The sequence below is a fragment of the Arachis ipaensis genome, chromosome B3, assembly GCF_059453495.1.
Source record: "Arachis ipaensis isolate K30076 ecotype BB chromosome B3, ASM5945349v1, whole genome shotgun sequence".
NCBI classification, from domain to species: domain Eukaryota; kingdom Viridiplantae; phylum Streptophyta; class Magnoliopsida; order Fabales; family Fabaceae; genus Arachis; species Arachis ipaensis.
The window spans coordinates 123,760,609-123,832,697 of record NC_142438.1 but is presented as its reverse complement, the minus strand read 5'-3'; the positions used below and the strand labels follow the sequence as shown (position 1 = coordinate 123,832,697).

The 72,089-nt window shown below is 35.0% G+C and overlaps 4 protein-coding genes and 1 pseudogene across 5 annotated transcripts; 4 read left to right on the top strand and 1 right to left on the bottom strand.

Moving 5' to 3' along the window:
* Window positions 1-14,418: 14,418 nt before the first annotated feature.
* On the top strand, window positions 14,419-16,731 carry LOC107630916 (uncharacterized; annotated as a pseudogene).
* A 1,760-nt stretch (window positions 16,732-18,491) lies between these two features.
* On the top strand, window positions 18,492-20,452 carry LOC107630917 (uric acid degradation bifunctional protein TTL-like). Its single transcript, XM_021119271.2, has 3 exons — window positions 18,492-18,695; window positions 18,836-18,937; window positions 20,363-20,452. Exons 1-3 carry the CDS (start codon window positions 18,492-18,494, stop codon window positions 20,450-20,452), a joined length of 396 nt encoding a protein of 131 aa, XP_020974930.1.
* A 32,225-nt stretch (window positions 20,453-52,677) lies between these two features.
* On the top strand, window positions 52,678-58,086 carry LOC107630914 (CBS domain-containing protein CBSCBSPB3-like). 2 transcript variants are annotated; one of them, XM_016334201.3, is made up of 14 exons: window positions 52,678-52,973; window positions 53,404-53,572; window positions 53,659-53,791; window positions 54,426-54,563; window positions 55,366-55,444; window positions 55,551-55,670; window positions 55,842-55,908; window positions 56,054-56,159; window positions 56,238-56,296; window positions 56,517-56,623; window positions 56,703-56,833; window positions 57,150-57,232; window positions 57,330-57,419; window positions 57,528-58,086. In XM_016334201.3, the coding sequence occupies exons 1-14, from the start codon at window positions 52,843-52,845 to the stop codon at window positions 57,726-57,728; spliced, it is 1,614 nt and encodes a 537-aa protein (XP_016189687.1). In that variant the 5' UTR covers window positions 52,678-52,842; the 3' UTR covers window positions 57,729-58,086. The 2 variants fall into 2 exon arrangements, with proteins under 2 accessions (XP_016189687.1, XP_016189686.1); XM_016334200.3 differs by having other exon boundaries at window positions 54,426-54,581.
* Window positions 58,087-59,208: 1,122 nt separating this feature from the next.
* LOC107630912 (uncharacterized) lies at window positions 59,209-64,487 on the bottom strand. Its single transcript, XM_016334198.3, has 10 exons — window positions 63,984-64,487; window positions 63,630-63,750; window positions 63,242-63,327; window positions 62,259-62,676; window positions 62,060-62,160; window positions 61,894-61,960; window positions 61,576-61,803; window positions 60,878-61,336; window positions 60,687-60,759; window positions 59,209-60,528 (listed from the first exon to the last, which is right to left on the bottom strand). The coding sequence occupies exons 1-10, from the start codon at window positions 64,358-64,360 to the stop codon at window positions 60,290-60,292; spliced, it is 2,169 nt and encodes a 722-aa protein (XP_016189684.1). The 5' UTR covers window positions 64,361-64,487; the 3' UTR covers window positions 59,209-60,289.
* On the top strand, window positions 59,254-60,138 carry LOC107630913 (uncharacterized protein At4g08330, chloroplastic). The gene is made up of 2 exons (XM_016334199.3): window positions 59,254-59,393; window positions 59,513-60,138. The coding sequence occupies exons 1-2, from the start codon at window positions 59,296-59,298 to the stop codon at window positions 59,901-59,903; spliced, it is 489 nt and encodes a 162-aa protein (XP_016189685.1). The 5' UTR covers window positions 59,254-59,295; the 3' UTR covers window positions 59,904-60,138.
* Window positions 64,488-72,089: the final 7,602 nt, after the last annotated feature.

Below are 72,089 nucleotides of genomic sequence, written 5' to 3'. Positions count from 1 at the left end.
ATGATGCAAAAAGCCTTTGGGCCGAGCTTTTTCCAAAAATCTTATAGGGTTATAACACCACAACACACTCTACTACTAAAGAAACCCCATTCCGCTTAGTCTACAAGTTTGAAGTAATGATTCCCTTGGAGATCTTTTAATCCTCACTAAGAACACAAGCAACCGATCATGATAAAGCTCAACGAACTGAACTTGATTTAATTGAAGAAGTCTGAGACATAGCCTTTGTCCACCACCGAGCAATGCAACAAAACATAGCTCGGAGGTACAATCAGAAGGTCCATCCTCGCTCATTTCAAGTTGGTGACTTAGTACTCAAAAAGACCGAGCAAGCCAGACGACCACCATTCCATGGAAAGCTCGTCGCCAAATGGAAGGGCTCACTCAGAATCCTTGAGGTCCTCGGAAAAGGAGCTTATAAGCTCGAATCCTTAGATGATACCATGTTACCTAACTCCTGGAATATTTCTTCTTTAAAGCAATATTATAGCTAAAAGACAGGGACATGCTTATACTATTTTTCCTACTCACAAGATTTTTTTCCAAAACTGGTTTTGCTTGGAGAGGTTTTAATGAGGCAAGCCTACCTGCACCTTTGTAAACAAAGTTCATATAATAAATCATTATGCCAATAAAAAGCCGATCTATATCTATTATCCACTTTTTTTTATCTATATCTACTTTTTCAATCTATATCAATCACGATCGAATCCACATCAATAATCATCCGATCTATATCAATCATCATCGGATCTATATCAACTATCTTCCAAACTATGATTATCAATAGTCAACAAATATCAAACAAACACCAACACTTATCCATTCGCGATAATTGTTCAAATCAAAGTCACATCGTTTTCACTTGCGCAATCAAACTAAATCATCAATCAAATCACCAAATAAAGGTGAACTAACAAGATACTCTCGCTCAAACAAATTCAATCCTATCAAACCCCTTTCAGTCATGGGGACAGATACATTAATGGCAATCTTTCATGGCCATTGCCTAATTCATTCAAACATTGATCTACTAAATCACCAAGTAGTTAGTCGTTATGCAAACAAGACCAGTCTCAACCTAATACAAATTTCAATAGCCAAAACAGATTGGCATCAAGGTTCATCAAACAACAACCATATCATCAGACAGTGATTAAATATTATCAAAATGAAGACAATTTAAAGGCTACCTATTATAAATTTCAATAAAAGCCAAGACAAATTGGCAACAGTCAAACATTTCAAGCTACCAAAATAAAAAGTTTCTTAAACAAACTACAAAAAATCAGTCTACTAGATTGTCATCCCCATCCTCGGCAACATCCTCATCATCCACCAAAAGTCCATCACGAACCACCTTGCTCGGATCCATTGCCAAGAAATCACCCTCAGGGGCTAATAACTTGGCTTGAGTCACAGCACGTTCAAATCCTTCGGCAAACACATCCAAAATCTCGGTCTCACGGCCACTCATCATGTTTTTTAGCTTCACAGTAACTTCAATAACTTAGTTATTCAAATTGGAAAGGTCATCTTTCTTTTTATTCAACAACTCTACATCTCTATCATGGCTACTCTTATCCAATTTCAACTCTTCATCCTTTTTAACCAATTTCCTTTTCTGATCCAAAATAACAATCTCTTTCAGGTCCAACTCCTCTCTTAGACCTACAGATTCATCATTTTTTTAACAACTTATTATGCCGAACCTCCTAACTTTGACCAATACTGGCCAGCCAAAGACCCAATACCTAAAACAAGCAACAATGTATATAAGACAAAATTGGCTTTTTCAAAGCATTCACAAATTAACTTTGGCTTAAATACCTGAAGATACTGATCAACAGTAACATCTCCGACCTCCTTAACCAGGGCTAGGTAGGAAGAAGACTGCAATACTTCATTCTCTATCACCATAAAAGAAAATTTCTTATCCCATACCGAGGAACCATCTCCTTCCTCGAGGAACCCATGAAGCTTCTCTTGCTTAGTCACAAATGCTGAAAGCTCCTCCAACGGAATTTCTTTATCCCTCTCAGTAACATCATCACCGAGATTAATCACATCCACCTTCCTTTTCTTAAAAACAAAATTTCTCTTCTTGGGAGTTGGTTGATTTACCTCCCCCTCTCCATCAACTTTTCCATGATTAGAAGATGAACCCTCTTTGGCAAATTTTTTTGTCTTCAGATGAGCTCTCAAGCTTACCGCTCATAACCCCGGATATTTCCCACATGCAAACCAAACAAACATTATCAATCACATAGCCACATTAACAATATATTAAACAAATAGCTCAACAAGATCTCACCAAGATATTTCACCACAAATGCTCTATCCTCTTCCCATGGAAGTAAATCAAATACCGATATTAAGTTCTCCTATCAACCACCTCAATCAGGTACGCTATTATACACTCATTAATCGGACTTATCTCCTCTGGACCTAAAATTTGTTGCAATTCAGAACATCAAAACAGAGAAAACTTCTCCCCTAAATGCTCATCCAAATAAAACGGAAAATCATCTTCCACACACACTTCACTTTCAAAAAGATTTCTTTGAAATCTTCAAACGATGATTTATACAGTTTAAAAATTGTAAAATCAGGCAAGCTATTTAAATTTACCTAGACACCTTTCCAAACCCCTTTCGGCTGGAACATCGAGAAAAGTAGCTCTAAAGAAGGTTTCATTTCCAGAAAATCCATCAATATTTCAAAACATCCCAGAAACTCCCAACCATTTGGGTGCAACTGAGATGAAGCACAATTCAACTGTTTCAAAACACTACACTCAAAATCTGTGAATGGAAACTTCACCTAAAACTCTTCCAAAACACAATTATGCATATAAAAATACTCAAAATGATTGTGTCTATGAAAGACATGCTCAACCCATGTGCATGGCAACAACTCTACTCGAAAACCAGGCTTCACTATTTTTGACTTATTTATTTCACACACACTGTTCTTATCAACAAAAAGAGACCCACGAACCTTCACATCGTCACTTAACCAATTATAAGACCCATCATCCTCAACTTTATGCAATTTTTTTTCCTTTTTCTCACCCATCATTTACCACAACCTAGAAAGGAAGAAAGCAAAGAGTCAAAATCAGAAACAGGCAAGAAAAAAACTAACCTCTTTTACTCATCTCTTACTTTTCTGAAATAAGTTTAAATGAAACTGAAGTTACTTTAATGAAACATTCGGGATTCCAAATAAGTTTATCAAAACATTTGATAAAATGTTTTAATTCCAACTCAATCTCAACTGTTATGTCTCTCAAAACCAACGGAAAATGAATGACCTTGGAAATTGAAACTCCATCCACTCTCAAATTTAATGACAAGACAAAATTTTTCCTTTTCTTTTTTCAAAGAGAATTACAACTATTGCATTTAATTGTTTTAAGTTTATTTTGATAAAATACATTGAAATGGGGGATCCATACCCTTATCAAAATGACCGAGTTATAACTCAATAAAAAGCTTAACATGTTTCATCAAAATACCACCAGGCCAAACTTGAAGGTTGTGATATGACCGTTATACATCGGTTACAAGTTATAACTCGGCCATGAACGTTATAAATTGGCCGTCAATAACTGCACCAAAATGTCAAATATGTTGTTACTCTCCGCTTAAAATATCTTTACTCGAAGATATAACCATTACTTCTCATTTTCAGATATAAAAGAAATAGTAAGAAGATTCCTTGAATTGATTGCATTCTGCAAAGCTTATTACTCACTTACTTACTTGAGCGTCGAAGTGTCTTTTGCAGGTACCCACCTCCTTGTTCTATCACTGCTGACGTATAACTCATCCCAACAGGAAAGCTCAAAGATATTCATCGGCGGACGAGCTACATACCAGCTAAACTTCAGCATAAACAATGATGATGATGATGATGATGATGATGATGATGATGATGATGATGATGATGATGATGATGATTATTATTATTATTATTATTATTATTATTATTATTATTATTATTATTATTATTATTATTGGTTTAATAGTGCTAATAAAATTGTGTTATTACTTTTTCTTTTTGTAGGCTGTCAGAAATTTATTGCCTAGAAAACTTGATCCGCCATAAACTTATAATGAGATAGGTTGCAGGGGCCCTAGCATTAACTGGGTTCCACCATGTTTCGCGAGTAGGTGCAATGAGATGACATTCTGCACTGTTGAGTGCTTTGATAGAACGATGGAGGCCTGAAACTCACACCTTTCACCTTCTAGTCGGCAAAATGACTATGATACTAGAAGACGTGACCCATATACTTGGTCTCCCGATTAATTGGAAGGCCGTGACAGGAAGAATGGACTGCAGTCACCAATTCTTGGTGGAGAACTGCTTAGCTTGTTTTGGTAGGGTGCCTAGTCTGGATGATCATGTATTAAGGAAGATAAACATTGCATGGGTTTGGCGTTGCAAAGACACTGAATCGTTAGACACACCAGAGTTCATCAAGTGGTATGTTCGGACTCACATTTTCTGTGTGCTCGAAACAATTGTATTTTTAGACAAGTCGACAAATTTTTTGAACTCGAAGTTTTTATCTCTACTTTGAGATTTTTTTCACCGCATTCCACTCTATAGTTGGGGGTAGCTAGTTTGTCACATTTGTACAGGTCGTTGTGTCGTGCATCGCAATATAACTATAAAGAGATGGATGACCCCCTCATTCTGCTTTTTGTTTGGGTGTAGGAGCTAATGCCATTCTTAGCACCTATTCTTCGCAATGATCTCTCCGTTGTTGGTGTTCCACTTGCGCGTCGTCAATGGTTATCGTTGTTGTTGTTGTTGTTGTTGTTGTTGTTGTTGTTGTTGTTGTTGTTGTTGTAATCATTTTAATATTATTTAGGTGGAGTCATTAGCGTCGCTAACAAGATATATGCGAAGATCTACGGCACTTTAGGCGATAGCTAGATGATATGAGAGTTGACGACGTAGGTTTTAACAATTTACGATAAGCAGTTTATTATGTCTAATAATTTAACTCATCGGCGTCATGTTTACTGACGGTCGTATATGGGAGTGGTGGTTCCTAAAGACCTAGCTGTACATTTGTTTATGTTCTCTACAAAGTCTCCATTAATGTCATTTGAGTGTATAGAGTGGCACCCAACAGACTAAATAAGATGCCAATTTGGGCTTGCACAGCTTCGACCGGATGAACCATACCAGATTAGTGATGCTCACTGTAGGCAGTTGATCGGCGCACAGAACCATGATTGGAGTGACAAACAGAGGCTGGGTTGACATGTAGAGTTCTGACCACTATAATACATTGCAGCTAGGGGACAATATTGCAGATTTTCATCCTCTCCCGGTGTACTATAAGTAGTACATAGAGCAGTACGAAAATCACCTACGCCTTCAAGTAGAGTTCCCAGGGCAAAAGCCGATGTGAATGAACCGCAGGTGCAACCCCACCACCACCTGAACCTCAGTAGCCAAATCCCCCTTATGAGCGTTAGTTTCATATTTTTGTCTATGAGCACCAGTATCAGGCACCAGGCTATGAGCAACAGGTACAGGTATTATTAATTATTATTATCATTACTGTTATTGTTCTTATTATTATTATTATTATTGACACTAAATATTATAATTGCTATTATTATTATTATTATCATGAAGATACCAGCATACGAGCAGTTTCAGAAACTAGCATATGACCAATAGTTTCAAGGCATGACATATGACCAACAGCCTCAGCCTCCAGTTTACGAGCAACAACAACAGTACATACCGGAATAACAACAGTACCTGTTAGTCATCACTCCCTTTCAGAGCATGCTAGTAACTTCTCGATGTATCTAGAGTTGCATGCCATTGACCTTGCTCGTCCCTCTGAGGTTCCACGTATCAAATTGTTCGATTTGAATGAGTATCCGCAACAGGAAGAGGGATTTAGAAGGGATGACCAGCATCATGAGTATTATTGTGGTGGAGCGAATTCTCCAGACATGAGTGCTTCCAGTCTCTATGATACGGGCGAAGCCAGCATGCCAGATGTCAGTGCTTCTGACGGATACGGTGGTAGCGGACCTAGTGGTCTAGATGCGGGTGCTTTTGAAGGTCGTTCGTATAATCTACGGACACAGGTTACTCCCCCAGAAAAATACACCCCATCTCAGTATTGGAAGAAGGCGCCAAAGAAGTAGCATGTTGTGGTTTTCTTCACCTGTTGTCTACCTAAGTTTATCTTTAGTGTTGTGTTTCACATTATACGGTTGATTGTATGTTTAGATATTTATATTTTTTCTCGTCTTTATTACTATAAGTTTGGTTAGTTTTATTTTAACGCATACATAAATAAAATGCACATCATGCTGAAATAGGTAAAAAAGTTACAAAAGAAAGTGCACATGCTTAAATACGTTAAAAAAGTTGATGAGATAGTAAGAAATACAATAGAAAGCTTAACCACTATTGACCTCCGGCAGAGCTTAGACCTGCGCGCTGAGGACACCGGCTACAACTATGTCTCTCCTATCCATATATAGTACACCAGCGAGGACCACGCATATCCCGCGAATTGAAGTAGTGGGTTGATTTTGGTCGACTTTTAGTCATGCACCTTAATGTCCAATTGGCGATCACCTTCACCCCTCTATATCTAGCTCACGTAGATGGGTCACCCATCAAAACAAACTCGCATTTATAGACCTTGCAAATTTCATACATCTTGTACACATCATGTACATATGCTTGTCAATCAAGATTCTGGTTAGCGCAACATGCAAGAACGTGACGGCATGGAAGTCGCTTGACCTAGAAATCTCCACAATCACAGTGTTGTTGTGCAAGGTTAACAGTGTATATAGAACCATCTTGCATTTCACAAACCTCAAATATCTCATTGCGCCTGTCAAACTGATTGACCACAATGTTTCTTGTACGTTGAAAACTTTCTTAAACTCGTTTGGAGGCAGATTCTAAATAAGTGAATTCGTTACGGAAGCGCTCATGAGCCTCGATGCTCTTCCGAGTAAACAACTCGTTTAGCTGATAGAAAGTAAACCTAACAATGGCAGTCACAGAAAGGTTACGCGTACTCTTAAGGACAGAATTTATGCTCTCTACCAAATTTGTCATCATATGACCCCAACGATGAACCCTGTCAAATGCCAATACCCATTTCTCAATACCGATCTCATTACACCATCGAGTATATGCCTCACCCCGCTCTTTAAGCCTTTGGTAGTTTTTGTTGTACTTCTATTTTGTCCTAGAATAGCCTGTAGAATGAACCATGTAATCATAAGTAAATGCCATAAATTAGTATGCATAGAACCATAACAGAGAAGTCAAATACATGTGTTAACCATGAGTTTATGCAAGTACGGAGCCTTAAATCTCTTTAAGAAGTTGGACTCGATGTGCCTGATGCAGAACATGTGCCGTCTCTTGGTGGTGACCATACACCATTATTACGAGCCATTGCTGCATCGATGGAGTTATGGCGGTCGGACATAATGCCCACACCATCAATGGTAACAATATATCTCCACAAATTAGTTAGGAAAAACTCCCACGCGTCTGCCATCTCACCCTCCATGATGGCAAATACAATAGGCACAATGTTTTTGTTCCCGTCTTGTGCCACCGTAACTAAAAGTGTACCTTTATATTTTCTGTACAGGTGTGTGCCATCAACCTGCACCAATGACTTGCAGTGTTTAAATGCTATAATACACAGATAGAATCTCCAAAAAATACGATGGAGAACTCTTACACCTTAAACTTCCTCACTTTCATGATAAATCGGGAGCGTTTTTATTTGAACACGAGACCTTGGCATCTTCGTACTCATTGCTTTCAACCATACTAGCAGAGTCTGGTAAGAAACTTTCCAATCACCGAAAACTTTTGCGACCAATTTCTGCTTTGCCAACCAAACCTTACATTAACTTACAGTGTAGTTAAACCTGGATTGAACTTCTACAATAATAAACTTCACCTTTATCGATGGCTCTACTTCAACCAATGGCCTAATAGCACCTGCAATTGTGTCTGAGTCTAACTTGGCATGATCTTGTGAAATCGTTCCGATGGTGTACCTATGTTTGCCATTATATCTCCTGATCTTCCAACAACTTTTCTTTCAAATCAAGCTAGCTCGGATGAGCCAATCGCATCCTGCACCATACCCCTTGTATTTTGCATAGAATATCTGCGGTTCAGACTCATACACAGTGTAATCAACTCTTCTAGAGATAGTTTAGCTTTTGATTACAGATGTCACCGACTCTCTAGAACCAAATTCCATTCCAATACTAAACTCACAATCTTCTGCCGCAACATTGCCGTCACCTTCGACATGCGAACCACTGTTAGTCGGTCAAGGCAAATAAAAGAAATTGTAGTGGTATCTTTAATTAATAAACATAACATACCCATATTTGCATACTAAGAAAATTTCAAGGCATGCATGGCTGCGAGATCTAGAGTTTGCATAAAAGATGGAACACCAAAGGGGTGCTAGTTTACAAGTGCATCTGCTTCATTTTGGACAGCCGGATTGCCTGCCAAGTCTTCGTCATCGTTTTTGTCATCGACTTTGTAGTTGGCTTCAAACTCTTCTTTATTGTCGTTGTTATCTTCTTCCCAATTTAAATCCCTGAGCTCATCAACATTGACCTCCTCACCAACCGCATCCAGTCCCGTATGCTGTTCAAACTCAATATATAGCTCTATCATGGTTTATTGATAAATATAGAATATTTTCTGCATACATGCATTGTCAGTGATGAGAATTATTTGAAACTGTATCAGCCCACCAAATACTTGTACAAGATTTCTGTATAAAATGTTGTTCACCCACTTTGAAATGTGACTTTGTATGTTCTCACAAAGACCATTTTACAACTCTATAAAACTCATGGTGCATGGAATAGCAAAGAAAAATGGATATTCACAAATAAAAGTCACTCCTTCGTATGTGTTTGGTATAATCTGACCATTATAATATACTCACAAATTTACAATACCTTCTATAAACTCAACTTTATTTAACCCAACTTTTTTGACACTATTAATTGTCAAAAAACTCACAAGTAGGAAAGAAAGAGGAATGATGGTGAGGAACACATATGAACAAAGATGAATTGACAATGGTATTTATAGGTAAGACTCTCATTTATAATATTTTTTCTATACAAAATGCAAGCTGCGTTTTGTGTAAACACCGCGAAATAAATAAATAAATAGTCAATAAATTAATTATTATTCAAAGAAATTAGAAAATTAAATTTTTATAATTCAGAGGACTAGAAATACTAAAAATACAAATTTTGACACAAATTTTAAAGATTTTGGTCAAAAACCAGGCTAATGGGCCGAATTGGTTGGACCGGGCCCAAAGCGAGCCCAAGGCCAACCCATATAAGCCTTGCTTCGGCCTCCCTTCCCATTCATTAAAGCCACCCACGCTGAAAGAAGAGAGGAGAAGGTTAAGAACGTAACAAAAATCCTTATTCCTCCAAAAATTCAATCATCCATAACTTTCAATCCGAAGCACCAATTGATGAGCCATCAGTGGTTATGTGTTCGTCTCGGAATTCTCCTCAATTTTATCTGAACAAAGTGGTAAAAGATTTCCATTTCTTACCCAGTTCTTCCCCTCCTTAATTTTGTGAATTTTGAGTTTGGGTATTGAGAAATTGAATGATTTTGATGGTTCAGGTGAAGTCTAGGAGCGGATAATCACTGGGTTTTGTCCAATTAATCAGTGGGTAAGGTAAGAAACTGTTGAACCCTTGTGAATTATTGAACTAGTGAACCCTATAATGATTATAGTGATATTGTGTGAATTAGATTGTGTTCTTGTCGATTTGGAGTTCAATTTGGCGGTTTGGAACGAAATCCGGGTAATTAGGCTTGTGAAAGGAGAGATTCTTTAGGTGTTTCGAGCTTAGGGATAAATCAGCCAAGGTATGATTTTGGTTTCACTACAAGGGACGCGGCTCTTACCTGCGGAAAATTAGCAGCCTTCTTCCAATGCGCTGCAAATCCAGTGAGATGCTCCAGTTCTTGTTGTGGTCTGAGGGTCCGCTTCCAATAGATCCGAATTGATGGCCGTTTTCGTCCCAACCGCATCCAATAACAGGGTGGGGGTGCAGTTCTTGTTGCATTCTGGGAGTCCACTTCCAATAGATCTGAATTAGAAGCGGTTTTGGTCCCAACTGCACCCAATAACAGGGTAGGTGGGGGTGTTTCATTAAAGTACCCCAATCAAACTATTTCAGCGCCGAGAAACCTTCCTCCTTTTGGCATGAACCCTAGCAAAGCAAAGGCGTCAATCCCTGGTCTCCTTCCACCACCGTCCGTGACTCATCCCTCATTTCATTAAAGGGTCGTCCAAGTCTTCCCCCTTCTTCTGTGCACCTCCGTGACGTCGTCGGCGGTCGCCCCAACCATCCGTCCCGGTGTCGTCGTCGGTAGCCTTCCCCGTTGCCCTTGCCCTGTTCTGCGCCGATCACCCCCTATCCCCTCTCTCAGGTTCGTTCTTGTCCCCTCCCCCAATTTAATTTGAATGGTTGTCGTTAAATTAATTTTGCTACAATTTCATCCCTGTGCCATGTGAACTTTTGCTGTCAAAAGCATGTGAGGAACGATCCTCTCCCTCATATGTTCCTATTTTCTCCCCCAATGTAACATGCATATTTGATTTTTTTTCCAATTTCTAAACCCTGAGACTTGATATGTCTGTACTTAGTGCAATTTCATATTGGAATCCAGTTTTGCACTTTCGATTTGGCTTAAACTAATGTACTTCCTGCATGACTGTGTGGTTGACTAAATTAAGTAGAATCCACTTTTAGTAAGCAAGAATATTGGGTGCTTTATCAAACTCTCTATGAACTGTATGTTCTCTTATTCCTGGCTTGTTTTTCATCCATTCAATTCAGGCAAGTCTTTATTCATAATCCTGTCTGTTTTGAATACTAAATTAAGTTTGAGAGACAACGCAAAGAGTTTTTACTTGGATTCCTCAGCTTCTTGTTGAGCTTGTTTCTTGCATGATTCAGATAAACTTAGCTGCTCCCTCACTTTCTTCAAATCCTCTCTCAGATGAGAAACCTGAGATTCCAATTCAGGTATTTTGCTTGGCCTTTTCCTTTAATACCAAAAGAAAAATCATAACAAAAAATTGTACATTACATAATTCAATGAAAAAATACCAAAGGAATCAATTGAGTCTCCGACATATGTAAACAAATTTCAATCACAATTGTTGCATATACAATAATGCCATCAACCTTCACAGTTTACACGTAAATGGAATCAATAACCGGTTATTATAACAGTAAATAGGGTAGCTTATTCTATCCACTCTCCTTAAAAAGGCAATTTAATAAAACTTAGTCTAATAATATAATAAAACTGCATAACCAAAATTGTGTATGATTTTGTGTTGCAAAGGTTCCAAGTTCCGAGACATAACATATTGCTAAGGAAACAGTGTTATTAATTTGAAAGAAAGTACCTCAGGAGCATGGCTTCTAGGTGATCTTCTTTCAATGATTTTGGGGCTTCTATCTTTTGATGTTGTTCTATGCACTTGATTTAATGTTGATGCATAATCAATGTTGAACTAGAGCTTCTTGCTTCTTTTTCTTGTTGATTTATACTTCAATAATTGGAATATAGTTAAACTCAATCATCATGTTCCAAATAATTAATCCAAATAATTAATCTTGTCCTATTAATCGTTTCTGAGATTGAGATGTTCTATACTAGGCTTTAAATTCATCACTATTTTAAAGTTTGATAGAAAGTGATATATATTCAGAGAACTTTTATATATCAGTGTTTTTCTATGCCATTGGAAATAAGAGGTAAAGATTAAGATTATTACACTTGTTCATTGGGTAAAAAAGCTCACAACTTGGCTTCTCTTAGTATAACTGAATTGTCAGCTTATCTTTTTCTCTTGATTCTTTTCCAAGATTATTTTAGTCTTTGTCTTGATCAGTTACATCAAGGCATCATATGCTACATTACATATATTTAATTTTTGGTAATCTCCACTTTGTTCGTTCTTAATTCAACTATAATTAATTAACCCAATACTGGTAAGCGTGACATCTCCAACAGTAAGATGACTTGGCTAAGAAATCAAATAGCCTTTTAAATTGGTTAATTAGAGTATTAGACCCATGTTAGTTAATATGATCAAATAGGTATTTTAGTTAAACTCATTTTGGTTAATTAATTTTATATTGGTGTAGAGACTAAAATAAATTCAATTAACCAATTTGAAATACATATTTAATCATACTGAAGTCTTAATACTACACTTTAGCGTTCTATTGTCAGTACTCTGCGTTAACATCAATTGAATTATAGATGAATGGAGATTTGAGATTTATAAACTCAGGAACTAATTTGGTCATTTCCAAAAATTAAAAACTGTTTTGATAAACATTGAAAAATTTAGAGACTAAAGTTAGCGTTTTCTCATATTTACTTTGTACCATTACTATTGCAATTACTGTTATTAATTATACAAAACTTCTTTTAGCACCGTATAGATTAATTAAATTATTACTATTGGTATTAGTATTGTTATTGTGATTGTGGTTTAGTGCATAATGCATGAGTTAATTATTATTGACCGTCAACTCACATTAACAATTATAAAAGAAATTAAAGATAATTATTTTGATTTTCTTGGACAAGCACGGGTTTGTTTGATTTTTTGTGAGGATTATTGAAAAAGGAATGGAATTTTAGGTTCTTTGTTTGAATTTTCTTTATGTTTAAAGCATTTGATTCCATTCTAATATCTCTTTTCTAAGATTGAAATGTTCTATACTAGAATTTAAATTCATCACTATTTTAAAGTTCGATAGAAAGTGATATATATTCAGAGAACTTTTGTATATCAGTGTTTTTCTATGCCATTGGAAATAAGAGGCAAAAATTAAGATTATTACACTTGTTCATTGGGTAAAAAAACTCACAACTTGGCTTCTCTTAGTATAACTGAATTGTCAGCTTATCTTTTTCTCTTGATTCTTTTCCAAGATTATTTTAGTCTTTGTCTTGACCAGTTACACCAAGGCATCATATTCCTCACTAAAAAAATAATTGTTTTCCATATAATATATTATTCTGATGGAACTTTTAAACTTAATTAAGTTCTTTTTCTCCCTAAAGTTCATTTTTTAAATATTATTGATTGTCCTCCTATGCATTATTTAATTTTTCTCTAGTCCCTTTTCTTATGCTACAAAATGTGCTCCTTACACAATCTTCTTCCCTCTTAATCTATAAATTCATTATTCTTCTCATATATACTACAGTTATTATGTGATTGCTTGATGACCATATGACTTTAGCATAGGTACTTACAATTCAAAGGGGTTGAAAATTATGCATAAATGATTAGCGCGTTGACTGTGACATGCATCATATCACTGTTCACACATTAATATTTTCATGTTTCTGCTTGTTTCAGCTTGATAACATTGACTTAGACTTATCACAGTCCTTGGAGCTATATTATCCCATAACTTCACAGCTCCTACTCCAGAATCAAAGCTTCCTTTAGCTTACACTTGTTCTATTCAGGTGGGTTAAAAGATGAAACATTTAATTACTTTTTATACATTATATTTCATCATCAGGCTGCATCTAAAACTATTTAAGAAATGCTTATACATTATAAGTCTATCGAACTTTAAAATAGTGATGAATTTAAAATACTTCAATATCTGGTTCTGGAGGTACATTGAATCCAAATAGTTAATCTTGTCCCGTTAACAAAGATGGCTTATAGTTCTGCTTTGCTAACTAATTTTAATGTGAATTTTTTAAGAACTATACCAGCAAATGCTTGAACGAATGAAAGAAAGAAAGCAATTATTGGTTATAAAATTCTTGAATAATATACAGTTAATAGCTTAGAAGTTAGTTGAAGATAATTACAACCTCACAAGATGTACAAAATAATGAGTCAATCGTATTTATTCCATACTCAAATGAAGTCTTCATTTATTTTATTATATATCTTGTGTTCTTATTTGATATAATTAATGGGTCAGTCATATTTCATATAATTTCAGTTTCACAATTTTAATATATAAGAACTTCAAACTGATTCTTTAAGAATTAAATATTAAACATAAAAAGGTCAACTGAACTTGAACACCCCCTGATATATTGTAATACTATATTAATTATCATTTTATTATTTCTCAGATTAATATAATATACCTCTTTTTCTTTTTCTTTTTTAAGGAAGAAATTTTATTTTCCATTTCAAATATTTGGCATTGGACCCAGAGTTTCTTTCTTCCAGTAATTTTTTTTGAAAGTGCAGAATTATTCAATGAGTAAGAAATTTTCTTTTATTTTTCTGTTAGCTGTGTATTATCCTGGATGCTAGTAAATGTGTGTTTTATTATTCGGTTTAAGAGTTATTCTCCCATTATATATCAAGTGTTAATTATTTACTTTTTTCTCGTGGTCTAACTTTGTTTTACTATGTGTCGTCGTTCTATTTTTTCATTAAACTACATATTGATAAGAGTTGGATTTCAAAGTCGCGAGTTGGTGCAGAATATAGGAACGGTTTGACCATATTCCTAGATTTTGCATTTTTCAATGCATCATCTGATGGGATGATACGTTGTCCATGTCTGAAGTGTGGGTTCCACCTCTTACAAAATAGAGAGGATGCGTTCGATCATTTGGTGATAAACCCTTTTCCATCTAGTTACACATTTTGGATCCATCACGGTGAGAGACGTGGGGTCGAGAGCTCTTGTGATGGACAAGAAGATCAATCTGAACAAAATTTCAATGCCCCGATGCTTGATATGGTCCACGAGGTATTCAACTTCTCAGGGCTTCCCGGCCACGAAGAAGACTCAGAGAATGAACATGACGACGGCGCTATGGATGAGTTGCCTTACCTATACAATGAACCTAGTCGAGAGACCCGCAACTTTCACGACCTACTCGAAGACGGGGAGCAGGAGTTATACCCAGGATTTTCAAAGTTCTCTAAGTTGTCTTTCTTTGTGAGGCTCTATCACATAAAGTCCATGTGCGGAGTGAGAGATAAGGCCTTCGGAATAATTTGGAGTTGCTCGCGGACGCCTTTGAGCATGCCCGGATTCCATCCACTGTGCACGATGCCAAGAAATTCATAAGAAAACTAGGCCTCGCATACAAGAAGATAGATGCATGTCCAAATGACTGCATGCTATACCAGGGCAACGACCAAGAGCTGACCAAATGCAAGCAGTGTAGGAGATCGAGATGGAAGCATAAGACTAAGAAGAACTCTAGGGTGAGGATCAAGATGGTTGTTAAGAAGAATGGCAAACCACAGGCGGTGAAGATTCTTCGTTACTTCCCCCTTATTCCACGATTGCAAAGGTTATATATGTCTAGTAAGACAACCGTTGACATGTTGTGGCATAAGAGAGGTCCTAACTCTGATGGTATGTATAGGCATCCAATGGGACGCCGAGGCATGGAAGTCATTTGACATACGATATACTGACTTCTCTCGTGATCCGCGCAGTGTTTGCCTAGCATTAGCTAGCGATGGCTTTAACCCTTTTGGGAACATGAGCTCGAAGTACTCAATTTGGCCCGTGGTTCTTATCCCGTATAACATGCCGCCTTGGATTTGCATGAAACCCACTTCATTTATCCTCCCTATGATTATTGCTGGTCCTAAAATGCCTGGAAATGACATAGATGTGTACCTAGAGCCGTTGATCACCGAGTTGAAGCAATTATGGCAGGGTGTTGAAACTTATGATGCAGTCGAGAAAAAAAACCTTCAAGATGTTTGCTGCGTTGATGTGGACAATCAGTGATTTTCCAGGCCTGGGCAACTTATCTGGGTGGAACACGTACGGTGGGAGAGCCTGTCCTGCGTGCAATTTGGATGCTGAAACTAACTGGCTCACACACAGCCAGAAATGGTGTTTCATGGGTCATCGTCGCTTTCTGAATCATGACCACAAATACAGAAAAAACCGGTACTCCTTTGATGGAAAGATAGAGGATAGAGGTCCACCTATCAAAGTCTCTGGTGGAGACATTATCCGGCAGTTAGAGGGTGTGCATGTCCAACTTGGCAAGGTGCAATCGGTTACGGGGAAAAGGACACGTGGACAGCAAACTGCCGTGCAAGACGAGACTCCTTGGAAGAAGAGGAGTATATTCTTTGAGCTGCCATATTAGGAGAACAATGGATTGCGTCACAACCTTGATGTCATGCACATAGAGAAGAATGTGTGCGACAACATAGTTTTCACCATAATGAACGAGAAAGGTAAGTCTAAAGACTACATTAAAGCTCGAAGAGACCTCCAATCGATGGGAATCAAGCATGATTTGTGGCCATGGGAAGACAAAAAGTACCCATCCGCCATCTTTACTATGACCAATCCACAGAAGGAGCTCTTTCTAAGGACTATCAAGAACGTCGTCTTTCCAGATGGATACTCTAGCAACATTTTCCGCTGTGTGGACTTACGACAGTGCAAGTTGTCGGGCATGAAAAGCCACGACTGTCACATTCTAATGGAATATCTACTTCCAATCGCGTTAAGGAATGCATTGCCTGCCCCAATGTCTTCTGTCCTGGCGGATTTGTCATCCTTTTTTTGCCGATTATGCAGTAAATTCATAGACCCTCAACAACTTCCTCTCCTTCAGGATCACGTGGTTCATACTCTGTGTCGCATGGAGATGATTTTCCCTCCTTATTTCTTCACAGTGATGGTTCACTTGACAGTGCATCTGGTCGAGGAGGTGCATCTCGGTGGCCCAGTGCATTATCGGTGGATGTACCCAATTGAACGGTAATTATTAAACAAAATTATCTATTTTGCTTTTAATCAGTGCTTATGACACATGTTATATTCCCAAAGGTACCTATGCCGTCTCAAGCAGTACGTGCGTAACAGATCACAACCAGAGGGCTCAATTGCAGAGGGATACTTATCTGAGGAGATTCTCATATTCTGTTCAAGGTACTTAGATAATGTCGAGAGTAGGATTAATCGACCATTGCGTGTTGACGATCGACTGCGTGAACTCATGCCTGATGAGAGTGCAACCATGTTCCTCGAGGTTGGAAAGGCAGTCAGGGCTGCTTCTTTTTACACCCTCACACCAACTGAAAAATTCCAAGCTCACCGTCACGTATTGGTCAATTGCCTGGCTGTGGAAAAGTATCTTGAGTAAGTGCATTTGAAAGTATCGACTTCGTATGAACTTCTATAGTTGGAGAACCTGACATGACATTTTTGTGACATTTCCAGTGAGTTTAGGGTGATCATAAAAAGAAAGTTACGAAGTAGGACAAGGTCCCAGTCTCACAAAAACAGTGTTGTGCACAGAGAACTTTCCGATTGGTTCAGGCGTAAGGTGAATCCTGGTATCATTTATACATTTACATATTCAAATGATGTCATATTGTTTGTATCCCAAGATCATGAAACTTGTAATTTATCAACTGCCAGGTTCCATTGGGAAGCACCATGCACCCGAACGAATTGCAGTGGCTTGCATGTGGGCCCAATGTTCAAGTTAGCCGCTATACATCTTACAACGTAAATGGATTTAAATTCAGAACCCTCTCGAGAGAGGAAGGGTTGAAAACCCAAAATAGTGGGGTGTATGTCACTTCTGACACTAGGAGTTATGCAAGCAAGCGCGACAGTAATGTTGCTGTTGGTGGCGTCTCGTATTACGAAAAACTAGTGGACATCATTGAGTTAAATTACAGCGGTCAATTCACAGTCGTCTTGTTTAAATGTATCTGAGCAAACACCACCTCTGGCAGAGGCATAAAACAAGACTCTATGGGGCACACAGTGGTTAACTTCTCTCATCCAATTCATACCGGTGATCAGGAAGATGACGAACCGTACATTCTTGCATCCGAGGCTCACCTTGTATACTATGTGGAGGATGATGCTGATAAAGAATGGAGTGTGGTAATCCATGTGAACCCAAGGGACATGTTTGAAATGGGTGAAGACATAGGATAGTGTCAGTTCGAACTTTCTCCCCAACCGACTCTACCTGGCTTGGCTGAGTTTGACGTCGAAGGTTTGTCATTGAGACGGGACGACGATTTAGAGGAACCAACCACTGATGCCATCGATAATTGCGAAGAGGCTGCCTATGTATAGATGTCTTTAGATACTAATTTAGGACATGTGCAATATTATTCTGTGCATAGCACTGTTGAGGGTTATAAACTTGCATAATTATTAATTAGCAACGAGCATACAATAGATATTAGACCATGGAAACACTTGATGTATACTGCTCATTATTTACAATTAATCCACCTGGAGATTGTGATTTTATTATCATATTTTGTCCTGAAGTTATGTAATTTGGTAGCATGTTACTAGATTGTAATTGACGTTGTATTATGACTGACATGATCGAAGTTACCAGGGAAATTGGAAGAGATGGACCTTTTTCTTTGTGCCTCTAGAATCTTATTTTGCAAGGTGATGATTGAAGCCTCCTCGTTCTCTTCGCTAGAGCACGCAACATCATTCGCAAGAGAACCGTGGTTCAACATGTTGCCAATTCAGTCTTGGCTGAATACATTCTCAGCACACAGGCACATAGGTGATGATGTTACTATTGCGCATGGAGATATTAGGACGGTACGTTGTCATATGTCTGCTCGTAAAAAGGCTGTTTGGCTATATTTCAACCTGCCGTACTCAAGCCAGATGTTTTATTGTCTGTAACTAAAAGGCACGTTCAAAAAGGCCTAACATATTTGAAACTCTGAACATTGCAGGGATTGCTTCAATTCGCAACAAAGTACCGCAAGAAATTCGGCTTCGGGTTCGTCACTAGCACGAACCTGTTCCTTTTGCAACAAATGCTGGAGGAGGTGCAGGTAAAGTTTGGATTTTTTGTGATTTGTTTAGCCATCTAGTTGGGTACAATTGTTTAACTCAATGGTGATATGGCCAGTTGCTGACCTTTATTTTGTGAAATGAGGTACTGAATGGGTAAGTAAATAAATATATGCATGTTCCTAGAATCTTCCAATAAGCATGATTTGTACACCGAAACATGATGATGGATTTTTCAGATTATTAATTGTAGCAGTACTGTATTAGTGTGATAGTTTCTTGTTTCAGTTGGAACATTGTTAGTGCATCTTGTTAGTGCAATGAACGTGACTGAATATTATAAATACGTAGGATTCTAGCTCTTCTTGATTGTATGTAGTTGCTGACAGCCTGGTAGCTGACCTAGGAATAAGATATATACAATGGTTGTGCATTGGTTTTAACCCCAATAGCTTTTTTTAAGGAATGGATTTTACTTTGCCAACTGGCACCTGTTATTGCTCTATTTGCATTGCACACTTTTTAATTTACATGTCCATTTGGTACTTTATTTTACACAGTGTCGTTTGTTAATCTATTGAAAAGGTGGAGTATGGTATAGAATGCACTTGGCATCAGGCTTTAGTAAAGATACATGGTTCATTTTATAATTTACTTGCTGATGTAGAAGATATATTAGTAAATTTACATATTCTAAAATCAGCAAGACAGATTTCTAATTTACTCACACATTTAAGATTAGCTTATTTATACTCTTCTAAAAAATCACTCCTTTTTATTATGTACGTATTGAGGTGCAATTCTTTGAATTTCTGTAGTGAAATGTCAAGGTGATGAATTCTTATTTTGTTGTTGGAATACACTTTCTTACTTGCATAGATGCCTATCTATATGAAATGTCCATTTGAGAACACGCTTTCTTACTTTCCTTGTATGAAATGTTGCAAGATAATTTTTTTTCCTTCTCTTTTTTTTCCTATTTTATGAATGATCTGGTGTCTCTAAGATACTCCCTATAACCTTTATTCTGTTTAGTACTTTGTATGAACTCCTGTGATACCTTTCTTGGAATTTATTTTGAGGATTGTTTTATCAATCTGATTCAGGATGGCTTCATACATTATTCCTTCTTATTGTATCTTGTATTCTTTTTTTTCTTCTATCTTATATTCCCCTTCCAGATTCCAAGTGTTGACCTTAGCATGTTCATGTGTAGGTAGAATAGAACACATATACCTGATTTATATTTCTGTTTGGTCTGGATGGTTCTGAAAATGATTGTGTCTGAATGGTACTTTATTAGTTACTTAGCTACCACAATTTCCATAGGGCATGTTCTTAAGTTGACACGTGAAGCTTTAAATGTTGCTGAAGTATCTAGAAAGTGCCTCTGGTTAGTATTGTTGATGACTTCTAGCTACCAATTACTGCACATTTTCAGTTGGAACCTCTTTATATTTGTGAAGGCACGCTATCAGAATAGTCTGCAGGTTAAACTTGATATTGCATCTCGGGAGGAATTCACTCTTATAGAAAGAGGTCTTACGAAACTTTAGAAACGTAAGCCAAACCAGCAGTTTATAACATCGAGCTATTTTGTGATTTGGTTTTTGGTAAAATTTGTAAATTCTAATAACTTGGTTGCTTATGGTGTATCCGTCAGGTTTGGCTCGGGAAAAGACTCAAGAAGTACCGGAAGAGACAGGCAAGATAGTTCAAGATTCAATGTTCGAAGAAGACGTTATGCTAGATAGTTCTGATGAGGTTGTCTCTAAAGGACAACAACCTTCCATCATAACCTTTGACCTCAATAAAACTCCAGAGGAGAATGATATCTGTTGACTCAACGCTTTATTATTAGTCTGGCTTATCTTATGAAATATTGGGACTAAATTGAACAATGTGACTGTTTGTGTTTTTTCCTTTGGATATTGAATTTGATGAAGTAGCTATGAATTTGGAGGAGATTAATCTCAAATTAGTATATAATTCTTGAATTAATTTATATTGTGACTTGTTGGATTAATGGTTCGTACGAATTCAAGATTTTTATATTACCGATTTGTCATATATATACCTTTTTAAATGTAATACAAATATAAATGCACAAACCTAGGTGGTGAAACTACTTATTAAACTACATTATGTAATCATGACTATCACATGGGCAAAATGACATGAATTAATTAATAGCCATGATTTGATTAAACAATATCTATAGCTACATCCTGAATTCATAACCTAAAATATCGAAATAGTTTAATTTATCCAAATAATTTACCAATTTAGTTTACACCAAATTAATGCACTCATTAATTTATAATTAGTTATAATATTATTATAATATAACGATAAAAAATATTAGTATCACCGTAACAATAATGAGTTGTTATTATTATTATTATAAGTAGTATTACATTCTATATATTAGTAATAACATTATGATATTAATAAGAAAATTTTTTATGTTTTTATTTAAATTTACTTTCAAGTAGATTAAGAATACAACAACAATACCCAACAGTAAATATATATTTTTAAAATGAATCTTAGAGATTGAATTTTTTATTATGTTTTTGGAATCCATGATTATAAAAATAAGATATTCTTATACGCAAAATGTTGGTAATTTTACACTAAGTATATATTTTTGTTATAAACTTTTCCTTGTAAACAACCAATATTATTCTTAAATTTTTACAAAACCAAATTTGTTTAATTTGGTGATTATTCGTTGAGTTTATATTTTTTTATAATTTTTTTATTAATAACTAATAATACTTATAAAAAATTACAAAAACAAAAAAAAAAACTTAAATTTAAAATCAGAGAAGATACCGTCACATCTATAATCTTTATTTTTCCTCTAATACTAAACCTGCTTAATATTGTCGAACCACTAAGAAGCCTTCTTCGTCCAGCTTCTTCTCCTCCACGCTTGTCTCTACGGCGATCCAGTGTCGAGAGCCCCTTCTCGCTCTGCCCGAAGCCTGGTGGTTCCACTCTCACCGTCAATCCAGTCATCCACCTGCGGGTAAGCACCACTGGACACCCTGTGCTTTTTTTCTTGTTTAGTGTTTGAAAAAGAAGCCAATAATGAGTTTAAAGTTGACATGCAAGTTGCTCCTAATGTGGTTAGTTAGCTGAGTTAATTTGTTAATGAGGAGTGCCATTTGTTGATGAGGAGCATGAGTCCGTTAATAGTGGATTCTGAGTTGGGTATTAACTCTCAGTGAACTACGTTTTCTATGTTCTCACTGTTATATTTGAATATTGTTGCTGATAATGGTTACCTGCATTTTTTATTCTCAGTATTGACTGCATTCAGTATTTTCTTAGTCAATACTAATAACGCTAAACCAATTTATCATGATTCTCAAGTCTTCCACTTCCTACTTACCATATAGGATCCTTTAACTTATTTTAAATGCTAAAAAATACCTAATGCTTGATAATGATTCCAAGCACAATTAGACCTTAGAAAAGGGGAAATTTTCAATCTTTTAGAAATTAGTAACCTTAAAATACAGGAGAAGTGACTTAAACTAATAAGAATGGGCATGGAGTATTATATACAAGAATTAGGATTCTAGTTATCAAATATTGTTTGCTATGTATCAGAGACTTTGCACTTTTGTTATGTATTCATGACTATATATTTTGGGTCAAATGAATTGTCTTAGTTCAAACTTAGAAAAAGTAGTATTAGAATAACGTGTATGATCAATATAAGCATAATCAAATAACAAAACATGAATTCTCTGAAGGCTGTAGTGCTCCTTGGCTTTTTTACTTTTCTAGATACTTCTATTGATTCAAATTTCTAATTGATAAACATGCTACTGCTAAGTCTCAAGCCCAAAATTAACCTCCAATAGTGCAGAATATTATGATGAATCTAGGCATTATAGAGTAATTATGAATACATCAATGGTTAACCTTTTTAGGCCCAACTTTGAGTTCTTTGTTAATAGAGTCTCTCAATCCATTTACTCATGTACTCTCCTAATCTATATATGTACTCTCAATCTATTTACTCATGTACTCTCCTAATCTATATGTTATGTGCTGCCATAATTAGAATAGTTATGATTTCAGATTGGCAAATAAAATAACATAGACATGAATGACATTTTGAGAAAGGAACTGCCTATTTTATATTTTATTAAAAAATACTGAAATTATTTTGAATAATCAAGTTTTTGATTGAGGTGTGGTGAACTATTTTAATGTTTCTATTTCCTAAAACCACTGTTACTCGTGATAAACCAAATTTGTTTGTTGCAGTAAAGGGAGACAGATAGGATTTTTTTTCCTTTGTAATGATTTTTGAATAGTACATATTGAGTTTATTACTTATTATATATATATATATAGCTAAATTTACATTATCCTCGAACATAATTAATAATTCATAGAATATTTTTTTTATTTAACTTTTTGGCTTGTAGTATTTTGTGCTATGATGATGATGCTATAGTCTTTATAAGCCTTGTTATTTTTGTAGAAATATATAATGAGATCTAGAATTACAACCAGACCATTCCAATGAACAAGTTTCCACAAAAGTACATCAAATGTAGGCTTTAATTTATTAACATTTATTTCATCAACATTTTTATACAGATATATATTATGATATATTTATGAGAGAGGGATTTTACAAAGCAATAATATATTGTCCACTTGTGCTTGTATATATTATATATTATATTATCTATTATTACCCTTAACTGCGGTCTTTGGTCTCATTTTATAAATTGTTTAATTCAATATGCCATAAATACCCAAATTCGATTAATAGTAACTGGGGTATGCCAATGTCATTTTTGCATGTTAATACATATTATTATCTGTATATTAATTATTATCACTTTGCTATGATCCGAATGCAGTTAGGAAAGATGTCCAAGGTAGGTCGTTTCACGAAGAAAGCCCGTGTAGACACAGCATGTCAGCAGCCTCAAGTAGGATTTGATGCGGCCTCAACTTTGCAGAGAGCGGATTGCCCAATTCCGCCGCCCAGTGGCAGTAGTGCCCCCACATCCTCGTCTTTATGCCCCTTTCGTCTGCCCCGCAGCGAACCATTGCCTGCTCCACAGGCTTGCACGAATGATGTTCAAAACTCGGAGCCGGACGCCGAAGACTTAGACCCAGAGGCAGAAGAGGTAGATTCTTTTGACCAACATGTTGATAACCTTTTTGCTGCATCGGATGCTCAGAAGTGCAAGGGACGCAAGACCACAGAATTTTGGGATGTTAAAACAATTGGTATAAGAGAATTTATTTAATTCTAATTTTCATTCAGCTATTTCCTATGATGTCATCGCAGCTTGGCTCCAATGGTAACTAACTAAGAATAAACATGTTTTGCAGAATCTGATGACACAATCAAACAGGTCAAACTGAGTGTGAAGGAAGCTATGAAGCCACCTAACGGAAGAAAGATCGTACTCAGATTTAACAGTGCACTGCAACCAGTTGGGGATGAAGCAGGTCTACTAAGCGGCGTTATGGGACTGCTGGGATCTGACTACACCAAATTCCCAATCTGTGAGAAGTACTGGAGAAAGGTTCGCACCAGGGACAAGGTCTATAATTAATGTGTAAAGGTAAAATGTTATTTTTAATTTTTTGTACCATTCCAAACTCAAAATTTGAACACTACTGACAACTTAATTTAATGTTGCAGGAAATGTTCCATTTTGAAGAAGATAGTAGAGGAATTATCAAGCGTATAATATTCAAAATGCTAGGAAGGGCTTGGAAGAAAATGAGGAACAGATTATACCATCACTGCTATGACCCAGAACTTTCACTTGAAGAAAATATTGAAAACCGCCCAGATGTAATTACTGCAGACCATTGGAAATGGTTTCTCGATTATCGCAATAGTGAAGAGGCACAGGTAATATAGTTTTGTTTTATAACAGAAAAAGTCCATTTATGTCACATTGAGTTAGTCAGAACTAGTGTCTAGTAACTCTTAATTTGATGGCATGACAGGAGAAGTGTAAGAAAAATGCTGAGAATCGATCAAAGCAGCTTTACACCCACACCGGCGGATCGAAAAGCTTGGCAAGGCTCGGAGAAGAAGAGGTAATCTAATTTTGGGAATGTTTTTTAACTATCTCTTCCTCTACTTATTCACTTTGTCATCATTATTGGTACAGTCGGAACGACAAGGGAGGAGAGTTAGTAGAGGAGAGTTGTATCTCTTAACGCACAAAAGAGCTAACGGCTCCTATGTCCATGATGTAGCTCGGGCTATTGGAGTAAGTAATGTGTTGAGAATCGGGAAGTAGTTTCTCCTATGTTTTAGTTTTTAAAATTTTATTGGAAGTCTGTGCGGTTAGTGACTAGCTAATAAATGCTTATAATTGCTTATCTATGTGTGTAGGAAAGAATTGAGGCTATTGAGCAAAGTGATGAATCCTCTAGACTGTTGTCTCATAATGATTCGCTTGCTCAAGCTCTCGGAAAGGAGCACCCGGGTAGGGTGCGTGGCATAGGGTTGGAGCCGACTTCTAGTCAAGTCTTCAGTATGAATTCCCATCAGCCAAGCAATGGTTTTGAAAGGGAGGAGACCCAAAGGGTGCTACTTGAACTACAAGCAGAGTTGGCAGCAGAGAAATTGAAAAGGAAGGCAGTGGAGGATGAAGTAGCAGCCGAGAAGACCAAAAGACAGGCAGTGGAGGATGAAGTAGCAGCCGAGAAGACAAAAAGATAGGCAGTGGAGGATGAAGTAGCAGCTGGGAAGGTCAGGATGCAGGCAATGGAGAGTGCTTTGATATGTCTACTTCAAGGGCAAGGTAGGAAGCTGCCATCAGACGTCGCCGCATGGATGAGTGCGTTGGAAGGACAGAATAGAAGGTAGATCTTAGGATTATGGAACCTTTTCTTCTTTCAGTTATACACTTTTATGTTGTTGATTATGCAACTCTTAGTAAGGAGTACACTTTGTTGATATTCGGATAATTATATTAATTAAATTAATGGTTTTGCTATTGTCGTTTACCTTGCAATTTATTTTTCGGGATATAAAATAATTTAACTTACTAATATTAAGAAGGATTAAAAAAAGGAAAAAAATGTACATTAAAATAAAAAAAACAGAGTGGATTGCCAGTATACAATACAGTATTTTTGCAGCCATTCAATCGGAAAATAGTGGCGGTTGTGAACTAACCGTTAGAAATTTGAAAATTCAGGTTAGGAGATAGCGGCGGTTTATATTTCAAAAAACGTTGGCTGTTAAACAGTAACGTTTTCAAACCGCCGGTAATTAAATTTGAACAAAACCGTGGCCATTAAACAGTGGCGGTTTGAAACCGCCGCTAAACATTGCGACGCTAATTCTGGGGTTTTGCGGCGGTTGTGCCAGCGGTTCCTGAGAACCGCCACAAAATCATATAACCACCCCCTAATAGGCGACGTTTAAAAAACCGCTGGAATCCCGTTTTGCGGCGGCTCAAAACCGCCGCAAATCATTCCAAGAACCGCCGCTATTTTCCGTTTCCTTTGTAGTGTTTCTCGTAGTTAATGTTTAATGTCACATAAAAACTTAGGCTAAAAGACCTTAAGATAGGAATGAAATGAATGAATTATTGATGGATTGTGTATATGGTATGTGATGTATGTATAAAAGATGAATGAATTTGTATGTGTGGGATTATGTATTTGATAAGTAACAAAAATAATGAAGATTGTTAATGTGTTGAGGATTGTTAGTGAGTTTGTATGTAAACAATTTATTATTGGAGTTGGTTGGTTTTGGATAAAGATTTAATATTGGAATTGGTTTGATTTTGGAATAATTTGATACTATGAATGATCTGAATGACTGAGAGGTGTTTGGTTTGGTGATTGGGACCCTTGAAGGGTGGAAGAAGTTTGAATTTTAGAGGGGATGCTGGCGAAATTTCTATAAAAATTGAAGATTTGATTTGAAGTGTTATGTTAAAAAAGAAAAGAGATCATTATGTGGCTTGTATATTTTGAGACTAATTGTTGACCCTCTGTTATGTTGAGAATTATGATTGAAGTATAGATAAGTAAATATTGAGATTATAATGGATGAAGTGATGATAGTGATAATGAGAATAATGATGAATTTGAGATTTAATGAAATATGAATTGATGAATAATGATGACATTGAGAATGATGAATTAAAATTCTATTTGGCTTGAATAATTGAGACATTGTTGACCCTCTGTCACAAGATGTGACCGAGCACTTTAACTTCCCGGGTTCCCTCATGAGCATGCATATATATATATATATATATATATATATATGAATTTGAGCTTGGATTGCCTCACCCATGGATAAATTGAGCTTGGGATTTTTCCATGGATATTATTGAGCTTGGGGATACGCACACAGAGGGAGTGTCTAATGGTTAGCTACCAGGACATATCGGGTTGGCTATATAATCGACAGATGAGACTCATCAGGCATAGGATAGACATACATCATGTGCATTTGTATGTTTTGCTTGAGTGTGCATTGTTTTGGTTTGCTTAATTACTTAACTCTGCTTATTTGCTACTTGTTCTACTTGTTGTAATTGCACTTCTATCTATGTTTTTCTTACTTGAATTGTATGTGTATGTTTTCTGATAGACCCCTCTTGGCAGAGGTGTGAGGGTGGTTGTTCCGCTGGTGATTTGGAGAATTGAGGAGCCAGAAATTGAAGTGTTAGGTTAAAGTTAGATTTAGAACTCGAATACCTTAGATAACTTACTTAATTTCTGGTTTAGTTGGATCTTTAAGCTGAAATTTGAGTGTCAGAGTTCTAGGAGTGCCTCTGGCTTTCCCGGGACTTTTTATATTATCTATGTGGGCACCTTTACCATGCTGAGAACCCCATGTTATCATTCCATACATATTTCTGTTGTTTTTCAGATGCAGGTCGAGAGGTACTTCATTAAGCGTCTGGAGACCCTCTTTGCAAGCGAAGACCTGTCTTTTGGGCTGTTATATTTTGTTTTAGGCCTTGTATATATGTATATAAAAGTCTCCGCATGTATATTTTTTTATTTTGTCCCTCCTAGAGGTTGACTTGGAGAAACAGGTGTATATTCTGCAGTATGAGTTATATTTTGAGTTGTATAAATATATATAATTACATACTCTGGCCGGCCGTAACTTTGCAGGTCGAGTCTGGAGCATGATATCTGTATTTTAAGATTTCGATTTTTATATTATGTTTTTAGCCTTCTTTTGATCTTACCTATCTGTTTTATGATTATTCATGAGAGTGTGAAACGATTTTTTGTTTTCGCTTTTGCTTAGCTTCTTCTTCAAGGCTCCTAGATATGAATTCTTTCAACTATATTTATATGTCTTTTCTTTTAGAGGTTGTAATACCTCGCCACCTCTGCTTTACGACTTAAGCGTAAGGCCCTGTATTAGGTTTCTACATTATGGTATCAGAGCAGTTCGTTCTAATAGAGCCTGAGGGACAGACTGACTATGCTTCTGGGCATACCTTGGGAGTGTGTATATGCTAATTAGGATATCTAATTGATATATGTGGCATATTTGTTCATGAGCATGCATTTGGAAATTTGAAGCATTAGACTTGAGATATTAAGACTGATGATAAACCACTATTTTATGGTTTATCTTGTGCTCAATTGAGTGGCTTTTATCAACTCTTTACCCACTTATTCATACTATTTGCATGGTTTTACATTTGCCTTCCTAATTATGTGCTTTGATTGAAAACATGCTTCTTTGGCCTTAAGTTCCCTATGTTTAAATCCTCTCTTATTACCATTAGATGCCTTGATATGTGTGTTAAGTGATTTCAGAGATTACAGGGCAGGAATGACTCAGAGGATGGAAAGAAAGCATGCAAAAGTGGAAGGAATACAAGAAGTTGGAGAAATTGCTAAGCTGTCCAGCCTGACCTCTTCGCACTCAAACGGCTATAACTTTAGCTACAAAGATCCAAACGACGCGGTTCCAATTGCGTTGGAAAGCTAACATCTGGGGCTTCGATTTAATATATAATATGTCATAGTTTCCCTGATGCTAGATGACGCGATCGCAGGCTCCACGTGGACGCGTCGCAGTTCCGAAAATCAACGTGGCAGATATCTTCTCCAGCAATTTTTGGGCTGTTTTCGACCCAGTTTTTGGCCCAGAAAACACAGATTAGAGGCTATAAAGTGGGGAAATCCATTCATTCATAATAACAAGCTTTCATATTCACAATTTTAGGATTTAGATGTAGTTTTTAGAGAGAGAGGTTCTCTCATCTCTCTTAGGATTAGGATTTTAGGATTTCTATTAGTTTAGTTCAACTCATCTTTAGTCACAGGTTCAATATTCCTTTTATTTTATATTTCTCTTTTACTTTCAGATGCTTTAATGCTTGTATTAGTTATTTTGCCTAATTGGCTTATGAACCATCCATGTTAAGGATTCTTTTTATTTGATATAATTTGAGGTATTTTAGAATTATAATTGCTTTCTTTTATTTATATAAATAATTTAGATTTTTTTTCTTTTGGCTTTGGTTGAGTCATTGGAGACACTTGAGTTATCAAACTCATTGTTGATTGAAAATTGGAATTATTCAATAATTAATTTGAGTTCCAATAACTCTAGCCTTTCCCAAGGAAAGACTAGGACCTGAGGAATCAAAAATTAATTCATCCACTTAACTTACCTTCATAGTTAGAGGTTAACAAAGTGGGAGAAAAATCCAATTCTCATTACAATTGATAAGGATAACTAGGATAGGACTTCTAATTCCTCATACCTTGTCAAGAGTTTATTTTATAGTTATTTATTTATTTTATTCTTTTTATCATTTAACATACTGGTTCCTTACTTTCAAAACCCCAATTTACAAGACTCATAACCAATAATAAGAACATACTTCCCTGCAATTCCTTGAGAAGACGACCCGATGTTTAAATACTTGGTTATCAATTTTAAAGGGGTTTGTTATTTGTGACAACCAAAACGTTTGTAAGAAAGGTTGATTGCTTGGTTTAGTAACTATACTTGCAACGAGAGTTTACTATAACTTCTAAATCATCAATCTTCCAAGTTCTTTCAACTGATCACCTTGATATCACTTGTTTGGTGCGAACAGTAACCAAATGATGACTCGTGGACGCGGACACGATCAAGGCAGTGGCCAAAATAGAAATGAGGAACCTAAAATAACTGCAAATAATCCCGTAAACTTTATCAATGCCCTGGAGAATATGGCGGCTGCTATGCAGGCAACAACGACAGTACTTGGTCAGCAAGCTAACAACAAAAATGGGGGTAATGGTAGAAATGGGCCGATGAAATTAGAGAACTTTGTGAAGATAAATCCACTGATATTTTGAGGAACCACAAATCCCACAGAGGCTGATAATTGGTTTCAGGCGATGGAACAAACTTTGCAAGTGTAACAAGTGCCTGAGGACTAGTGTGTTGAGTTCGCTACTTACCAGCTGGTGCGTGAAGCTTAGTATTGGTGGCAAGAAACCAGATGCCTTCTACAATGAGATAATATTGCAATCCCTTGGGATATATTCTAATCTGAGTTTTAGAAGAAATATTTCCCAAACTCAGTAAGGACGGTGAAGGAGCTTGAGTTGCTACAGCTGAAGCAGGGTCCTATGTCAGTGACAGAGTACAATAATCGATTTAAGGAATTGTGTCAGTTTTCCAGGATTTGTCAAAGCGCTGCGGGGGATTTTGAAGAGTGGAAGACGTCAAGTTTGAAGGTGGACTTTGAAGCGACATTCTGAGTACAGTGGGCCCAATAGAGATAAAAAAAAAAAATTCTAAATTAGTAAACAAAAACTGAGTTGCTGAAGATTGTGCAAGAAAGGTCACGTTAGACAAGGACGATCACCGGGATTTTGTTTGAAGAGATCGGGGGAGGAAATTTGCATCTAGAGATCGGAATTTCAAGCGAGGCAGTTATGTCCCACAATAACATCTGGGTCAGAATAACTTCCGGAGATTCAATAATAACAACGATCAAGGACGAGGCAAGGGAAAGCATGTTCAGAATTCTCCCAATAACTTGACATGTAGGAGACGTGGGAAATACCACTCAAATACTCCGTGCATAGCTGGTTTGGGTGTATGTTACTACTGTGGTAGAGTCGCGCATCTGTCTTGGAATTGTCCAGAGAGGAATAGACAGGAAGCTGATAGAGTTCAGTAGGGACGTGTATTTACCATGTCGGCAGATGGGGCTGAGAGGTCAAACACTCTGATTAGAGGTAATTGTGAAATTGGTGGTAAAATCTTAATTGCTTTGTTTGATACTGGGGCATCACATTTATTTATATCGTTTGAGAAATTCAGTGAGTTATGATTAAAGATAACCATGTTAGCCTATGATTTGCAAGTACATACTACTGCCTCTAAGACTGTTGTAACTAGATTAGGTTGTCAACAAGTTCTATTTCGAAGTAAGCATCGAACTTTTGTCCATGATTTAATTTGCTTACCGATGACTGGACTTGACCTAATTTTCGGTTTGGATTGGCTGTCAAATCATCACGTACAGCTAGACTGTTTTGAACGGTCAGTGCAACTTATGTCTGAAGGGTCTAAAGGACCGTGGTGGCGAATGGATATTATTTGAATTCTGTTATGGTGAATTATAGTGGAAGTAAGTGTTCGGGATTCATACTATTGGTTGCCAGTGTGTCAGGCAACGAACAGAGTTTGAATTAGATTCCAGTTGTAAGTGAATTTCCAGAAGTATTTCTTGAGGATATACTTGAATTTTCTCCTTCTCGAGAAATTGAGTTTGCGATTGAACTGGTACCTGGAGTAGGACCAATTTCAATTGCGCCTTATCGAATATCGCCTTTAGAGCTAACTGAACTTAAGGCTCAACTGGAGGAGTTAATGAGTAAGAATTTCATTCGTCCAAGCGTTTCACCATGGGGAGCACCAGTGTTTTTGGTGAAAAAGAAGGATGAAAATATGTGGCTATGTGTGGACTACAGACAACTAAATAAAGTGACAGTAAAGAATAAATACTCGTTGCTGAGAATTGATGATCTGATGGACCAATTGTAAGGAGCTGATGTCTTTTCCAAGATTGACTTAAGGTCTGGTTATCACCAGATATGGGTAAGAGATGAAGATATCCTGAAAACTACTTTCAAAACTCGTTATGGTCACTACGAATACACTATGATGTCATTTGGGTTAAGCAATGCCCCTACTGTGTTCATAGACTATATGAATCGGATATTTTGTCCATTCCTGGATAAATTTGTCATCGGCTTCATTGATGACATTCTAATCTACTCTAAGATTAAGGAGGAGCACGCGGAACACCTGTGGATCGTGCTGCAGATTTTGAAAAAGAGGAAGTTGTACGCTAAACTTTCTAAATGTGAATTCTGGAAAAAAGAGGTGAAATTTCTGGCTCACATAGTAAGTAAGCAGGGAATAGCAGTAGATCCTTCTAAGGTTGACGCAGTGATGGACTAGGGACGACCTACATCAGTGACGGAGATCAGAAGCTTTTTAGGTTTAATAGGATATTATCGGAGGTTTATCAAAGGCTTTTCACAAATTGCGTTGCCTTTGACAAAGTTAACTCGAAAGGATGCGCCATTTGTCTAGACATCAGAATGTGAGGAGAGTTTTCAAGCTTTGAAACAGAAACTGACTACAGCACCTGTGCTTGTATTACTCGAGCCTAATGAGCCTTTTGAAGTATATTGTGATGCTTCATTGAAGGGTCTGGGGTGTATGCTAATGCAGCACTGCAATGTTGTAGCATATGCTTCACGACTGTTGAGACCGCACGAAGTAAAATATCTGACTCACGACCTAGAACTCGCTGTAGTTATGTTTGCATTAAAGGTGTGGACTGGAGGCACTACCTGTATCGGGTTAAGTTTCATGTTTTCTCTGATCATAAGAGTTTGAAATATCTCTTTGATCAGAAGGAGCTTAATATGCGCTAAAGAAGGTGGATGGAGTTGCTGAAGGACTAGGATTTTGAACTGAGTTACCACCTAGGAAAGGCTAATGTCGTGGTAGATGCTTTGAGCCAAAAATCATTATGCATTGCTTGGATGATCCTTAAAGAAGAAATGTTAGTGAAGGAGTTTGAGAACTTGAACTTGGGCGTTAGAGAGGTAGCTGGGAATATGTGTATGAATCAGTTACATATTTCTAGTGATTTCAAGAATGAGATTCATAAGGCTCAGTAGAATGATCAGGAGCTACAAAAAATATTGCAAGTCATTAAACAGAGAAAACAAGGAAAAGTTAGTAAAGACATAGAAGGAGTTTGGAGGTACAAGAAAAGGGTCTGGATACCGAATGTAGGATACTTATGGCAAGATGTGTTAACAGAAGCTCACCGAAGTAAGTTTTCGATCCATCCAGGGAGTACTAAGATGTATTATGATCTAAAAGCAATGTTTTGGTGGCCAGAAATGAAGAATGATGTAGCTTTACATGTTTCAAAATATTTGACCTGCCAGAAAGTAAAGATTGAACACCAGAGACTATCTGGAACGTTACAACCTTTAGAAATTCCACAATGGAAATGAAAAAGTATCGCAATGGACTTTGTGTCTGGATTGCCGAGTACTAGGGTAGCATTTGATGCAGTATGGGTGATTGTGGATCGGTTGACGAAGTTTGCTCACTTCTTACCTATCCGGATGAATTATACTTTAGAAGAGTTAGCCCGTCTGTATATCAAGGAGATTGTAAGACTGCATGGTGTGCCTACAACCATAATTTCTGATAAAGATCCTTGTTTCACTTCAAGATTCTGGGGGGATTTTTCAGAAAGCATTTGGAACTCAATTGAGCTTAAATACCACGTACCATCCTCAAACTAATGGTCAATTGGAGAGGACAATACAAACCCTAGAAGATATATTGAGGGCTTGTGTATTGGATCAACCGGCATAAAATGGTAAGAAATTTGCATTTTTCACCCAGTTCTTCCCCTCCTCAATTTTGTAGATTTTGAGTTTGGGTATTAAAAAATTGAATGATTTTGATAGTTTTGGTGAACTCTAGTAGTGGATAATCACTGGATTTTGTCCAATTGATCCGTGGGTAAGGTACGGAACTGTTTAACCCTTGTGAATTATTGAATTTGTGAAACCTATGATGATTATAGTGATATTGTGTAAATTAGATTGTGTTCTTATCGATTTGGAGTTCAATTTGGCGGTTTGGAATGAAATTTGGGTAATTATGCTTGAGAAATTGACGTTTGAAAGCTTGGAGCTTGTGAAAGGAGAGGTTTTTTAGGTGTTTCGAGCTTAGGGAGGAATCGGCCAGGTATGGTTTTGGTTTCTCGTAATTAATATTTAATATCACATAAAAACTTAGGCTAAAAGATCTTAAGATAAGAATAAACTGAATGAATTATTCATGGATTGTGTATATGGTATATGATGTGTGTATAAAGGATGAATGAATTTTTATGTGTTAGATTATGTATTTAATAAGTAATAAAATTAATGAAGATTGTTCATGTGTTGAGGATTGATGGTGAGTTTGTGAAATTGAATTGAATGAATTGGTTGAGAGATGTGCGATTCGATTTTGTAAACGATTTGTTATTAGAGTTGGTTGGTTTTGGAAAATGATTTAATATTGAAATTAGTTTGATTTTGAAATAATTTGATACTAGGAATGATCTGAATGACTAAGAGGTGTTTGATTTGGTGGTTGGGACCCTTGAAGGGTGGTAGAAGTTTGAGTATTAGAGGGGATGCTGCCAAAATTTCTATAAAAATTGAAAATTTGATTTGAAGTGTTATGTTAAACAAGAAAAGAGATCATTATGTTACTTGTATATTTTGAGACTAATTGTTGACTGACAATGGCCAAAAGCATGGGTTTGGATTTTTTCTCAAGATTGGTATTAGCGTTGTAAGTATAGTCCTAACCCAACAAGTTCGCCACCGATCAAATTAGAGGTTCACAAAATGTGTCACAATTCAAAACTAATTCAAAACCGAGAGTATTTGACTCCCGAGTCGTCTCCCAAGGAGTACTTTAGAACAATGAGTGTGCAAATCCGGTTGAAGTGATCAAGGGTTTGTGAATGAAGAAATGAACATATAAAGCAATAAAAGAACATGCAAAATTGTAACGATTGAACTAATTAAGAAATTAAAGAACCGACTATGTAATATAAACAAGTAAAGTATAAAAGAGATTAACATGGAAATGTATGAAAGATTAAAAGCATAAAAAAGAATCTTGGCTTGGAGTGAGATAAGGGTCCTTTTCTTGTTGGTACCACAACTATGACAATTATGATGGATTAGTCTCACTTGATCAACCCTCACATCGGAAGGTAAGTTAAATGAGCATAAGTGTCATTAACCCACAAATCCTAACTTGCTTGCTAATCACTTTAGCAACAATTAGCGTTAGTGGGAACAAGAACAATTAACAACCCAAGAATTGAAACTAAATGTTGGACATTCCAACTCTAGAAACCCAATTGCTCACTTTACCCAAGCCAATAACCAAAAATTTAGCCTAAAACCATGTTTGACATTTTGTCAAACACTTGGTGGGCATAAACCTTAAACATGGAGAAAATGAGAAATGGCTTGAAACTAAAAGCAACAATTAATCTCAATCAACAAGAATAACACAAGAAAGCATGAAACAAACATCAAACATCAAATTCATCAACAAGAAATTAAAATTGCAAGAGAGAAGCAAAATTGAACTATAACTTGACTTAGAAGAAAGAGTAATGACAATGTAACTATAAAGAGTAATAACAAGAGAATACTTACAATGAAAGCTAGCAAAATCCAAGATTAAAAATGGAAATGGCACTTGAATGTAAAACCCTAATAGAGATGATGAAAAACTTAGAGAAAAACTAACTAAAAGCTTCCTACTACTACTCCTAAAACTATCCTAATGATATGCTATGTTATGTCTTCATTTTCCCCCTCAATATGAGCTAGAGAACTTTAGAAATGGGCTTCCAAAGCCCCCAAATCGCGAGGCACGTGCTATTTTAATGAAGTCATGTGCGAACACCTGTGCGGACGCACAGATGCGTGTGTCTGCACACCTCGCGATAAATCCAGGCCTGTGCGTACGCACAAGGAGCTGTGCACACGCACACTAAGCGATACTTGGCTGGATGCGCGACGCGCTCAAAACACTCCACGCGCTCTGATTGGCCGGCTGTGCGTACGCACAGGTAGCTGTGCGCATGCACACGTCTCTGAACTCATCTCCTTTGATTCTTGATGTTTTCTTCACTTTGCATGCTCTTTTTCCATTTTCTCCAACCCATTCCTGCCTTATACACCTGGAATCACTCATAAACAACATCAAGGCATCGAATGGAAGGCAAACGGAATAAAATAGATTAAATTAGGCACAAAAGAGCACATTTTCATAATCAATCGCAATTTGGAAAGAAAATTCAAAAGCATGCTATTCAAGGGAATAAGTGCAAGTTTATATGATGAAAATCCATCCAATTCTATCCAAAAATCATCATCAAATATGGATTCATCAATTCCCCCACACTTAAACACTAGCATGTCCTCATGCTTAACACACAAAGGAGATATATGAAAGGGAAAATGGCTTATGCTATATACTACTTAAATGCACGCAACTATCCTAAGACTAATCACCAAAATATACTATGATGAGAGTTGGTAGAAACAAACCATGGAATTCCAATCCATCACAAGAAACTATTGGGCCAATGCAAAGAGTTCATGTATTAAGATCAATGTCCAAAGAGTTGAATTGAAGTTATCAAAACGTTCCAATTAAACAACTTGCAAGAAGATGCAATATGAGGCATAAGAACATAGAATTGAGCGATCGAACCCCTCATTGGATGTATATCCACTCAATTCTCTTAGTGTTTAGGGTTTAACCACTCAATTCTCCTTTTATCATGCTTTTCAAAGATTTACAATTCATCTAACAATCAACTAGTATTTAATGCATGAATAACAAGTATCATGAGGTCTTTAAAGGGATGTAATGGGGCTAGGGTTAGGTCGGATGAAATATGGTTAAGTGGACTTAAAGAATTAGTTCTTTGATTAGCTTGAATGTCCACCTAATCCAACCTCACCTATGTACACATAACAATACAACCTTTTTACCCATTTTCTCTTTCCTATCTCACTTCACTCATGCATTTTCTTTTCAAACATGACATATGCATCCTTTATTTACTTCTTTTTATTCATACTTCGTTATGCACAAGTTTTTTTTTCTTTTTTTTTTCTTTAAATTGAACTATGAATGCATATGTTTTAATTAGTGAAATGCATGAGCATTACCTAATTTCCCAAAAAGTTTTTCACAAAGAGTTCATGCCTTTATCACCAATGCTTCCCAAAATTCCCCCACACTTAGAATTTACACACTAATCCACCCAAGCTAATCAAAGAATAATTCAAGGACATCAATGGTTTTCCGCTTAAGTGGAGTAATGTGCTATCATTAGAACAAAAGGGGATTCGTAGGCACAAAAGGGGTTTACAAGGGTGAATGCAAGGGTTGGCCATATAGGTTAGTGAGTTTATCATCAAGGATGGCCTCAATCATGCTAAATGCAAAACACAAATACAGGACATATAGAATCATGCAAATCAATGATCACAATAAAAAAGGAGTATAATCACACACAAGAACAATATTATGGTTGAAAAATGCAACCATCTATTAAAGCTCAAATCTCACACGGCATATTGTTCTAGTTTTTTTCCATGTTCTACAAACAAAATACTCCAAGCAAGTTGGTAAACAAATTTTTCTTCAATTCAATCAATGGTATACCCTTAAAAGAAAAATTTCATGGAAATTTCTTGGTGTTTCACCAACTTATTCGTTCTATCATGCAACATGAAAATATTAACTAATGAATATCTATAAACGATAAAGAAATATTTTACAGCAAACCAAACAAGATACAATAGAAATAAAGCTACTCAAAATAAAGAAAAAGTACTATAAGAAACATTGCAAAGTGTCTTTAAGAGATAAATTTTTACCCCCCTTGAAGTCATCGATCCTCCCCCACACTTAAGTTGTGCACGGTTCTCCGTGCATGCTCACGATCCGGGAGGATGAAGAGGGGCCACCTTCAGCTGGTGGACTCATGAGTGGGATGGTCAACTGCATCATGTTCCTCCCCAGCTAGCTCGGATGAATGTCTAGGAAGCGGGCCGGGGTCTCTTCCTTCTAGCTTTGTCGCGATCCACTCAAAACGTTTGCGCTCCAAATGCTCCATGTGGTGGATATCGTGCAAGATGTCTCAGAATAGATCCGGAAGAGGACGGAGAAATGGCAAAGCAGTTGATGAAGTTGGTAGAGTTGATGGTGGTGCTGTGGGTGTCTTCCTCTTGGAGGGTGTAGTGTTTGTTGATCTTTCTAAATCTCCCCTCGGAATGAACTTGTTGCCTCTAGGAATCCGGAACATAATGTCCATTGGTCGCCTTTCTACCCCCACTGCGTTTGCTAAGCGCATCACCATCGACGGGAATGGAATGCTGACATTCTTCTTCTCAATCAATTTTCAAATCGATTTGTGCAATAAAGGCAATATGGCTATATGCTTCTCTTGCATAATAGCTCAAAGTAGCAAAGCAGTCCTAAATCTTACATGGATATAGTGGGTGCTCGGGATGATGTAGTCTGCCACAATCTGATGCCATATACGCGCTTCAGCATTCAAATCAGAGTATGCAATACTAGTGGGAACAGAATTCCTCCCTTTGCTATACTCCCAAGATGCACCAGGACGGCCTATTTTCTCAAGAATGGGAGTCAGATATATTCTTCCTTCGAAGACATCCTCTTTTATCTTGGAGTATCCATCTTTCTCAAATAGAATGTGGGGGGTGTTCAGGATAGCTTCTAGAGTTTGATTGGATGTATCCAACATCTTACCCCAGAGGAAGACTGACTTTGTTTCCCAAGCTTGGTAGTTTGCATAGAATTCCCGCACCATAGTCTCATTGACTTCAATGGGTTCTTGATCTAGAAACTCCCAATGAAGCGAGGTGATCCTTTGGTGAATAGTTGCCTTGTATTTGCTTAGAACCTTCAATGGCCTCTCCCAACGGATTGTACGCTTCATAATGTTCTTGTATTGAGAGTCGGCTCTCCGGTTGATCAAGGTATCCGGTCTATGACCTTGGCGATCCCACCAAACCTCAGGAAAGTGAGTGGTAGGTTGCTCAACTGGCGACGCAACCGGTGCCTTACCCTTCTTTCTCATCCTAAAAATACAAGCAAAAGAATTTTGAGACCATAGGGCAATAATAAAGGAATATCAATGAGGAAGCACTAACAATGATAAAAGAGCTTATAGAAGTAGTGTGATTTATAGAAAACACGGTGTGTATATTCCCATGATGCGCGCGGTTGGAACACACACACCGGCCGGATATCACGGCAATCACACCCTTAAGGCAATTCACAGCTCAAAGCTTCACGATTTAGTGCTCAAGTTGCAAGTATAAAACAGAGAAATGCAAACAACTTCAAGCAAGCACCAAAAAGGGGATTGTCCATTGTTCATCCTCAAAGAGTGGTAATCATACATACAATGTTCTTAATTGGAACCCAAAAGATGTTTGATCAAGACATCATTAAAAGTTGAACATTTGTAAAGTGGTTACTCAATTTAATTCCAGGATGAACAATGAAACTTAGATTACACCAACACAAGGCAATTGCAACCAAAACTTCACATCAACAAAAAAAGAAATGCATTGATGATTTCAATTTTCTACCATTAAAAGTCATAATAGAAGTTGTAAGTATGGGTTTGGATTTTTCCTTAAGATTGGTATTAGCGTTGTAAGTATAGTCCTAACCCAACAAGTTGGCCACCGATCAAATTAGAGGTTCACAAAATGTGTCACAATTCAAAACTAATTCAAAACTGAGAGTATTTGACTCCCGAGTCGTCTCCCAAGGAGTACCTTAGAACAATGAGTGTGCAAATTCGGTTGAAGTGATCAAGGGTTTGTGAATGAAGAAATGAACATATAAAGCAATAAAAGAACATGCAAAATTGTAACGATTGAACTAATTAAGAAATTAAAGAATCGACTATGTAATATAAACAAGTAAAGTATAAAAGAGATTAACATGGAAATGTATGAAAGATTAAAAGAATCAAAAAGAATCTTGGATTGGAGTGAGTTAAGGGTCCTTTCCTTGTTGGAACCACAACTATGATAATTATGATAGATTAGTCTCACTTGATCAACCCTCACATCGGAAGGTAAGTTAAATGAGCATAAGTGTCCTTAACCCACAAATCCTAACTTGCTTGCTAATCACTTTAGTAACAATTAGCGTTAGTGGGAATAAGAACAATTAACAATCCAAAAATTGAAACTAAATGTTGGACATTCCAACTCTAGAAACCCAATTGCTCACTTTACCCAAGCCAAGAACCAAAAATTTAGCCTAAAATCATGTTTGACATTTTGTCAAACACTTGGTGGGCATAAACCTTAAACATGGAGAAAATGAGAAATGGCTTGAAACTAAAAGCAACAATTGATCTCAATCAACAAGAATAATATAAGGAAGCATGAAACAAACATCAAACATCAAATTCATCAACAAGAAATTAAAATTGCAAGAGAGAAGCAAAATTGAACTATAACTTGAATTAGAAGAAAGAGTAATGACAATGTAACTATAAAGAGTAATAACAAGAGAATACTTATAATGAAAGCTAGCAAAATCTAAGATCAAAAATGGAAATGACACTTGAATGTAAAACCCTAATATAAACCCTAATAGAGATGATGAAAAACTTAGAGAAAAACTAACTAAAAGCTTCCTACTGCTACTCCTAAAACTATCCTAATGATATGCTATGTTATGTCTTCATTTTCCCCATCAATATGAGCTAGAGAACTTCAGAAATGGGCCTCCAAAGCCCCCAAATCGCGAGGCACGTGCTATTTTAATGAAGTCATGTGCGGACACCTGTGCGTACGCACAAGGAGCTGTGCGCATGCACACTAAGCGATGCTTGGCTGGACGCGTGACGCGCTCGAAACACTCCACGCACTCTGATTGGCCGACTGTGCGCACGCACAGGTAGCTGTGCGCACGCACACGTCTCTGAACTCATCTCCTTTGATTCTTGATGTTTCCTTCACTTTGCATGCTCTTCTTCCATTTTCTCCAACCCATTCCTACCTTATACACTTGGAATCACTCATAAACAACATCAAGGCATCGAATGGAAGGCAAACGGAATAAAATAGATTAAATTAGGCATAAAAGAGCACATTTTCATCATCAAGCGCAATTTGGAAAGAAAGTTCAAAAGCATGCTATTCAAGGGAATAAGTGCAAGTTTATATGATGAAAATCCATCCAATTCTATCCAAAAATCATCATCAAATATGGATTCATCATTGACCCTCTGTTATGTTGAGAATTATGATTGAAGTTGAGATAAATAAATATTGAGATTATAATGGATGAGGTGATGATAGTGATAATGAGGATAATGATGAATTTGAAATTTAATGAGATATGAATTGATGAATGACGATGACATTAAGAATGATGAATTAAAATTCTATTTGTCTTGAATAATTGAGATATTGTTGACCCTCTGTCGCGAGATGTGACTGAGTACTTTTACTTTCTGGGTTCTCCCATGGATAAATTGAGCTTGGGATTTTTTCATGGATATTATTGAGCTTAGGGATGTGCGTACAGAGGGACTGTCCAATGGTTAGATACCAGGACATATCGGGTTGACTATATAACTGACAAATGAGACTCATTAGCCATAGAACAGGCATACATCATGTGCATTTGTATGTTTCGCCTCAGTGTGCATTGTTTTAGTTTGCTTAATTGCTTAATACTGCTTATTTGATACTTGTTCTACTTGTTGTAATTGCACTTCTATCTGTGTTTTCCTTACTTGAATTGTATGTGTATTTTTCTGAGAGACTCCTCTTGGCAGAGGTGTGAGGGGGTTGTTCCACCGGTGATTTGGAGGATTAGAGGAGACAGAAAGTAAAGTGTTAGGTTAAAGTTAGATTTAGAACTCGAATACCTTAGATAACTTAGTTTCTAGTTTAGTTAGATCTTTAAGCTAAAATCTGAGTTTCGAAGTTCTAGGAGTGCCTCTGATTTTTCTGGGGCCTTTTATATTAACTATGCGGACACCTTTACTATGCTGAGAACCCCTGGTTCTCATTCCATACATATTTCTGTTGTTTTTCAGATGCAGGTCGAGAGGTACCTCGTTAAGCGTCTGGAGACCCTCCTTACAAGCAAAGAACTGTCTTTTGGGTTGTTGTATTTTGTTTTAGGCCATGTATATATGTATATAGAAGTTTTCGTATGTATATTTTGTATTTTGTCCCTCCTAGAGGTTGACTTGGAGAAACAGGTGTATATTCTATGGTATGAGTTATATTTTGGATTGTATAAATAAATAAATAAATAAATAAATATATATATATATATATATATATATATATATATATATATATATGTATATATATTATTACATACTCTAGCCGGCCTTAACTTCACAGGTCGAGTCTGGAGCTTGATATCTATATTTTGAGATTCCGATCTGTGTATTATGTTTTTAGCCTTCTTTTGATCATACCTATCCTTTTACGATTATCCATGCGAGTGTGAAACGATTTTCTGTTTTTCGCTTTTGCTTAACTTCTTCTTCAAGGCTCCTAGATATAAATTCTTCAACTATATTTATATACGTTTTTTCTTTTAGAGGTCATAATACCTCGACACCTCTGGTTTACGACTTAAGCGTAAGACTCTGTGTAATAGAGTGTTATATTTTGTAATTTTTGAATAAAAAATATTAAAACGTTCAAAACACAAAATGCGTTTTGTTCCTTAAAAAAATAATAATAAAAACAGGATAAAAGCATATGTAAAACGCAACCTATATTTTGTAGGTTGTTTTAAAAATTTGTGCAAAGGCCAAACCTGACATGCATTGACTTTGACGCCGTACGAGTTTAATTACTTTACACACATCTATTTCAAGGGCATGGATTCGGTATGCGGGACAAGATTGCACACCGAAACGCCAAAATGCTCTTTGGCGCACTAATCAGCCAGAAAGTATCAAAATCAAAATTTTTGTTTTTGTGGGGTTTTTTTTCAATTACACGCTAAAATAGAGGGCAGAGGGGTAACTTTTTTAATTTTTTTAAATGAATACATTTCAGTATTTCACTTAGTTATTAAAAGCCCCTAACCTCCTCCTGCAAGTTCTCTTCCTCTCATTTCTTTGCCGTCGCAAGCGCACCCCCTTCCATTATCTCCACCGCCAACAACGACTCAACCCTCCCCACCGTCTCTCCTAATCGCTCCTTCATGCTACCAACTCTTTCTCTTCCCCACTCAGCCATGGTGGCTTCGGCACCGTCTTCTCTGGCACGTCCAAAGTCCACTACTCACACTCCGCCAAAAATTGCACTGACTCATACCGTCTATCCCTTCAGAAGTGCTCACATCCTCATGCTCAACAGTTGGATCCACCTCTATAGTATAGAGATTGGTGAAGCCATTGACTAAAATTGGAGTCTTTGTGAATTATGTTGAAAAGCATCGTTGAAATTGTGAGCTGGGTCGGTGGAAATCATGAGAACAGAATCGCGAACAGCGCCGAAAAGAATTGAGAGGATTGAGCTGCATGTAGTTTAGCCAACGCCACCTTTACCACCAACGAAGACCCATTTGAGAGTTTTTTGTTCTAGAATATTCTGCACCGTTTTTTCTGGCAAATTCTGCTGATCCGCCATGGCCACACACTTCTCCTGTTTCTTTCTCGACTGCGTTTTCGAATATTCTGTCAAAGCCTAAAACAAGTTTAAGTGTTTTTGAATAATTAATTACTTTTTTTGACGACTATAATTAATAAAATTAATTTAACAATTACTAATTTTTCATATCATATTATTATAATTAATAAAATTACTTTAAAAAATTACTAATTTATCAGATTGTATTACTATAATTAATAAAATTACCAAAAATATAAGTAATTAATTTAATAAAATTAATTAAAAAATACTAGTTTTTTATAGCATATTACTGTACTCTAAATAATTAATAAAATTAATTTAATAATTATTAATTTTTCATATCATATTATTATGATTAATAACATTACTTTAAAATTATAGTAATTTCTCAGATTATATTACTATAGTTAATAAAACTACTAAAAAGATAACTAATTTTCTAAATCATATTACTATAACCTATAAAGTTATTCTAAAAAATTACTAATTTTACATAACATCTTATTATATAATAAATAAAATTATTCTCCATATCATTTAACTATAACTAATAAAATTAATGTAACAAATCACTAATGTTCAATATATATATTAGTATAATAAATCAAGTTACTCTATAAATTACTAATTTAGTGTTTAGAGTTTAAGATTTAGGGTTTAAGATTTTTTTTTTCTTCTTCTTATCCTCGATATATTCCATCTTATTATTTGAACTTTAGAACTTTCTACGTATATTTTTCTTTTCATTTTCGATTTATTTCCTAAGTTAATGATAATACCTATCAATTATTTAATAAAATTAATTTAAAAAATACTAATTTCATACTCTATATAATTAATAATTTTTCATGACATATTACTATAATTAATAAAATTAATTTAATATGATAATTAATTTCTCATATCATATTAACATAATTAATAAGATTATTTTAAAAAAAATTTAATTTCTTAAATTATATTATTACAATTAATAAAATTACTAAAAAAATAACTAATTTCCTAAATCATATTACTGAAACCTATAAAATTTTTCTAAAAAATTACTAAGTTTATATAACATCTTACTAAGATTAATAAAATTATTCTCCGTATCATTTAACTATAGTTAATAAAATTAAATAACAAAATTACTAATTTTTAATATATATATATATATATATATATATATATATATATATATATAATTAATCAAATTACTCTAAAAATTACTAATTTAGAATTTATGATTCAGGGTTTATGAGATCTTTCTTTGTGTAATATGAGACTTCTTCTTCTTTGTGTTATCTTCTCGAATTCTTTTATGTGTACTCTCTGTACTCTCTGTATACTCTCTATCTATACTAACTTTTACACTATCTTACTATAGTTAATACTCTATATAATTAATAATTTTTAGTAACATATTACTATAGTTAATAAAACTAATTTAACAAAATTGTTAATTTTTTATATCATATTAATATAATTAATAAAATTATTTTTAAAATTTACTAATTTCTCAGATCATATTACTTTAATTAATAAAATTACTAAAAATAATTAATTTCCTAAATTATATTACTATAATATTTTATAAAGTTATTCTAAAAAATTACTAATTTCACATGAAATCTTACTATAATTAATAAAATTATTCTCGATATCATTTAACTATAATTAATAAAATTAACGTAACAAAATCACTAATTTTCAACATATATATTACTATAATTAATTAAGTTACTCAAAATATTATTAATTTCTCATAACATCTTACCTTAAAAAAAAAAATATTTTATATATTTAAATATTACTCTTATCTTATATATACAAATATCACTCTTATTTTATTTTTATTTTTTATCTTTTTTTATTAGATTTTGTAAAAAAAAAATAAAATAATTTTTAAAAAATATTAAAAATATTTTAATTGATCAAATTAAAATATTATATGAATATTTATAAAAATTTTCAAATATTAGTTTGACTATAATAAAATATATTTATCTTATTTTTTAAAAAAATAAAACATTAATTACGAGAGTTTAGGGTTTAGGATTTAGGATTTAAAGTTTGGGAATTAGAGATTGGAGATTGAAGTCGGAAGTTTTGAGTTGGGAGCTTATGATTTGGATTTTGGGGTTTTGGAGTTGGAGTTTAGGGTTAAAATTTTTATCATACTAATAAAATAAAAATTTTAAAGTGCATAAATTAAATTAAAATTTAATTTTAAAACACATTATCAAATTTTACAGATTAAATAATTTTTTTTTTTACTTTCAAAGATAGGGAGATTTAAACCCACAACCTCTTAGGTGAGTATCGAAAGACTATACCATTTGAGTCATAGCTCATTGGTCACTTCTCTCTTTTTCCTTGACTTTTTTATTTTAATAAACTAAATAAAATACAAATATTATCTAAGTTAAAAATAGCCAAAGTTTATAAGTGGAATAATATGAATATGGTTATTTGTATTGGTTTTGCACATACATTTCAGATTTTAAATTATTATTTTTTAATTTAAAAATTTTATATCGTTATTTTAATTCATATTCTATATAATTAATAAATTTTTCATGACATATTACTGTAATTAATAAAATTAATTTAACATAATAATTAATTTCTCATATTATATTAGTATAATTAATAAGATTATTTTAAAAAACTTTTAATTTCTAAGATTATATTACTATAATTGATAAAATTACTATAAAAATAACTAATTTCTTAAATCATATTATTGAAACCTATAAAATCACTCTAAAAAAATTACTAATTTCACATGATATTTTATTATAATTAATAAAATTATTCATCATATCATTTAACTATAGTTAATAAAATTAATATAACAAAATTACTAATTTAGAGTCTAGGATTCAGGGTTTATGAGATTTTTATTTGTGTAATATGAGACTTCTTCTTCATGTCATCTTCTTGAATTCTTTTGCGTGTACTCTCTACTATCTATTCTCTCTATATACTCTCTATCTATACTAATTTTTATAGTATCTTACTATAATTAATACTCTATGCAATTAATAATTTTTCATAACATATTACTATAGTTGATAAAATTAATTTAACATAATTATTAATTTCTTATATCATATTAATATGATTAATAAAATTATTTTAAAAATTTATTAATTTCTCATATCATATTACTATAATTTATAAAATTACTAAAAAAGAATTAATTTTCTAAATTATATTACTATAATTCATAAATTTACTCTAAAAAATTACTAATTTCACATAACATCTTACTATAATTAATCAAATTATTTTTGATATTATTTAACTATAATTAATAAAATTAACGTATCAAAATCACTATTTTTTAATATATATTACTATAATTAATTAAGTTATTTCAAATATTACTAATTTTCAAAATATCTTACTTTAAAAGAAGATTGAACAAAATTATTTAACTCATAATAATTGGTTTAGAATATAGAATTAATTTTTTTTGGTGATTCGAATTTAGAATTAATTTAAAATGTAAAATTCATTTATTATTTATTTTTTCTTTTCATAAAATGTTAACTCCAACAAATAATGACCAGTAGATAAATCTTACTAACCTGATTTTTCACTTTTTGTTTAACAAAAAATTAAAAATTGTAAATAGTAATAATCCAACAAATTAAAAGGAAGATCTTGTTGTAAAATTCACGCTCTCCTTGCTGCAAAGTTGTTGTAGAGTCCAGAGCTTCACCGAGTTCTCGCGGAGGAAGGAGGATGCCGGAGAAGACGGTGTCAAAGCCGCCATAGCTGATTGGAGAGGAGAAGGAGTTGATGGTGGGACGAAAAAGTGAGTAACAGATCAGTGGGGAGGTTTTGAGTCATCGTCGGCGATGAAGATAGTGGAAGGCGCAGTGGGCTTGCACCACCGAAGAAAGAGGAGGAAGCTAAGAGAACCACGAAGGGGAGGAAGGCATCTGCCCTATGTACACGCGACAGCATTTCCCTCCTAATCTCATCCCTACCATACCGTAATCCTCCTCGTCGGGGCATCTGCGACATGGTTGCTGTCGAGGCGTTGCTGAAGTATTGTCGTCGCCGACGCGGTTGCGGGCGTTTGGGATGCCGTCATCGGAGGTGAAGGACCGTGTTGCTGAGAAGGGTCGTGCGCGTTGACAGCGAGAATATTGCCAAAGAAGCTATCCTGCCCACACACTGTACTATCATCGGAGGTGAAGTTCCATCTTCCACTTTGGGTTGATGCCCCCACTCCGGCGTTCAATCATGTGCAAAATAATACAACAAAAAGTATCTTATTCAATAAAAAAATTATTAATTTTGAATTAATTTAAATATCTAATTTTTAGTTTTTTGATATAATAGCACAAAACATTTTAAATTTAACAACAACCATCATAAAACTAATATTTATAAAGTTATCTCACTGACATAAAAATTGTATAAAATATTAACTAGCTAATCATATGAAACTAAATTTAAAAAGATCTTTACTGTTAGATTAAAAAATATACAATAATTTAATAGTTTTTCATTAAAAGTGTTCACCGATCAGCCAAATCACTTTTTGGCACTTATTTGGCATACGAAATCCGTCCCTCTATTTCAATATCAAACACCACATTCTTTTCATATAAAAAAAAATCAGCCAAACAAATTTGATATTTAATTTATAAGGTGAGCAAATGTCATGAGTTGATGATATTGCGTATAAAATTCAATTTTACAATCTTATAAACATTAAAACTATTAAACACTTGAGGTGGTATCATTATTCATTGCGTATAAAACTACGATCACTGATGGTTAGTATTTACATGATTAAAAGAATTGATTTTACACGAAAGAGTAAGCAAGATACATATAATGATGCATTTCAAAATTATTAAAACAATTATATGATCATTTCAAAAAGCTATGAAATTTATCTTCACATGACTTTATTGGTATGGTATATATGGCATTATGCAAGTATAAGTCGTTTTGCTATTGACAGTTGCCTTCCAATATAAATATTCTCAATAGATTTGGTATATATGCGCGATGTGCTATTATCAATAATCTTGTTTCCATTAATAGACATGAATGACTAGTGATGGTTGATAGCGCGAACATGGGCCCTTTAAATAATGGAACCAAACAGTACTTTTTTTTTCTTTTTACCTTATATGGTATCAATTACGATAATTGAAATATTTATTGTAATGTCAAAAGCCAAAATAGAATAACGAATGGAAAATGGATAGTGTTTGGGTGAAGTACTGAAGATTGGGACCACGCTAACACCAACTCAAAACAGCATTATATATATTCCCATACACTATCCGATCAAACGGCCAAACCAAAACATTTCCCAAAATAATACTTCATATTTTTAATGGAAATTTTTATGCAGGTACTTACGAAATATTTAAATTGGTTCGTTTCCAATCAACTTTAAACTGGATATTTTAGTCTTCAGCAACCAAAACAACAGATATTTTAATTATCCTAATAAATATTTATTGTCAGAGACGGAGCTACATACATAGAAAGGGGGAGATGCCTCCTAATTTTAATTTTTTATATATAAATTATATGTAAATTTCAGTTTAGTCCCTCTTTTAAAATTTTATTTTAGTATTATTTTATTGTATAAATATTTTTGACCCTCCTCTAATATTTTATCTGGCTCCGCCCCTGTTTATTGTTCTAAAAAATTTTCATAATTATTTTCGTCAAATAGATTAACGAATTTTGTTGTCATTTTCAATATACGTATTGAACAAATAAATATTTATAATAAATTTTATTATAAAATATTTAACTTTTGAAATATATATATCGTTATAAGACAAATTGGGAAAGACCAATATGTTTAGAGATTTTTTAGAACAATTAAAATTTGTTAAAGATCAAAGTATTTTATCCAAACTTATTTTTTTAAAACTAATTTTTGAATGTTTACTCATTAAATTAATATAAATATAGAGATATATACCGTGATCTTAATAATAAGATCTCAATTTAATTTTTCCTGAGAGATCTACTAAATTAACAGATATGTTAGCCTCACAATAAAAGTACCCCCCCCCCCTCTTCCTTCCCTAAAGTTAACATATAAATAAAAGTTTAATTGATGATATACACATGGTGGAGTGCTATTCATTAGCGAACATGTTTAAATATCATTAGAAAAAGCTAATGATCTTACAAAACCACGATACAAAAAAAAAGTTTTTTTAAAATATTATTATTATTTTCTTAGCAAGTATGTTAAAAAATTTGTATTGGAAAATTAAAACCTCTATATCTAATGATTTTTTTCAAAGAAATCATCCTCTTATTATTAACCAAATTATAGGGAGTGAACACTAAAGGAAGAGTTGTCAGCAAGTTGAATTTATAATAAGATTGTATATATCTATTATATATTAGTAAATATTTTAGGTTATATTTTATTAATTATTAAAAAATAAAATACAAAGATGTTTAAAAGTTAGACAACAAAAAATCTTTTAAATTAATTAATGTTAGTGAGTGAGATAGTTATAGAGTTAGATATAATTTACTGTTCAGTTTTTAGAGGAATTAATTAACTCTATCAGGTCTACTAAAGATGTGTGTTATATAAACTAGTTAGGCCCAAGTTCTTTGAGTAATATAATTCATTTCAATAATACATTACTCCTTATCTGTTCTCTCTCTATTCTCTTTTATGCGTCTAGGTATCACTCTTTATTTGTTAGAAGAACTAATACATCTGTTTTATATTTACTAGTTTATGTGGATGATATTATTCTAACTGGCAGCTTCAATTCTGATATAGATACTTTAATATTAGAGTTAAATAAATTTTTTTCTTTAAAAGATTTAGGTAAGTTGAGCTACTTTGTTGGATTAGAAGTGAATTATTTGGACAGTGGAAGACTCTTATTAAGCCAATCTAAGTATGCTAGTGAATTGTTGAAGAAATTAAAGATGTCTAGTTCGAAATCAATGTCCACTCCCATGATTTCATCTCTTAAGCTAACACAAAATGATTATGATGTCTATGAAGATCCCAAGCATTATCGATCTACTGTAGGTACCTTGCAGTATTTGACGAACACTCGTCTAGAATTATCATATTCCGTCAATAGGGTATCTCAATTCATGCACTATCCAACTATTAATCACTGGAAAGCTGTCAAGCGTATCCTGCTCTATGTTCAAGGGACGGTAAGTGATGGTTTAGTTTTTCATAAGTGTACTGACTATCGTTTGATTTTCTTTGCTGATGCAGACTGGGGAGCCGATTTGGATGATCGGAGATCCATCAGTGGGTACTGTGTGTTCATGGGAAGCAATTTAATATCTTGGAAGAGTGGCAAGTAGTCTAAGGTGTCCAGGTCTTCTACAGAGGTAGAGTATCGAGCACTTGCCACTGCTCAAGAAGAACTCATCTCGTTGCAGCAGTTGTTGCAAGAACTTTGTATCCCACAACCTATCCTCCCACTATTTATTCGGATAGCCAAAGTGCGTGTTTGTTGGCAGCAAATCCTGTTCTTCACCGCCGATACAAGCATTTAGAGCTTGATTTGTATTTCCTACGTGATAGAGTTAACAGTAAAAAGTTGTATGTTGTCAATATACCTGCCGCTAATCAAGTGGCTGATACATTTACTAAGCCCCTTTCTGTTAGCTTGTTTAATAAGTTCAAATTCAAACTTAGAGTGATTCAAAATCCACTACTAAGTTTGAGGGGGCCCATGTTAGTGAGTGAGATAGTTATAGAGTTAGATATAATTTACGGTTCAATTTTTAGAGGAATTAATTAACTTTCTCAAGTCTACTAAGGTGTATGTTATATAAACTAGTTAGGCCCAATTTCCTAAATGATATAATTCATTTCAGTAATACATCACTCCTTTTTTGTTCTTTCTCTATTCTATTTTTCTACTTCTTGGTACAACCCTAATAATTAATAACCTAAAGAATTCATCTAACTATATATAGTAAAAAATTAAGAAGAATCTAAAAAAAATAAATCGAATTGAATTAATCTAAGAATTTTATATTAGTAAATAATATACAAAATTAATAATATATTAGTAAATATTTATAAAATAATTAAGAATATTATATCATCTTTTCCTTATGTATTATTGTGGCAATAAGCGTTAAATTAACTCAGAAGCTTAATAGGTACTTTAACTAATATTTTTAGAACATTTTTTGATTGAATCCAATTATTTTAAACTTGCAGATCAGTATTACATTGATGATGAATAATCTAGAAATAAATGATTAGTAATAATTACCTGAGCTGACTTTCAGACAAACTAAAGTTGACTGTATGATTGTTACCAAAAAAGCCGACTGCATGATCCATGATGTATCTGCATGAATTGATGCACGTGCTGTGCTATCTTCTTCTTCAAGGGAACAAACAATATATTCAAATTTAAGGACACATTCTTTCGGTTGATAATGCAATATCCATAATTTTTTAAAATAAAAAATAAAGTAAAACTCACATCTTTATTATACTTGATAAATTGTTTAATAATTTTTAATGGTTGAAATAATATAATAAAAAAATAAAAAATACAAAAGTTAGCCAATTAAATTGTGAGCTTAACCGAAATTATTAAAGTAAAAAATTATAAAAATATAATTATATTAAATAAAATATATATTTATACATAAATATATATATATTGATGGATTTAAGTATTTAACCATTGATTTTCTGTTCGCCTATAAAGTATTTTTGATAAAAATAATACCGCAATCCACCCGAGGAGGAGGGCCAATAACAATAACAGGTGGACACACACAAATCACAACTCTAAAACCTTTCTATTTTTGCAATCAAATTACAAAATTGACAATCAAATCCACTTCTCAACTTTCTTTTTCTTCAAAAAACAACAAAAATAATAACTCAACTGAAAACTGGCGTAAACAGAATGCTGATAAAAAAACCGACCTATATAAAAACAAAAAAAATTATATATTCACCTGGAGAAGCAGAAAGCATTTGCAGAGGTCGAAGACCGGCGGTGGCGGTTAGAAGCGGCTGAACCCTAACGTGCTTCCTTCGTGTCGTGTGTTATTTTCTCAACGGAATATTCCGTCGGTGAAGAATTCTGATAGAGAAGAGAACAGGAAGATAAAAAAGAAAAGAATGAGCGGTCACATTCCTCCTGCTCCGAGGAGGAACAGTGTGCACAAACGGCCTCCGCCAATGTCGAATAAGGCCGTAAACGGAATCACAAGCGAACCTCCTAGCAAGGCTTCTTCTCCGCCTCCTCCTGAGTAAGAACCTTTTCCTTTCTCTTTCTCATTCTCATCCTTTCGTTCGACATTCTCTGAGATAGAACAGAGAGACTGTTGTATCGTTATTATGTTATATTATTTCCATGTTCTGATTCGTTTGCGCATTGATGCGATTCGTGAATTCCGTTGAAGTATGAACGGATCTGTGTAAATCCACACCAACCGTTATAGATTCTTTGCATGGACAATGTAGATGTAGTAATATAGCTTTAACTTATGATATTATACTATAATTGATAATTGATGTTTTGGTTTCCATTCAGTTTTTGGATTTTGATTTGATCTTTGCGGAACTTAACGCAGTTACTGTAATTTACGTTTATGATTACTATTTTGAACGCATCTGCTTCGTATCATTGTTGATATACCGTTAGCTCGATTTAATTTTCTTCTGAATATAATTGTTTAGGCTTGATGAGCAAGAAAGGACAGTGAGGAAGCTTAGATTGTCGAAAGCCCTCACGATACCCGAGGGGACTACCGTTTTTGATGCATGTAGACGCATGGCGGCTCGGCGAGTTAATGCTGTTTTGTTGACTGATTCGAATGCTTTGCTTTCGGGAATCATGACTGACAAGGTTTGTTATGGTGTTTGCTTGTGTTAATTAAGAGATCAAGAGATTGCGCATATGAATTGTTACAAGCTTGTGTATATTTTGTTCAGGACATTGCTACTAGAGTTATATCTGAGGGTTTACGCACAGATCAGACGGTAGTGTCAAAAGTGATGACTAGGAATCCTACATTCGTGACGTCAGATACTCTGGCGATTGACGCCCTTCAGAAGATGATCCAAGGTTACCATTATTACTGTGGCACCAATGCATTGTAATAGACTAATATATAGTTAGACATGGAGCTGCATTAGAGATTTAGAGTCTATACTCTGTAGCGTTCAATGCTAATAATTTTGTTTACAGAGAAATAATGTATCAGAGGTCTATTGTCATTTTTGTTTACACCATTGGTGACTTCTACATTACATATTTACACTACTTGGTGGTTTAGTTTCAGATTATATGCACTTCTATAATTTTTTATCCACAATTTTCTTGGTTCTTACCGCGACTTCAATTATATTATTGATTAATGATTTTCCTGCGTATATTCTTGCTTTTCATTGTATTCCTTTACTATTTGTATCATTACATCAGGCATAACTCTGAGTTACTTTGTTGATTTCCATATTATCATCCCATAAACCAAAAAGAAAAAAAGAAAGGGAAAAATCATGGTTTTATTGTGTTCTCTGACATATGATTCTTTTTCACCTTTATTACTTATGTTTCTATACCTAGCTGTTGCCAAATTGTGAAAAAAATTGGGTAGATGTTTTAAATAACTTCTCTTTTATTTACACCTTGTATTAATTGACTTATAAATTATCAATTCATAGAGTGACGTATATAACTCAATTTTTTCAAATGATAGGTAAATTTCGGCACCTCCCTGTTGTGGAAAATGGAGAAGTCATTGCCATATTGGATATCACCAGATGTCTTTATGATGCCATATTTAGGCTGGAGAAGGCGGTTGAGCAGGGGAGCGCTATTGCTGCCACAGTTGAAGGTGCTGAATGCCAATATGGTAGCAATGGATCTACTTATTAACAATTATCTGTATATATACTTCTTATAGAATTGATTGTGCACGAATTTTCCGAATTGCATTATTTGCACCCACTTTCATGCATGTGTCTTGTTAATGTTGATAATATTAGTTGTTGAATAAGAATTTTTCTCCTAAAATACTTTCACTTCTCTTACTCATAAGCTGACCTGACTGTTTCTTACAAAACCTCAAGCTTCTGCAGCCTGCAAGTGGTCGTATTTTTTTGTTAGAGATAGTTACCAAATTACTGCTTGATCTTGCTGTTATTTTTCTGTATTCTTATGAGGACATCTAATTCTACATACACATCCTCCCATGGACTTTCTCTTCCTTTTTGCTGCTAATATATGTTCTCCTTCTTATCAGAAAAGTTCAATGCGTTTATTTTAATTGCTTGTCTGGTTAAAATTCCCAAAGTGGAAATATTCTTGCTACACATTTCCCTTTTTTCTTTTACTTCTCTCAAAGTACTTTAGATATATCTTGCATAAATGTTTTTGCTTTTACGAGAAGTACATGAAATTTTGCAAGTTCAGGCATTAACGTAGAGTACTGCTGTATGCATTTTAATTTTTAAATTGATTTGAGTGGTTAGCATATGTTTTGACCTCTTTTTTAAGTTGTGCATGTATAAATAGTTTACTTCTGATGTGTGCTTTATCGATATTTAAATGACTTGGAAATTTCCATTTTTTTTTTTGCTCCATATTGTAATGATGATGATGCTAATTTTCTGTTTTGATCATCGTCATCTTATCAGGTCCAAATGCTTTGATAGATACACTGAGAGAGCACATGTTCAAGCCTTCCCTATCAACTCTAATAAGTGAAGATACAAAGTAATTTCCACATTATATTTTCTTGCGTGTTTGTTTATATTGTCAGTAGGCGCTCATATAATCAGATATAAATGTTTTACAAATCTCTATAGCATTATGTTTCTAGGGTTGCTTTTGCATCGTTAGCAGATCCTGTCTACGTAGTTTCATTAAAGATGCGGGAGTTGCGTGTTAATTCGGCAGTTGTTGTTTCACAGTCAGGAACCAAGATTCAAGGAATATTGACGTACGGTTTGTTTTCAAAGGCTTTATTCTTCTCTTAGGACTCCATGATATGGAATAACGGGCATTAACAATTGTATGTTTCTTTTTATAAGACCTGGTATGAATGAAAAAATGGATGTGGATTTACCTTTTTGAGAGGTATTATGTATTGTGCTCTAACTCTTGTATGCAGTTCAAAGGATCTCCTTATGCGTGTTGTGGCCCAAAATCTTTCTCCTGAGTTGACTCTAGTGGAAAAGGTTGGTATTTTATTTATTTATTTCCAGCAAAAAGAGGCTTATTGGAGGAGATGCTATTTCTTCTGGCAGTTTCTTAGTTTTGCTAGGCATTGAGAAATGATTTGATTTTCGTCCTAGGTCTTATATTTCTCACTTAATTTTTTAGGTGATGACTCCAAACCCAGATTGTGCCACCCTAGACACAACAATTGTTGACGCACTGCATATGATGCATAAAGGGAAGTTCTTGCATCTTCCTGTTGTAGACAGAGGTGAGCTTTGCTTCCTCGATTTCATAAAGAAGTTTTATAATTTTTGCCTTGTTTTGCTGACTATTTTTGTTTCTTCAGATGGATATGTGGCTGCTTGTTTGGATGTTTTGCAGATAACTCATGCAGCGATTTCCTTGGTAAGTTTTAGGTTCGAGATACTCATTTGTAAGAAAAACTATCAGAATCTGTACCTTGGGTAATCTTGTGGTCAGTCTTTTTATTCTCCCAATCTCACTTGCTAATCATAATGTTTGTATAACTGGTAACGTGTCCTTACAAGTATGTTTATCTTATTATGATTTGATTTAATAATGCTGTACAGAGGTCAATTTCTGATAAGTATGATGTATTTTATAGGTTGAGAGTAGCACTGGAGCTGCTAATGATGTAGCGAATACAATTATGCAAAAGTTTTGGGACTCGGCTCTTTCTTTAGAGCCACCAGAAGATTCTGACACTCATAGGTATTTTGTTATACAGATGATTAGACACATGATTTGTTTTGTTCTTAGTGAACCATCCTATATAATTCTTTGATTGCAGTGAACTTTCTAGCCACATGACAGCAGATGGCACAGAGAGAGGGAAGTCTCCTGTGCAACACATAGACTTGGGAAACACATTTTCCTTTAAACTTGAGGATTTCAATGGTCATGTGCATCGATTCAACTGTGGTGAGTCAAAGCATTGCTAGGACTTGAATCTAAATATTGTGTTGTGTTCTTGGATCTTAGTCACAAAATCGTGTGCAATGATATAGCTGCATGGAAATGGATCCTCTCTCATGTGAAATTTTCACATGATCTATTTACCGATGTTCATCATTGATTATAAAGTTGCAGCCAAGTATGAGACTTACAATTGCATTCAATGATCAATGGGGAAAATAATTACAACATGACAAGATAATGGGAAATTTTCATCACTCTTCCTTACCCGCTTTCCATTCTTATAAGAACTTTCAAGTATTTTAACTTGCCCTTATTGTAGGTACCGAACATCTAGATGAGCTTGTATCCATAGTCATGCAGAGAGTTGAACTTAATGACGAAGAACAACGCCCTACAATATTGGTGTGTTTTCTGCTACTTCAAATTCTTCTGCTTTTTGGCAGTAGGATATGTATTTATTATCACACTGATGTTTTTGTTTTTTGTATGCCTAATATAGTATGAGGATGATGAAGGTGATAGAATTATTCTAGCAACGGATCATGATCTTGCTACTGCTGTCGGCTATGCTAGATCTGCTGGAGCAAAGGTGAAGATGTTTGCTTATACTAGATTTTCAATTTTGAAGATGTTATATGGGGGGTAGTTCATTGGAATTTATCCATACATCCTAATAAAAAAAATCTTTGTATTTCAGGCTGTAAAGTTGCATTTGGTGTTAGGCAATCCAACCAAATCAGAACCACGACCACCACAATCAGATACAACTACTACTACTACTACTACAGTAACACAGACTCGTAGTTCTTCTCTTTCCATGCGATCTGGTATTTTTGCAGGTGCGATTGCTATAACTAGCGTTGGTGTGTTTGTCTACCTAAGGAGCTGCAGAAAGTGATGTGTTGCCAGTATGAAAAGGCAATGCAAAATAATCAGATGCTGCGAAAATTCCAGAGTTCCATTGATACTTATGCGCTCATTACAACAAAGGAAATTTTGTCTGATGAAATAGGTGAATGATGTTGGGGCTCTCTAGTCCCGTGTCCTTTTTCTTTGTTGGTAATATTCATCACTTGTGGTCAAGCTAGGTTTATTTAACGAAGATGGCTACTTATATTTCTGTCTCTAATGTAAGTGCAATTAGAAATTCCTTCTCCTATGTATAGGTTACGTAATGTTTTGGCATACAACAATATTCAGAAAGGTCACGACTTACGACTTTCTTAAAATTTCATAAAGGAACTCCCATCAAGGTGGAATCTCTGTTTTTTTGTTGTTCTTGCTTCTGTTCCTTTATTAAAAAAATATTTTATTTAATTATTTTTGGGTCTGACATCTTCACATAAAGATGGTATTGTAAATTATTAGATGGTTCAGTTAAACATATTTAGTCAAATATATCAAATCATCTAACGATTCGCAAAATTATCTTCACGTGAGAATGTTATCGGTGAGAGTATTCATCTTCCTTTTTCCAAATACTAAAGCTCCGTTTGAATTGTGTCCTGAGATATAAAAATAGAGAGATAAAGAAACATAAATAGAAATTGAAAAAAATTATCTCTATATTTTGATTAATGAAAACATAGATATAAATACTGATAAAATTAAAAAAAAAATTATTTTTCCCACATTTTTGTATTAAACAATCCTCGATTTTCTTTTACCTCTACTCCTCACCAAATATCATCAACACAAATAAAAAATGCAAATCTAAGAATATAACATCTAAATCACATTGTCTTTCAAGTAAGTTTTGTATCCAACTTTTAGACTGGACAAATTTTTTTTTTTAGACAGAATCTTTTCTCTTTTCTTGTATTTATCTCTGCATTTATGTTTTATAAATAATTTATAATATTATGCTAAATACTGTTGGCCAGAGGTAAAAACAGGGAGATTTATAGTAAGTAATTTGATATATTTGTAAGCATCAAGTCACCCGAAAAAAAGGAAGAGCGCATCAAATTAGAAACACTGGCTGTAAATTTCATTGTCACAGAAAAAATTAATATCTTCATGCCAAAAAAAAAAACATACACACACACATCAAAATCAATGCCTGGTACTTGACTGGTTGGGAGTTGGGACAAAGTTGAGGATTTGTTCATTTTATAAGATGAGGGAAATAATTTTCGGAAGAAATTAAAACGTTGCTGCCAAATAACAGAGTTATAATAACTAATGAGACACATTATACAAGTTTGAATTGAATATGATGCCGAAAGCGACCAACAAATAAAGATGGTGGGACACGTGAATATGTAATGTTACATTTAAATGATTACTATATTTTGATGGCTCTACATTGTTACCGTTACATAGCTGACAATAGAGCCGTATGGAAAGACTAGCTTCCCTTCCCCTTGACACCTTGCTTTGCGTAATTGCGTTGTTCTATTTATAAACTCTCCGATCCATAAGTGGAACTGGAACTTCCCTAACTCCTAAAACCCACAGAAACCATGATCGCATTTGGTGACACTGACATCCTTAAGGGATCTTCATTCCAATGTCACCAACAACTTCAGTTGTCCCCCTTTATCAGAGATGTCACTTACAGGTATATCTATCATGATTCATGCCTCTCACTTTGAGCTTTTTCAAGTACAACCTTAAAAACATACAATAATGTCATGTGTTTTGGCTTAGCTGTTAACTGTTACTGTTTGTTTGATGCAGTTGCGGTTCCTGTGGATATGAGTTGAACTTGAGCTCCAGCAACCGCAACACATCCCTCATTGATTCTTCCAAGTACGGCAAGTCCATCAAGAAGGGTGTCATCTCCTTCTTCTCTGTGGATGAGAGCAGGTTCACTCAGATCCACCAACTTCGATGGTCATGGATACCCTTCTTCAAGCCAAGGAGAACCAAGATACTCTGCCGCCGGTGCCGGAACCATGTCGGTTTCTCTTACACTTTGCCTTCTCACTCATGGGACGGCATTTCTGACTCTAGAATCTATGATATCAAACTCAACACTCTACAACCTTCCTTCTCTGCGGATTCAAGTCTGATGCCGGTTGATATGAGCAAGTACGAGAGTGCATCTTCTTCTTCATTTGTGTTCTAATTCTCTGAGGTGTACTTGGTGCTGTACGAAATTGGAGTTTCTGCTTTTGATTTTTGAGGTTGTAATCATTTTGTCTATCTTGTACGTAAATTGATCATATATGGTGTTCTTGTTGTAATCTGTTCAGCTGTAAGCAATTTTGAGCTCCAACACACCAGAAATTCTCTTCCCTTTTTGATTTTCAATCTATAAACTAGAAATCTAGAATGCAGAGGTATTTGATCAATGCTATAAACTCTGTATTTTTAGCAGCTTTCAGGAGCTGCTAATTGGAAACCCAAAATTTACAATTACTTCCCTCAGGTCAATTTGGACAAAATAAGGACGCAAAAAAGAAATATTGACCTATGAACACTTGCTATACATATATAGGTAAACATACAATGTTACCCAACCCAATTTATGTCCTCGTCTATTTGTTTTAGTCCAGCAAGCCACATCTGTCTTGGTGTCTTGGTTTCACTGCCTACATCATGTTCACGTGTGGCTGTTACTGGGTCAATTTTCTTATCCTTGGCAAGGTTGCCCTGTCTTCTTCGTTTTCTCCTCACCTTCAGCGACAGAAGGCGAGAAACCTCATGAAGTCCACCCCATTTTTCCAGAGCACGTGCAATGTCAAAACGCCCTGCCAGAAATTCCAAATGTATTTGTTTAGTGTTCATAACCGTGATGCTACATGTTTTCTCCATCTTTAATCTTTAAACTTGAAATGAATTGAAAATAAACTATGATTTACGAGAAGCAATAACACTCAAGGAGGAAGGATCTCAAATCTTAAACTACCTGCACGTTCAAACGATTTTCTACTGGGCATAAACGAAGGGTCCATTCCCCAGCTTCTTTGAAATCTACTTATCTGCACGAACAAACACTTTCAGACGTAGAAAATGTCATGTATATTCTTTATCATACGATCATATTTCATCATGTCATTGTCATTAAACTTTAGTATGTTATTCCGATAACAACCCCACCTCATTTTTCAAATTTTCAAGATCATCCCAGTATCCCTTTGGTTTGCGGTGTTTGTAAGCCAAAGATAGGTTCATTATTGATGCGATTTTCCTGAATCCACCCATGCGAGTTATAGCCTTTTCAATATCCACCCTTCCATGCAATCGAAGTTGCTTCCTCATTGGCATAAATCCTTCCTGACCATATTCTGCAATGAATTTTAAAAGTTCAGACTTTAGGACTTCAATATCTCTCTGTAGACCTGGAACTCTTGGCTTTTGACGAGATGAACTTTGAGCATTGCAATTGGATAAGTCGTCAGCGGAACTACAGCCATCATCACCTCCAGAGGCAGATGTAACAATTTCTTGCCCTGTTTCTGTAATGTCCTCACAAACTTCCAAAGAATGTGATGCTGTCCTGTTCTCAACATAGTCTCTTATTGCACACAAGTTTGATGGGAGATCTTCATAAATGACCTGAATTTATGTTATTCAAAGAACTCACATTTATTTATATAATTTATTGTGACAAGATTATTGTCACAATATTGTATTTAAGACTAACAGGGGGGAGATGAGAGAAACGGGGGAGGGTTAAACAGAAAAGGGGTATGCACAGAAATTCGGAAAAAATTAGCTTGCCCCTTTCCAGTATCTATTTAAGGTTTAATTTTAAGAGTTGATATTGATGATCCAAATCAAACGAATAGACAGACCTCTTCCATGATAGATTCAGAAAGAAAAGTATCTTTGCGCATTTTCGACTCCACAGAGTACTTTAGCAATGTGTGATGATTTCCTAGTTGCTCAAAGATCCATTTTCCTTGGAACGAGTCAAAGTCCCCTTCAACCTGTTCAAATGTGATCTCTTGTTCTAGATATTCACACAAATCTAACACAACACGAGCATGAAGCACCATATACAGCAGGCCCTTACACCCTTCCTGTGTATTTAATTTAATCAAGATATTGCATCAAGCGTGCACAATTTATAGAGAATGCCAGTATGACAACTTCATGCTTGTATTGCATACCTGAAGAATGCGGACTTTATTGTTATCTCGGGATAAAATCTTACTGATTGCCAAGTTTGGAACTATTCTGCAATGATATTTTTTCATGAAGCCATGAAAATAAAGCATCACATTATGAAATCTTTCATGGCATCATTCCATCTCTATTCTAACACACATTACTTACTCTGGAAGTCTCTCATAGGAAGATAGAACATTCCATACTTCACAAACAGGAGCCTTAACTGTTATGCTTGCAACAACACCACGATGAACACCTCCATTTTCCTTTACATGCAAATAATTTACTGGTAAGTTTGATTACGAAAATAGGTCACTCAAAATAAGCCGACCTCTAAGTTAACAAGTTAGCATAGATGAGTTACCAAAAGTCCATCAAATCTGCGTAGATGAATTTCATCCACCACACAAGGCCTGTCAAGTCTACATGCTCTTCCAAATACACCCCATTTGCTGTTTGCCTCACCAGAAGATGCGGGAATGGGACCAGAAATTGAGCTGGCCAGACCTTCTTTGTTATCTTCACTTAGTAATTTATCACTCTCAGACAAAGTGCCATTTATCTTTTTGACTGATGACCCATTAATAGCCCCAGGAGTTTTATCCAAGTGATTATCTGCAACGGAAAGTTTCTGATTTCCCATGATATTATTTTCAACTCTACATGCCAAGGCTCGGAGGTTTACAGGAAGATCTGACCTAATAATCCTTTCCAATAAAATAGCTGGGAAATTCAATCTTGGTATCACATTAACTTCATAAGATAAATTAGTTGTTGATGACCTGCAAGAATCAGAATTGAAGAATAAACTACAAAGCTATAAAGTGATGTCAATAAAAATCATAGTTAACTGTAAATATGCCGCCACCCCCACCACCCCAAAAAAAGCCACAACATAAACAAATAAAAACATCCCAAACAAAAAATAGAGAACACTTGAAAACAAATATAGGATACAAAAGCTGCAGTGTTACGTATAGTAAGTTAGTATTTTTTCTTCCCTCTCCCCATACTATAGCATTTTCATCTATACAGAAGTAGAACATATTCAAGTTCAAAATGCATTGCCAATTGCAATGATGCTATTCTACTGAATGATGTATGAGCTTCTTGTAAAAGCTTCAAGATTGGGGGAATCATAGATCTTCAGATAAAGGCAAAAGATAAAGCCACTTCATCCAAGATTCAAATTTTAAGTGCCATGACATAAAAATTCATGCTTGTTTGTACTGAACATTGATGCAACCTTAGAGCTTCCAATGACTTCAGAACCAGAAGTAAGATTACAATATAACTTTATTATGCAAGCCTGTTTATATATTTTTCATTCAGAGGTGCAGATTCTACCTTGTTCCACATTTTAAGGACCATTTGCCCTCAAACTTCTTAAAGTCTCCATCAACCATGGAAAAGCGAAGTTCTCGATCCCATGTCTGAAGTATCGTCAAAAGAATAGGAAGTATCAGGACATACAAAGTTCTATCCCTCTTTGGTAACATTCGATTATTTTCTGACTAATCTATTCAATATGCAATGTATGCATACTTTGCTTGGAAAATATTTTTTGAGGATGTGTTTTCCACTTATGAATTTTCAAATTCCTTCCAATCAAGCTACGCAATGGCTTGCTTGATACCTATCTATGACTTATAAATATAATTCATTACTAAATACAAATATGTAGTAACTGGATCACATAATAGCCAAAAAGTTACCAGGATTTATGGATGCTTACAGAATTGAAGAATTCCTGAAGATCCAACACAACACGAGCTTCAATGTGCCAATACATTGCCCTCTGAAACCCTCTCTGCTCTAACCATATTCGTCCGGGGAACGGACAAGGAATTTGTCCACTACCAACAATAAAATGCACATTAGTGTTACTAGCAATGGATCTAGAAACTTCAAGCAATTGGACAAAGCCGCAGAGGTAACATTAACAAACAGGTATGGCATAAGCGAGCCTGTCCTTAGTCCCTACTACCTCTACCACACCATTCCATTCCACAATCATTCGTGTTTTTTGTTAATATTCTTACAGCAAAAATAGAAAAGCTTGACTACATAATTAGTAGTAATGACTTACCTCCAAACAAGATTTGGTATGAAATCAGCAAGATGCTCATAATCAGTAAGAGCCTTCCAAACGGATTCAATGTCAGCATCAATGGAAATGGAAGCCTTAACTCTGCGTTCCCTCCATGAAACCACATGGACCTCGCAGTTGACCTCTGTGTCAGTGTCACCTCCTCCTCCACCTCCATTTCCACTATCATTGCTGAAGTGGCTTCTGCAGCGTACGGAAGGTGTTGAAGAAACAGCAATGCTCTTGCTGCGAAGAAGGTTGAAGCTGAGAGATAGGAATGCGGCCGATCTGGATAGGGATAAGGTCGTTGGAGCTCCAAAGCTGGTGGTGGTTGTCGTTGAGGTTGAACAACAACAAGTTCTGCATGCTGCGATCATCACTCATCACCTGCTTAGAGTGTGGACAAGGAATGAATACTATTGGATTAACGGTAGCCACCACTTTATGATTCTCTCCTTTTCTTTTCACCTCAAAATCTCAAATCACAATTGCTGGCTCCAACTCCATACACGTTCCTCTGCCCCTTTTTTGTCATTTCATTCTAACCACAAAATAAATATAACAATTATTATCAGAAAATATAGTTACTTCTTGAATATAATTATCACATAATAAATATCATACCAAAAGAAATTTATAAAATAAACCAATGTCTTTAAAGAGGATGATTAGGAGTGCTAATTCATCTTCTTAATTATCTTCTAATATTTAAATAAGTAAAAATTCAAAATATATTATTTTTTTGAAAACATTCAAACGATAAAAATTTTAAAGTTTTTTATTTAAAAATTAAAAAATAATTAGAAGGATAAATTAATACTCTAATATTTTTTTGTCTTTAAAAGCATTACTATTAGTGTACGTAGAAACTCACATATAGTTTGTAAGAATCCAATTTTTTGTAATATAATTTTTTGAATTTTCTACGAGTAGAATTTGTAAAATTTGAGAACTATGATTTAACTCGTATTAATAAGACGAGTCCGTATAAAAAATTAAAAAATATTAAAATAATAATTTTTATATAAGACAAAAAAAATTCTTTTTAATTATAACATTTAATTAACAAGTCTAAATTTATCTCGTAAAAATTTTTTATTAGTATTCTTTGATCCGTTTAACTTTACCAAAAAATTTTAGAAATATTTTAGAGTTGAGATAATAGATGATACTAGTAGTATTCCTACCGATTTGATTATCTGTTTTATCTGATACAGCAAAACAAGTAATCAAATAATTATTACTTTTAGTAATTATCCTTCAAGACTAATTCTTAACCACATATTTTTTCACTTTTATCCCTAACTACATTCCTTCTCCTTTTCTAATTCACTACTCACCACAAGTTCATTTACCACATGGTAAATTAACCTAGAGATATGTATGATGGTTATACATAAAAATAAAGAGAAATAAAATATAAAATTTATCTAAATTCTTTTCCACAATACACGGCCATATTTCTCTTTCAAATTCCTCACATGATAAAATTTTAATACTTGATCAAGTAGAAAAAACAATAGATAATATCTAAGAAATAAATGACAAATAAAATTCATTTTTCATTTATTCCTATACTAGAGGTGTAAGTTATTGAACTAGACCGAAAAAGACCGTAAAATCGAACTAAAATTTACAACAATCGATTTGAAAAGCAAAAAAAATCATTTTTTTTTGTTTTTCCAATAAAATCGATCGATTTGATTCGGTTTTCAGTTGGTTTAATAAAAAAAACGAATCGAACCAAACCGAATCAAGGGTAACATATAGTGCCAATATTTTTACTATTTTATCCTTTAACATAACATCAAAATCCATAACCCTAAGTGAGTGACTCACTCACGTCGGATGCAGCGCCTCCCTCCCTTGTTTCTCCTCTTTTAAATCTCAGAATCTCCCTCTCTCCCTCCCTCCATTCTCCTCCATAGCGCCTCCTTCCCTCCTCTTCCATATTCGGTGCTCTTCTCCTACCCCCCACCATTCTCATGCAATTCGCAATGGTGGTGCGTTTTTCGTCGCGCTGTTGCGAGTCCCAACTACAACATTCTTCTCCCTCGCAATTGTAGCAGAGAGAATCATTGTCCAATCTTCATCACCGTTGTAAATGAGCATCCCTCTTCGTTGTCAAGTAGTTTGCGTCGTCACCAAGAAGCCCGCGCTGTCACCAAGCACCCCTCTGTCACGGCGTTGCCAAGAAGCCCTCGCTATTAAGCAGCCCTCTTTGTCGTCAAAAACCTCGTGCCGTCTCCAATCTGCCAAGAATCTCATGCCGTCATCAAGTCATTTCCTACAACTCAACAATGTCTTATTTGGAGGTCAATATATTCACCAGTTTTTAGAATAAAATTTGTTGTTGCTGGTTCTATACTTCAGTGTTTCTATTGTTGATGATTCTGTACTGGCCTTAATTTGTTGTTGAGTTAAATTTATTGTCATTGTTACTGATTTGTTGGTCCTAATTTTTAATTAGATAATAATTTGTTGCTGGTCCTAATTTTTTATGGCGGGTACAATGAATATTTGTTACTATAATTTGTTGTTATTGTTTGAGAACAGATTTGTTGTAATTCTTGTTATTTGATAACAAATTTTTTAGATAATAATTTGATATATGTTGTTGTTCATTTGTTATGTTTATATGTATGTGATAGAGGATTATTGTCGGTCTAAAATTTCTCTTAATAGAAATAAGAACTTCGTTGTAAGCATAGCTTCAAACCAACAAATAACTCTCACATCAAATTTTAATTGTTTTCGTTGACACAAGTACAAACCCCAATGAAAATTAACCGAAGTATTCAAACATCGAGTCGTCTCACAAGGAATTGCAATGAAGTGATCAATTATTGGCTATGAAGAACAAGGGGGTTTGATTTGTAATTGACAAAAAAATATAATAACAAGAAAGTAAATGACAAATATTAATAAAAGAAAGGGAAAGAACTCTTGGCTAGGCATGGGAATTGATATCACCATGCTTGTCTACAAACCATATATTAACAATTATGAGGGACCAACCCATTTAGTCTACTTCTATGCTTGAAGTAAGTATAATGTCTACCTCAACGCATTAAGTACGTCAAATAGGCTTGATCAACATCAATCCATAAGTCCTAATCTAGCTACTAATTAACTTAGTAGTAGGCTAGAGTCAGTGGTTATCAAATTGACCACATAGGGTTCTCAAATCACCAATTCGTTGAGACCCAATGACTCAAGGTCACTCAACTCCCTTAGCCTAGGCCAAGAGTAAAGAAAACTACTCAAAAACTAGAGAAAATATTTCAACAAACACCTAGAGTGCAATAAAAGTAAACATCATAAAATGCAAGAATTAATAAAAGCTACAACTAACACAAGCAAGAAATCAACAATAGCAATTAAGATAAACATAAAAAGGACATGAAAACATGAAATTGCATTAAAGGAAAATTAAATCCACAAGAGTGCATGAACATAAAAGCAACAAAATAAAGGAAATGACAAGTAAAACTAGAAGAATGAAGAAGTAACAACAAGAAATTAAAAGGGAAAAACTAAATAAAAAACAAGAATTGGAAGTTGGATCTAAGAGAATTAAACCTAAACTACCCTAAATTCTAGAGAGAAGGGAGAGCTTCTCTCTCTAGAATTCTAACTACAACATGATGAAAACTACACTATGACTTTTCTCCTCCCATTTCCTTGCCATCCTTGGGTTCGTTAGCATCAGAAATGAGTTGGATTTGGGCCTCCTTGAGCTCAAAAATCGCCCCCAGTATTTTGCCTTTAAGTGAGTCACGTGACCAACATCACGCGTGCGCGTGGATGACACGTGCGCGTCGCTTGATAATTCTCTGGTCAGGCGTGCGCGTGGGTGACGCGTACGCGTCGCTGGCAAATCTTCTTCTCACGCGTACGCGTGGGTGATACGTGCGCGTGGCCTTCAGTTCAGCAGATCCTCATTTCTTCATGAATTCTCCATTTTTGCATGCTTTTTCTTCATTCCTTCAACCCAATCTTTACCTTCTAATCCTGAAATCACTTAATAAACATATCAAGGCATCGAATGGAATCAAAGTGAATTAAAATTAGCAATTTAAAGGCCTAAAAAGCATGTTTTTACTCTTAAGCTCAAATTAGGAGAAATTCACAAAACCATGCCATTTCATTGAATAAATGTGAGAAAAGATGATAAAATCCCCTAAAATCAACACAAGATAAACCACAAAATTGGGGTTTATCAAACCTCCCCACACTTAAACCAAACATGTCCTCATGCTAAACCAAGAAAGACAAGAAAAGGGGTATGAACATTTATTCAATGCAAATAAACTAAATGCACCTATCTATATGAATGCAACTAAATGCAAAATGATTCTACTTACTTGGTTAAAAGTAAATCAATCTCCAGAACATATATGAACAAGTAGGACTAAAGTAGTATGATGATTTGTGGATCCTACCAATTCAAATATCAAAATAAAGTTCAAATAGACTTGCAAGAAGAAAGCTCATGAAAGCCGGGAACAAGGAATTGAGCATCGAACCCTCACCGGAAGTGTATCCGCTCTAATCGCTCAAGTGTATAGGGTTGATTTGCTCAATTCTCTTCTAATCATGCTTTCCAGGATTTATTTTTCATCTAACAATCAACAATTATTCAATATATGCATATATTTATCATGAGGACTTATTCATAGGTTGTAATGGGGCTAGGGTCAAGGTAAGATTATATATGGTCAAGTGAGCTTGAAATTTGAATCTTTGATTAACCTAAGCTCTCACCAAACACATATAACAACCTATACAATTCTAATACACAACCTAGCTACCCATGATTCCCACTTTTTTTTTCCACACACTCATGCATTCTTCTTTAATTCACATCCCATATGCATTGTTATTGTTACTTTACTTTGGGACATTTTTGTCCCCTTTTTATTGTATTTTCTTTTTATCTTTTTTTTCCTTTTCTTTTACATATATTTTTTTTTTCTTTATCATTTTTTTCTAAAGTGTATACAACGTATCAATGCATATGGTTGATGTACCTAATGCATGAATATGTACCCAATCCCATGATTTTCAACAAAAGTACAAAATATACTTTTACCTCAACCAATATTCCCAAGTTTTTTATACCCCAAATGATACATACTCTCACTAGCCTAAGATAATTAAAGATCTAAATTAAGGGACATTTATTATTTTTCACTTAGAGGTAGTGATGTGCTAAAATTAAGAACAAAAGGGATTAAATAGGCTCAAAATTGGCTAACAATGGTTGATGAAAGGTAGGCTATTTGGGTAAGTGAGCTAAATGAAATGATGGCCTCAATCATATAAATGCATGTATACATAGAATAATGGATATAAAGAATCAAACAAATCAAGGATTGCAATCATAGAGAGAGAATAATGCACATAAGAATGGAAATAAGTGGTTATATGATGTAACCACACAATTGGGCTCAAAACTCATATGCTTGTGTTCTTAGCTCAAAAACCATGTTCCAAAATAAATTCTTCAACCAAGTTCAACAAAATTTTTTTTTTCAAATTGGTAGGGTGCCCTAAAAATGGTTTCTTGGAAAAGAAATCATCACCCTAACCAAGTAGTCCTAATCATAAAAAGAAGTGGTAAAATATATACAAATTCTAACTATCATGCAACCTATCATGCAATGTAACAACTAACTAAAAAAGAAGATTAAGAATTGGTGTTGAAAGAGGAAGTGGTTACCCACAGAGATCGGTCGGACGACCTCCCCACACTTGAAGATTGCACCGTCGTCGGTGCATGCAAAGAAGAGCAAGGTGGATGGGTTGCTACAACTGATGAGCTTCCTCAAAGGATTGTGCCGGTGGACTTGTTTGTTGCCCCATTTAGAAGCTTTTTCTTTTCCTCTTGGTGGCCAGCCTAAAAAGAGAGAAAAAGAAAGAAGTTAAGTCCACAACAAAGATATTAAAGCAAATAGAATATAGGCGGGGGTTAATGCCAAATAAGAGTAGGGTTCTCACTACATGTTAGCTACGCATGTAAGTGAGAGAGCAATATAGGCAAAGGGCATATCAACTAATACTTGATGCAAGAGTAAAGTCAAAGTATAAGTGAAAAACATGAAGAGCATGTTAAGCATCAAGTTCAAACAAGAAAAAGTAGGTCATGAAAGACATTATGAGTTCATATCAATGCACAAAGAACAAAAGAGTCATCAAAGGTTGAGAATTGACTTAAAAATTTCATCACTCAACAATACAAACAAGTCAAGAAGCACCAAAACTAACCAAGAAATTCTCAACAATTGAGTAGGAGAATTCAACACCATTATTAAAATAAGAAATTTAGAAAAGAAAATAAGAACAAGCTATAAAAATAAAATTAAAATGCAACGAATGAAAATAAGAAAATACAATAAACAAAAGAAAATGAAAAGTAAAATTTTAAAGAGAGGGAGAAGAAGAAAGTAAGAAAGGAAGAGGACAGAAGAAGAAAGGAGAGAAGAAAGAAGAAGAAAAGAAAAGGAAGAGAGAAGAGGATAGAAATAGAAAGGAGAAGAAACAGGGCGTGAGGCGACGCGTAAGCGTCGCCCACGCGTGCGCATGGAAGGCAGCAGGGACAATCGACGCGTAAGCGTCGTGTAACACCCTAACTACCAAAGCTCACGCTTCCGGCTGCGCGACTCTGATAGCTCGGACATTACGACGACTTTTATATTATTTCATACTAAAATATGAGCCTGTTTAAAACTTTAAACCGCAAAACCACTCCCACAAATACATTTGCTATACAACGTACATCCATACATACCATACAACTTACAGAAACTCATAAAGAGTACATCCATATATATACATACAAATATATATAAATATTATTACAAGCATTAACCAATACAATCCTTATCCCTCTTACAGAATATATCAAGATAAAGGCGAGGGTACAATAAATAATCTAAGGCAATACAAAGCATCTCAACAACTAAATAAACTCTTCGTAACTTCTGCGCCCATATCCTGAAAGGGGAAAAATGTAAGGGGGGTGAGAACATCATCCTCGAAAGGGTTCTCAGCAGAGGGTTTTTGGGAATTACTGTAATAGGATACGTGAAGATAAACCGTACCAGTGATTAATAACCGTCTTATGCCCCTTTTCAAAAACAAAGGTTTACAATAAAGAGAAATCTGAAATCCTTTTCTAAAAGAGGAAACTGTTCTTTTAAAACAATATTCAAAATTCTTTCAAAAGGTTTATCTATGCTGAACCAAATTAGCCTTTCATACATTTCCAAATCATAACCACAAAACTGAAACCAACCATCGGTCTATCTCAATTCAACCACGGCCCTAGGCCCAAACAATCCAACCAACAACCAATCACCACAATCCAACAGAGTCCCAGTTGCAAACACAGATAGGAAGTTCAAGCACAAACAAACAGTTATAGCAAGTAGAACAAATAGCAGTTAATCACAAGTAATCACAAAGGCAAACCAAGTACAATATGCAAACCCAAACAATGTCACATAGATGCATATGATGCATGCCTGTCCCTATTGGCTGATGATATCATCTGTCGGTTATATAGCCAACCCGACACGTCCTGGTAGCTAACCATGGACAGAAACACCCATCGCGGAGCAAGTAGGTTTGAGCTACAACCCCATTGCTACTACCCGCTCAACCCAGAGCCAGTGGAATAACCACTACTGCGGCTACTACCCAGGCGGGTGTTTAAAAGCTCAAACTGGAGTGAGTGGAACGAACCACAACCCTTGCTACTACCCAGGTATCTCAAGCATATATTCATTCAGTCCCAGCCATGGATCAACATCCATCTCAGCCATCCGGCTTAAATTCATAATTCATAGTCAGTCATACGGCCCATAACTGATTCGACAATCAGCCATAAATCAATATCATACACAGCCATTCCGGCTCACGGTTCAATCCAGAACCAGCCAATATTCATAATCATACACAGCCATTCCGGCCCATAACAAAACAGCACTTCAACCATTCAACATCATCAAATTCATAAAACCGGCATTTAAACCACAAATCACTTTTCTCAAGCCATTTCACTTTGAAATCAAATTTCAACTCTTTTCAGCCTTGGCTTTA

Excerpts from the sequence above, each read along its gene's own strand:
- LOC107630917 (XM_021119271.2), top strand. The coding sequence starts at position 18,492 with ATGGACCTTTTTCTTTGTGCCTCTAGAATCTTATTTTGCAAGGTGATG. Across the intron at positions 18,696-18,835 it reads CGCATGGAGATATTAGGACG|GGATTGCTTCAATTCGCAAC; the intron begins GTACGTTGTCAT and ends TGAACATTGCAG. Across the intron at positions 18,938-20,362 it reads AAATGCTGGAGGAGGTGCAG|GCACGCTATCAGAATAGTCT; the intron begins GTAAAGTTTGGA and ends ATATTTGTGAAG.
- LOC107630914 (XM_016334200.3), top strand. The coding sequence starts at position 52,843 with ATGAGCGGTCACATTCCTCCTGCTCCGAGGAGGAACAGTGTGCACAAA. Across the intron at positions 53,573-53,658 it reads CGGGAATCATGACTGACAAG|GACATTGCTACTAGAGTTAT; the intron begins GTTTGTTATGGT and ends TATTTTGTTCAG. Across the intron at positions 57,420-57,527 it reads CTAGATCTGCTGGAGCAAAG|GCTGTAAAGTTGCATTTGGT; the intron begins GTGAAGATGTTT and ends TTTGTATTTCAG.
- LOC107630913 (XM_016334199.3), top strand. The coding sequence starts at position 59,296 with ATGATCGCATTTGGTGACACTGACATCCTTAAGGGATCTTCATTCCAA. Across the intron at positions 59,394-59,512 it reads ATCAGAGATGTCACTTACAG|TTGCGGTTCCTGTGGATATG; the intron begins GTATATCTATCA and ends TGTTTGATGCAG.
- LOC107630912 (XM_016334198.3), bottom strand. The coding sequence starts at position 64,360 with ATGATCGCAGCATGCAGAACTTGTTGTTGTTCAACCTCAACGACAACC. Across the intron at positions 61,961-62,059 it reads TCCTATGAGAGACTTCCAGA|AATAGTTCCAAACTTGGCAA; the intron begins GTAAGTAATGTG and ends ATATCATTGCAG. Across the intron at positions 60,760-60,877 it reads TTGAAAATTTGAAAAATGAG|ATAAGTAGATTTCAAAGAAG; the intron begins GTGGGGTTGTTA and ends TTGTTCGTGCAG.